This window comes from Lissotriton helveticus, chromosome 6, assembly GCF_964261635.1.
Source record: "Lissotriton helveticus chromosome 6, aLisHel1.1, whole genome shotgun sequence".
NCBI lineage: Eukaryota > Metazoa > Chordata > Amphibia > Caudata > Salamandridae > Lissotriton > Lissotriton helveticus.
In genome coordinates this window covers 1,129,280,927-1,129,353,015 of record NC_136067.1, presented here as the reverse complement: position 1 = coordinate 1,129,353,015, position 72,089 = coordinate 1,129,280,927, and positions in this window count along the sequence as shown.

Here is a 72,089-nt window from a genome sequence, read left to right as displayed (position 1 = left end):
GTGTCTGAAATTGGTCAAAATTGAAGCTTTTGAGTAAGAACAACCCTGTAAAACTGCAATTTTTGTCACTGTGAGGGTTTAAAAAGTGGTTATTCAACATGAGGCACGATCCAATTTCCATTTTGAATCATTTTTGATACAGTCCCAAAAATCAATTTCTGATGAAAAACGATGACTCCGGCCGGACCTGTCGAACGTTCCCAAAATGGTCAATATGGATGAAATTTTAACATTTAATTTTTGGACTGTAAATGACTGTTGGGTGCAAATTATGACTTTTTCAACTAAAAAAGTGTGTTTAAAGTCATTTCTGTGCCTGAAATTGGTCAAAATTGAAGCTTTTGAGCAAGGATAACTCTGTAAAAATGGCAATTTTGGTCACTGTGAGTGTTTAAAAAGTGGTTATTCAACATGAGGCACAATCCAATTGACATTTTGAATCATTTTTGGTACAGTCCAAAAAATCTATTTTCTGATGAAAAACGATGACTCCGGCCGGACCTGTCGAACGTTCCCAAAATGGTCAATATGGATGAAATTTTAACATTTAATCTTTTGACTCTAAATGACTGTTGGATGTGAATTATGACTTTTTCAACTAAAAAAAGTGTGTTTAAAGTCATTTCTGTGCCTGAAATTGGTCAAAATTGAAGCTTTTGAGTAAGCAAAACTTTGTAAAAATGGAAATTTTGGTCACTGTGAGGGTTTAAAAAGTGATTATTCAATATGAGGCACAATCCAATTGACATTTTGAATCATTTTTGATACAGTCAAAAAAATCAATTTCTGATGAAAAACGATGACTCCGGACCTGTCGAACGTTCCCAAAATGGTCAATATGGATGAAATTTTAACATAAAATTTTTTGACTGTAAATGACCGTTGGATCCGAATTATAACTTTTTCAACTAAAATAAGTGTGTTTAAAGTCATTTCATTGCCTGAAATTGGTCAAAATTGAAGCTTTTGAGTAAGCAAAACTCTGTAAAAATGGCAATTTTGGTCACTGTGAGGGTTTAAAAAGTGGTTATTCAACATGAGGCACGATCCAATTGACATTTTGAATCATTTTTGGTACAGTCCAAAAAATCAATTTTCTGATGAAAAACGATGACTCCGGACCCTTCGAACGTTCCCAAAATGGTCAATATGGATGAAATTTTTGCATTTAATTTTTGCACTGTAAATGACTGTTGGGTGCAAATTATGACTTTTTCAACTAAAAAAGTGTGTTTAAAGTCATTTCTGTGCCTGAAATTGGTCAAAATTGAAGCTTTTGAGTAAGGAAAACTCTGTAAAAATGACAATGTTGGTCATTGTGAGGGTTTAAAAAGTGGTTATTCAACATGAGGCACGATCCAATTGACATTTTGAATCATTTTTGGTACAGTCCAAAAAATCAATTTTCTGAGGAAAAAAGATGACTCCGGACCTGTCGAACGTTCCCAAAATGGTCAATATGGGTGAAATTTTAACATTTAATCTTTTGACTCTAAATGACTGGTGGATGTGAATTATGACTTTTTCAACTAAAATAACTGTGTTTAAAGTCCTTTCTGTGCCTGAAAATGTTCAAAATTGACGCTTTTGAGTAAGCAAAACTCTGTAAAAATGGCAATTTCGGTTACTGTGAGGGTTTAAAAAGTGGTTATTCAACATGAGGCACAATCCAAATTACATTTTGTATCATTTTTGGTACAGTCCAAAAAAATCAATTTTCTGATGAAAAACGATGACTCCTGACCTGTCGAATGTTCCCAAAATGGTCAATATGGATGAAATTTTAACATTTAATTTTTGGACTGTAAATGACTGTTGGATGCGAATTATGACTTTTCCACTAAAATAAGTGTGTTTAAAGTCATTTCTGTGCCTGAAATTGGTAAAAATTGAAGCTTTTGAGTAAGCACAACCCTGTACAAATGGCAATTTTGGTCACTGTGAGGGTTTAAAAAGTGGTTATTCAACATGAGGCACGACCCAATTTACATTTTGAATAATTTTTGGTACAGTCCAAAAAATCAATTTTCTGATGAAAAACGATGACTCCGGACCTGTCGAACGTTCCCAAAATGGTCAATATGGATGAAATTTTAACATTTAATTTTTGGACTGTAAATGACTGTTGGGTGCAAATTATGACTTTTTCAACTAAAAAAGTGTGTTTAAAGTCATTTCTGTGCCTAAAATTGGTCAAAATTGAAGCTTTTGAGTAAGGACAACTCTGTAAAAATGGCAATTTTGGTCACTGTGAGGGTTTAAAAAGTGGTTATTCAACATGAGGCACGATCCAATTGACATTTTGAATCATTTTTGGTACAGTCCAAAAAATCAATTTTCTGATGAAAAACAATGATTTCGGCCGGACCTGTCGAACGTTCCAAAAATGGTCAATATGGATGAAATTTTAACATTTAATTTTTGGACTGTAAATGACTGTTGGGTGCAAATTATGACTTTTTCAATTAAAAAAGTGTGTTTAAAGTCATTTCTGTGCCTAAAATTGGTTAAAATTGAAGCTTTTGAGTAAGGACAACTCTGTAAAAATGGCAATTTTGGTCACTGTGAGGGTTTAAAAAGTGGTTATTCAACATGAGGCACGATCCAATTTACATTTTGAATCATTTTTGTCACAGTCCAAAACTTCTGATGAAAAACGATGACTCCGGACCTGTCGAACGTTCCCAAAATGGTCAATATGGATGAAATTTTAACATTTAATTTTTGGACTGTAAATGACTTTTGGATGTGAAATATGACTTTTTCAACTAAAATAAGTGTGTTTAAAGTCATTTCTGTGCCTGAAATTGGTCAAAATTGTAGCTTTTGAGTAAGGACAACTCTGTAAAAATTGGCAATTTTGGTTACTGTGAGATTTTAAAAAGTGGTTATTCAACATGAGGCACGATCCAATTGACATTTTGAATCTTTTTTGGAACAGTCCAAAAAATCAATTTTCTGAGGAAAAAAGATGACTCCGGACCTGTTGAACGTTCCCAAAATGGTCAATATGGGTGAAATTTTAACATTTAATCTTTTGACTCTAAATGACTGGTGGATGTGAATTATGACTTTTTCAACCAAAATAACTGTGTTTAAAGTCCTTTCTGTGCCTGAAAATGTTCAAAATTGACGCTTTTGAGTAAGCAAAACTCTGTAAAAATGGCAATTTCGGTTACTGTGAGGGTTTAAAAAGTGGTTATTCAACATGAGGCACAATCCAAATTACATTTTGTATCATTTTTGGTACAGTCCAAAAAAATCAATTTTCTGATGAAAAACGATGACTCCTGACCTGTCGAATGTTCCCAAAATGGTCAATATGGATGAAATTTTAACATTTAATTTTTGGACTGTAAATGACTGTTGGATGCGAATTATGACTTTTTCAACTAAAATAAGTGTGTTTAAAGTCATTTCTGTGCCTGAAATTGGTAAAAATTGAAGCTTTTGAGTAAGCACAACCCTGTACAAATGGCAATTTTGGTCACTGTGAGGGTTTAAAAAGTGGTTATTCAACATGAGGCACGACCCAATTTACATTTTGAATAATTTTTGGTACAGTCCAAAAAATCAATTTTCTGATGAAAAACGATGACTCCGGACCTGTCGAACGTTCCCAAAATGGTCAATATGGATGAAATTTTAACATTTAATTTTTGGACTGTAAATGACTGCTGGGTGCAAATTATGACTTTTTCAACTAAAAAAGTGTGTTTAAAGTCATTTCTGTGCCTAAAATTGGTCAAAATTGAAGCTTTTGAGTAAGGACAACTCTGTAAAAATGGCAATTTTGGTCACTGTGAGGGTTTAAAAAGTGGTTATTCAACATGAGGCACGATCCAATTGACATTTTGAATCATTTTTGGTACAGTCCAAAAAATCAATTTTCTGATGAAAAACGATGATTTCGGCCGGACCTGTAGAACGTTCCCAAAATGGTCAATATGGATGAAATTTTAACAGTTAATTTTTGGACTGTAAATGACTGTTGGGTGCAAATTATGACTTTTTCAACTAAAAAAGTGTGTTTAAAGTCATTTCTGTGCCTAAAATTGGTCAAAATTGAAGCTTTTGAGTAAGGACAACTCTGTAAAAATGGCAATTTTGGTCACTGTGAGGGTTTAAAAAGTGGTTATTCAACATGAGGCACGATCCAATTTACATTTTGAATCATTTTTGGCACAGTCCAAAACTTCTGATGAAAAACGATTACTCCGGACCTGTCGAACGTTCCCAAAATGGTCAATATGGATGAAATTTTAACATTTAATTTTTGGACTGTAAATGACTGTTGGATGTGAAATATGACTTTTTCAACTAAAATAAGTGTGTTTAAAGTCATTTCTGTGCCTGAAATTGGTCAAAATTTAAGCTTTTGATTAAGCACAACCCTGTACAAATGGCAATTTTGGTCACTGTGAGGGTTTAAAAAGTGGTTATTCTACATGAGGCACGACCCAATTTACATTTTGAATCATTTTTGGTACAGTCCAAAAAATTACACTTTCTGATGAAAAACGATGACTCCGGACCTGTCGAACGTTCCCAAAATGGTCAATATGGATGAAATTTTAACATTTAATTTTTGGACTGTAAATGACTGTTGGGTGCAAATTATGACTTTTTCAACTAAAATAAGTGTGTTTAAAGTAATTTCTGTGCCTGAAATTGGTCAAAATTGTAGCTTTTGAGTAAGGACAACTCTGTAAAAATTGGCAATTTTGGTTACTGTGAGATTTTAAAAAGTGGTTATTCAACATGAGGCATGATCCAATTGACATTTTGAATCTTTTTTGGAACAGTCCAAAAAATCATTTTTCTGATGAAAAACGATGACTCCGGACCTGTCGAACGTTCCCAAAATGGTCAATATGGATGAAATTTTAACATTACATTTTTTGACTGTAAACGACTGTTGGATCCGAATTATACCTTTTTCAACTAAAATAAGTGTGTTTAAAGTCATTTCAGTGCCTGAAATTGGTCAAAATTGAAGCTTTTGAGTAAGCAAAACTCTGTAAAAATGGAAATTTTGGTCACTGTGAGGGTTTAAAAAGCGGTTATTCAACAATAGGCACGGTCCAATTGACATTTTGAATCATTTTTGGTACAGTCCAAAAAACTCAATTTTCTGATGAAAAACGATGACTCCGGTCCTGTCGAACGTTCCCAAAATGGTCAATATGGATGAAATTTTAAAATTTATTTTTTGGACTGTAAATGACTGTTGGATGCGAATTATGACTTTTTCAACTAAAATAAGTGTGTTTAAAGTCATTTCTGTGCCTGAAATTGGTAAAAATTGAAGCTTTTGAGTAAGCACAACCCTGTACAAATGGCAATTTTGGTCACTGTGAGGGTTTAAAAAGTGGTTATTCAACATGAGGCACGACCCAATTTACATTTTGAATAATTTTTGGTACAGTCCAAAAAATCAATTTTCTGATGAAAAACGATGACTCCGGACCTGTCGAACGTTCCCAAAATGGTCAATATGGATGAAATTTTAAAATTTAATTTTTGGACTGTAAATGACTGTTGGATGCGAATTATGACTTTTTCAACTAAAATAAGTGTGTTTAAAGTCATTTCTGTGCCTGAAATTGGTAAAAATTGAAGCTTTTGAGTAAGCACAACCCTGTACAAATGGCAATTTTGGTCACTGTGAGGGTTTAAAAAGTGGTTATTCAACATGAGGCACGACCCAATTTACATTTTGAATAATTTTTGGTACAGTCCAAAAAATCAATTTTCTGATGAAAAACGATGACTCCGGACCTGTCGAACGTTCCCAAAATGGTCAATATGGATGAAATTTTAACATTTAATTTTTGGACTGTAAATGACTGTTGGGTGCAAATTATGACTTTTTCAACTAAAAAAGTGTGTTTAAAGTCATTTCTGTGCCTAAAATTGGTCAAAATTGAAGCTTTTGGGTAAGGACAACTCTGTAAAAATGGCAATTTTGGTCACTGTGAGGGTTTAAAAAGTGGTTATTCAACATGAGGCACGATCCAATTTACATTTTGAATCATTTTTGGCACATTCCAAAACAACAATTTTCTGATGAAAAACGATGACTCCGGACCTGTCGAACGTTCCCAAAATGGTCAATATGGATGAAATTTTAACATTTAATTTTTGGACTGTAAATGACTGTTGGATGTGAAATATGACTTTTCAACTAAAATAAGTGTGTTTAAAGTCATTTCTGTGCCTGAAATTGGTCAAAATTTAAGCTTTTGATTAAGCACAACCCTGTACAAATGGCAATTTTGGTCACTGTGAGGGTTTAAAAAGTGGTTACTCAACATGAGGCACGACCCAATTTACATTTTGAATCATTTTTGGTACAGTCCAAAAAATACACTTTCTGATGAAAAACGATGACTCCGAGCCTGTCGAACGTTCCCAAAATGGTCAATATGGATGACATTTTAACATTTAATTTTTGGACTGTAAATGACTGTTGGATGTGAATTATGACTTTTTCAAATACATTAAGTGTGTTTAAGTCATTTCTGTGTCTGAAATTGGTCAAAATTGAAGCTTTTTAGTAAGCACAACCCTGTAAAATGGCAATTTTTGTCACTGTGAGGGTTTAAAAAGTGGTTATTCAACATGAGGCACGATCCAATTGACATTTTGAATCATTTTTGGTACAGTCCAAAAAATCAATTTTCTGATGAAAAACGATGACTCCGGACCTGTCGAACGTTCCCAAAATGGTCAATATGGATGAAATTTTAACATTTAATCTTTTGACTCTAAAAATGACTGTTGGATCCGAATTATACCTTTTTCAACTAAAATAAGTGTGTTTAAAGTCATTTCAGTGCCTGAAATTGGTCAAAATTTAAGCTTTTGAGTAAGCAAAACTCTGTAAAAATGGAAATTTTGGTCACTGTGAGGGTTTAAAAAGTGGTTATTCAACAATAGGCACGATCAAATTGACATTTTGAATCATTTTTGGTACAGTCCAAAAAACTCAATTTTCTGATGAAAAACGATGACTCCGGTCCTGTCGAACGTTCCCAAATGGTCAATATGGATGAAATTTTAACATTTAATTTTTGCACTGTAAATGACTGTTGGGTGCAAATTATGACTTTTTGCAACTAAAAAAGTGTGTTTAAAGTCATTTCTGTGCCTGAAATTGGTCAAAATTGAAGCTTTTGAGTAAGGACAACTCTGTAAAAATGACAATGTTGTCATTATGAGGGTTTAAAAAGTGGTTATTCAACATGAGGCACGATCCAATTGACATTTTGAATCATTTTTGGTACAGTCCAAAAAATCAATTTTCTGAGGAAAAAAGATGACTCCGGACCTGTCGAACGTTCCCAAAATGGTCAATATGGGTGAAATTTTAACATTTAATCTTTTGACTCTAAATGACTGGTGGATGTGAATTATGACTTTTTCAACTAAAATAACTGTGTTTAAAGTCATTTCTGTGCCTAAAATTGTTCAAAATTGACGCTTTTGAGTAAGCAAAACTCTGTAAAAATGGCAATTTTGGTCACTGCGAGCGTTTAAAAAGTGGTTATTCAACATGAGGCACGATCCAATTTACATTTTGAATCATTTTTCGTACAGTCCAAAAAAATCAATTTTCTGATAAAAAACGATGACTCCTGACCTGTCGAATGTTCCCAATATGGTCAATATGGATGAAATTTTAACATTTAATTTTTGCACTGTAAATGACTGTTGGGTGCAAATTATGACTTTTTCAACTAAAAAAGTGTGTTTAAAGTCATTTCTGTGCCTGGAATTGGTCAAAATTGAAGCTTTTGAGTAAGGACAACTCTGTAAAAATGGCAATTTTGGTCACTGTGAGGGTTTAAAAAGTGGTTATTCAACATGAGGCGCGATCCAATTGACATTTTGAATCATTTTTGGAACAGTCCAAAAAATCATTTTTTTCTGATGAAAAACGATGACTCCGGACCTGTCGAACGTTCCCAAAATGGTCAATATGGATGAAATTTTAACATTTAATTTTTTGACTGTAAATGACTGTTGGATCCGAATTATAACTTTTTCAACTAAAATAAGTGTGTTTAAAGTCATTTCTGTGCCTGAAATTGTTCAAAATTGACGCTTTTGAGTAAGCAAAACTCTGTAAAAATGGCAATTTTGGTCAATGTGAGCGTTTAAAAAGTGGTTATTCAACATGAGGCACGATCCAATTTACATTTTGAATCATTTTTCATACAGTCCCAAAAAATCAATTTTCTGATGAAAAACGATGACTCCTGACCTGTCGAATGTTCCCAAAATGGTCAATATGGATGAAATTTTAACATTTAATTTTTGGACTGTAAATGACTGTTGGATGTGAATTATGACTTTTTCAAATAAAATAAGTGTGTTTAAGTCATTTCTGTGTCTGAAATTGGTCAAAATTGAAGCTTTTGAGTAAGCACAACCCTGTAAAATGGCAATTTTTGTCACTGTGAGGGTTTAAAAAGTGGTTATTCAACATGAGGCACGATCCAATTGACATTTTGAATCATTTTTGGTACAGTCCAAAAAATCAATTTTCTGATGAAAAACGATGACTCCGGACCTGTCGAACGTTCCCAAAATGGTCAATATGGATGAAATTTTAACATTTAATCTTTTGACTCTAAAAATGACTGTTGGATCCGAATTATACCTTTTTCAACTAAAATAAGTGTGTTTAAAGTCATTTCAGTGCCTGAAATTGGTCAAAATTGAAGCTTTTGAGTAAGCAAAACTCTGTAAAAATGGAAATTTTGGTCACTGTGAGGGTTTAAAAAGCGGTTATTCAACAATAGGCACGGTCCAATTGACATTTTGAATCATTTTTGGTACAGTCCAAAAAAGTCAATTTTCTGATGAAAAACGATGACTCCGGTCCTGTCGAACGTTCCCAAAATGGTCAATATGGATGAAATTTTAACATTTAATTTTTGCACTGTAAATGACTGTTGTGTGCAAATTATGACTTTTTCATCTAAAAAAGTGTGTTTAAAGTCATTTCTGTGCCTGAAATTGGTCAAAATTGAAGCTTTTGAGTAAGGACAACTCTGTAAAAATGACAATGTTGGTCATTGTGAGGGTTTAAAAAGTGGTTATTCAACATGAGGCACGATCCAATTGACATTTTGAATCATTTTTGGTACAGTCCAAAAAATCAATTTTCTGAGGAAAAACGATGACTCCGGACCTGTCGAACGTTCCCAAAATGGTCAATATGGGTGAAATTTTAACATTTAATCTTTTGACTCTAAATGACTGGTGGGTGTGAATTATGACTTTTTCAACTAAAATAACTGTGTTTAAAGTCATTTCTGTGCCTGAAATTGTTCAAAATTGACGCTTTTGAGTAAGCAAAACTCTGTAAAAATGGCAATTTTGGTCACTGCGAGCGATTAAAAAGTGGTTATTCAACATGAGGCACGATCCAATTTACATTTTGAATCATTTTTCGTACAGTCCAAAAAAATTTATTTTCTGATGAAAAACGATGACTCCTGACCTGTCGAATGTTCCCAAAATGGTCAATATGGATGAAATTTTAACATTTAATTTTTGCACTGTAAATGACTGTTGGGTGCAAATTATGACTTTTTTAACTAAAAAAGTGTGTTTAAAGTCATTTCTGTGCCTGAAATTGGTCAAAATTGAAGCTTTTGAGTAAGCAAAACTCTGTAAAAATGGCAATTTTGGTCACTGTGTGCGTTTAAAAAGTGGTTATTCAACATATGGCACGATCCAATTTACATTTTGAATCATTTTTCGTACAGTCCCAAAAAATCAATTTTCTGATGAAAAACGATGACTCCTGACCTGTTGAATGTTCCCAAAATGGTCAATATGGATGAAATTTTAACATTTAATTTTTGGACTGTAAATGACTGTTGGATGTGAATTATGACTTTTTCAACTAAAATAAGTGTGTTTAAAGTCATTTCTGTGTCTGAAATTGGTAAAAATTGAAGCTTTTGAGTAAGCACAACCCTGTAAAATGGCAATTTTTGTCACTGTGAGGGTTTAAAAAGTGGTTATTCAACATGAGGCACGATCCAATTGACATTTTGAATCATTTTTGGTACAGTCCAAAAAATCAATTTTCTGAGGAAAAAAGATGACTCCGGACCTGTCGAACGTTACCAAAATGGTCAATATGGGTGAAATTTTAACATTTAATCTTTTGACTCTAAATGACTGGTGGATGTGAATTATGACTTTTTCAACTAAAATAAGTGTGTTTAAAGTCATTTCTGTGCCTGAAATTGGTCAAAATTGAAGCTTTTGAGTAAGGACAACTCTGTAAAAATGACAATGTTGGTCATTGTGAGGGTTTAAAAAGTGGTTATTCAACATGAGGCACGATCCAATTGACTTTTTGAATCATTTTTGGAACAGTCCAAAAAATCATTTTTCTGATGAAAAACGATGACTCCGGACCTGTCGAACGTTCCCAAAATGGTCAATATGGATGAAATTTTAACATTTAATTTTTGGACTGTAAATGACTGCTGGGTGCAAATTATGACTTTTTCAACTAAAAAAGTGTGTTTAAAGTCATTTCTGTGCCTAAAATTGGTCAAAATTGAAGCTTTTGAGTAAGGACAACTCTGTAAAAATGGCAATTTTGGTCACTGTGAGGGTTTAAAAAGTGGTTATTCAACATGAGGCACGATCCAATTGACATTTTTAATCATTTTTGGTACAGTCCAAAAAATCAATTTTCTGATGAAAAACGATGATTTCGGCCGGACCTGTCGAACGTTCCCAAAATGGTCAATATGGATGAAATTTTAACAGTTAATTTTTGGACTGTAAATGACTGTTGGGTGCAAATTATGACTTTTTCAACTAAAAAAGTGTGTTTAAAGTCATTTCTGTGCCTGAAATTGGTCAAAATTTAAGCTTTTGATTAAGCACAACCCTGTACAAATGGCAATTTTGGTCACCGTGAGGGTTTAAAAAGTGGTTATTCTACATGAGGCACGACCCAATTTACGTTTTGAATCATTTTTGGTACAGTCCAAAAAATCCATTTTCTGATGAAAAACGATGACTCCGGACCTGTCGAACGTTCCCAAAATGGTCAATATGGATGAAATTTTAACATTTAATTTTTTTGACTGTAAATGACTGTTGGATCCGAATTATACCTTTTTCAACTAAAATAAGTGTGTTTAAAGTCATTTCAGTGCCTGAAATTGGTCAAAATTGAAGCTTTTGAGTAAGCAAAACTCTGTAAAAATGGAAATTTTGGTCACTGTGAGGGTTTAAAAAGCGGTTATTCAACAATAGGCACGGTCCAATTGACATTTTGAATCATTTTTGGTACAGTCCAAAAAAGTCAATTTTCTGATGAAAAACGATGACTCCGGTCCTGTCGAACGTTCCCAAAATGGTCAATATGGATGAAATTTTAACATTTAATTTTTGCACTGTAAATGACTGTTGGGTGCAAATTATGACTTTTTCAACTAAAAAAGTGTGTTTAAAGTCATTTCTGTGCCTGAAATTGGTCAAAATTGAAGCTTTTGAGTAAGGACAACTCTGTAAAAATGACAATGTTGGTCATTGTGAGGGTTTAAAAAGTGGTTATTCAACATGAGGCACGATCCAATTGACATTTGGAATCATTTTTGGTACAGTCCAAAAAATCAATTTTCTGATGAAAAAAGATGACTCCGGACCTGTCGAACGTTCCCAAAATGGTCAATATCGGTGACATTTTAACATTTAATCTTTTGACTCTAAATGACTGGTGGATGTGAATTATGACTTTTTCAACTAAAATAACTGTGTTTAAAGTCATTTCTGTGCCTGAAATTGTTCAAAATTGACGCTTTTGAGTAAGCAAAACTCTGTAAAAATGGCAATTTTGGTCACTGCGAGCGTTTAAAAAGTGGTTATTCAACATGAGGCACGATCCAATTTACATTTTGAATCATTTTTGGAACAATCCAAAAAATCATTTTTTTCTGATGAAAAACGATGACTCCGAACCTGTCGAACGTTCCCAAAATGGTCAATATGGATGAAATTTTAACATTTAATTTTTTGACTGTAAATGACTGTTGGATCCGAATTATAACTTTTTCAACTAAAATAAGTGTGTTTAAAGTCATTTCTGTGCCTGAAATTGTTCAAAATTGACACTTTTGAGTAAGCAAAACTCTGTAAAAATGGCAATTTTGGTCACTGTGAGCGTTTAAAAAGTGGTTATTCAACATGAGGCACGATCCAATTTACATTTTGAATCATTTTTCATACAGTCCCAAAAAATCAATTTTCTGATGAAAAACGATGACTCCTGACCTGTCGAATGTTCCCAAAATGGTCAATATGGATGAAATTTTAACATTTAATTTTTGGACTGTAAATGACTGTTGGATGTGAATTATGACTTTTTCAAATAAAATAAGTGTGTTTAAAGTCATTTCTGTGTCTGAAATTGGTCAAAATTGAAGCTTTTGAGTAAGCACAACCCTGTAAAATGGCAATTTTTGTCACTGTGAGGGTTTAAAAAGTGGTTATTCAACATGAGGCACGATCCAATTGACATTTTGAATCATTTTTGGTACAGTCCAAAAAATCAATTTTCTGATGAAAAACGATGACTCCGGACCTGTCGAACGTTCCCACAAATGGTCAATATGGATGAAATTTTAACATTTAATCTTTTGACTCTAAAAATGACTGTTGGATCCGAATTATACCTTTTTCAACTAAAATAAGTGTGTTTAAACTCATTTCAGTGCCTGAAATTGGTCAAAATTGAAGCTTTTGAGTAAGCAAAACTCTGTAAAAATGGAAATTTTGGTCACTGTGAGGGTTTAAAAAGTGGTTATTCAACAATAGGCACGGTCCAATTGACATTTTGAATCATTTTTGGTACAGTCCAAAAAAATCAAATTTCTGATGAAAAACGATGCCTCCGGACCTGTCGAATGTTCCCAAAATAGTCAATATGGATGAAATTTTAACATTTAATTTTTGGTCTGTAAATGACTGTTGGGTGCAAATTATGACTTTTTCAACTAAAAAAGTGTGTTGAAAGTCATTTCTGTGCCTGAAATTAGTCAAAATTGAAGCTTTTGAGCAAGGACAACTCTGTAAAAATGGCAATTTTGGTCACTGTGAGTGTTTAAAATGTGGTTATTCAACATGAGGCACAATCCAATTGACATTTTGAATCATTGTTGGTACAGTCCAAAAAATCAATTTTCTGATGAAAAACGATGACTCCGGCCGGACCTGTCGAACGTTCCCAAAATGGTCAATATGGATGAAATTTTAACATTTAATGTTTTGACTCTAAATGACTGTTGGATGTGAATTATGACTTTTTCAACTAAAATAAGTGTGTTTAAAGTCATTTCTGTGCCTGAAATTGGTCAAAATTGAAGCTTTTGAGTAAGCAAAACTTTGTAAAAATGGAAATTTTGGTCACTGTGAGGCTTTAAAAAGTGGTTATTCAACATGAGGCACAATCCAATTTACATTTTGAATCCTTTTTGGTACAGTCCAAAAAAATCAATTTTCTGATGAGAAAACAATGACTCCTGACCTGTCGAACGTTCCCAAAATGGTCAATATGGATGAAATTTTAACATTTAATTTTTGGACTGTAAATGACTGTTGGGTGCAAATTATGACTTTTTCAACTAAAATAAGTGTGTTTAAAGTCATTTCTGTGCCTGAAATTGGTCAAAATTGTAGCTTTTGAGTAAGGACAACTCTGTAAAAATTGGCAATTTTGGTTACTGTGAGATTTTAAAAAGTGGTTATTCAACATGAGGCACGATCCAATTGACATTTTGAATCTTTTTTGGAACAGTCCAAAAAATCATTTTTCTGATGAAAAACGATGACTCCGGACCTTTCGAACGTTCCCAAAATGGTCAATATGGATGAAATTTTAACATTTAATCTTTTTACTCTGAATGACTGTTGGATATGAATTATGACTTTTTCCAACTAAAATAAGTGTGTTTAAAGTCATTTCTGTGCCTGAAATTGTTCAAAATTGACGCTTTTGAGTAAGCAAAACTCTGTAAAAATGGCAATTTTGGTCACTGCGAGCGATTAAAAAGTGGTTATTCAACATGAGGCACGATCCAATTTACATTTTGAATCATTTTTCGTACAGTCCAAAAAATTTTATTTTCTGATGAAAAACGATGACTCCTGACCTGTCGAATGTTCCCAAAATGGTCAATATGGATGAAATTTTAACATTTAATTTTTGCACTGTAAATGACTGTTGGGTGCAAATTATGACTTTTTTAACTAAAAAAGTGTGTTTAAAGTCATTTCTGTGCCTGAAATTGGTCAAAATTGAAGCTTTTGAGTAAGCAAAACTCTGTAAAAATGGCAATTTTGGTCACTGTGTGCGTTTAAAAAGTGGTTATTCAACATATGGCACGATCCAATTTACATTTTGAATCATTTTTCGTACAGTCCCAAAAAATCAATTTTCTGATGAAAAACGATGACTCCTGACCTGTTGAATGTTCCCAAAATGGTCAATATGGATGAAATTTTAACATTTAATTTTTGGACTGTAAATGACTGTTGGATGTGAATTATGACTTTTTCAACTAAAATAAGTGTGTTTAAAGTCATTTCTGTGTCTGAAATTGGTAAAAATTGAAGCTTTTGAGTAAGCACAACCCTGTAAAATGGCAATTTTTGTCACTGTGAGGGTTTAAAAAGTGGTTATTCAACATGAGGCACGATCCAATTGACATTTTGAATCATTTTTGGTACAGTCCAAAAAATCAATTTTCTGAGGAAAAAAGATGACTCCGGACCTGTCGAACGTTACCAAAATGGTCAATATGGGTGAAATTTTAACATTTAATCTTTTGACTCTAAATGACTGGTGGATGTGAATTATGACTTTTTCAACTAAAATAAGTGTGTTTAAAGTCATTTCTGTGCCTGAAATTGGTCAAAATTGAAGCTTTTGAGTAAGGACAACTCTGTAAAAATGACAATGTTGGTCATTGTGAGGGTTTAAAAAGTGGTTATTCAACATGAGGCACGATCCAATTGACTTTTTGAATCATTTTTGGAACAGTCCAAAAAATCATTTTTCTGATGAAAAACGATGACTCCGGACCTGTCGAACGTTCCCAAAATGGTCAATATGGATGAAATTTTAACATTTAATTTTTGGACTGTAAATGACTGCTGGGTGCAAATTATGACTTTTTCAACTAAAAAAGTGTGTTTAAAGTCATTTCTGTGCCTAAAATTGGTCAAAATTGAAGCTTTTGAGTAAGGACAACTCTGTAAAAATGGCAATTTTGGTCACTGTGAGGGTTTAAAAAGTGGTTATTCAACATGAGGCACGATCCAATTGACATTTTGAATCATTTTTGGTACAGTCCAAAAAATCAATTTTCTGATGAAAAACGATGATTTCGGCCGGACCTGTCGAACGTTCCCAAAATGGTCAATATGGATGAAATTTTAACAGTTAATTTTTGGACTGTAAATGACTGTTGGGTGCAAATTATGACTTTTTCAACTAAAAAAGTGTGTTTAAAGTCATTTCTGTGCCTGAAATTGGTCAAAATTTAAGCTTTTGATTAAGCACAACCCTGTACAAATGGCAATTTTGGTCACCGTGAGGGTTTAAAAAGTGGTTATTCTACATGAGGCACGACCCAATTTAGTTTTTGAATCATTTTTGGTACAGTCCAAAAAATCCATTTTCTGATGAAAAACGATGACTCCGGACCTGTCGAACGTTCCCAAAATGGTCAATATGGATGAAATTTTAACATTTAATTTTTTTGACTGTAAATGACTGTTGGATCCGAATTATACCTTTTTCAACTAAAATAAGTGTGTTTAAAGTCATTTCTGTGCCTGAAATTGTTCAAAATTGACACTTTTGAGTAAGCAAAACTCTGTAAAAATGGCAATTTTGGTCACTGTGAGCGTTTAAAAAGTGGTTATCCAACATGAGGCACGATCCAATTGACATTTTGAATCATTTTTGGTACAGTCCAAAAAATCAATTTTCTGATGAAAAACGATGACTCCGGACCTGTCGAACGTTCCCACAAATGGTCAATATGGATGAAATTTTAACATTTAATCTTTTGACTCTAAAAATGACTGTTGGATCCGAATTATACCTTTTTCAACTAAAATAAGTGTGTTTAAAGTCATTTCAGTGCCTGAAATTGGTCAAAATTGAAGCTTTTGAGTAAGCAAAAGTCTGTAAAAATGGAAATTTTGGTCACTGTGAGGGTTTAAAAAGCGGTTATTCAACAATAGGCACGGTCCAATTGACATTTTGAATAATTTTTGGAGCAGTCCAAAAAATCATTTTTCTGATGAAAAACGATGACTCCTGACCTGTCGAACGTTCCCAAAATGGTCAATATGGATGAAATTTTAACATTTAATTTTTTGACTGTAAATGACTGTTGTATCCGAATTATAACTTTTTCAACTAAAATAAGTGTGTTTAAAGTCATTTCTGTGCCTGAAATTTTTCAAAATTGACACTTTTGAGTAAGCAAAACTCTGTAAAAATGGCAATTTTGGTCACTGTGAGCGTTTAAAAAGTGGTTATCCAACATGAGGCACGATCCAATTGACATTTTGAATCATTTTTGGTACAGTCCAAAAAATCAATTTTCGGATGAAAAACGATGACTCCGGACCTGTCGAACGTTCCCACAAATGGTCAATATGGATGAAATTTTAACATTTAATCTTTTGACTCTAAAAATGACTGTTGGATCCGAATTATACCTTTTTCAACTAAAATAAGTGTGTTTAAAGTCATTTCAGTGCCTGAAATTGGTCAAAATTGAAGCTTTTGAGTAAGCAAAAGTCTGTAAAAATGGAAATTTTGGTCACTGTGAGGGTTTAAAAAGCGGTTATTCAACAATAGGCACGGTCCAATTGACATTTTTAATAATTTTTGGTACAGTCCAAAAAAGTCAATTTTCTAATGAAAAACGATGACTCCGGTCCTGTCGAACGTTCCCAAAATGGTCAATATGGATGAAATTTTAACATTTAATTTTTGCACTGTAAATGACTGTTGGGTGCAAATTATGACTTTTTCAACTAAAAAAGTGTGTTTAAAGTCATTTCTGTGCCTGAAATTGGTCAAAATTGAAGCTTTTGAGTAAGGACAACTCTGTAAAAATGGCAATTTTGGTCACTGTGAGCGTTTAAAAAGTGGTTATTCAACATGAGGCACGATCCAATTGACATTTTGAATCATTTTTGGTACAGTCCAAAAAATCAATTTTCTGATAAAAAACGATGACTCCGGACCTGTCGAACGTTCCCAAAATGGTCAATATGGTTGAAATTTTAACATTTAATCTTTTAACTCTAAATGACTGTTGGATGCGAATTATGACTTTTTCAACTAAAATAAGTGTGTTTAAAGTCATTTCTGTGCCTGAAATTGGTCTAAATTGAAGCTTTTGAGTAAGGACAACTCTGTAAAAATGACAATGTTGGTCATTGTGAGGGTTTAAAAAGTGGTTATTCAACATGAGGCACGATCCAATTGACATTTTGAATAATTTTTGGAACAGTCCAAAAAATCATTTTTCTGATGAAAAACGGTGACTCCGGACCTGTCGAACATTCCCAAAATGGTCAATATGGATGAAATTTTAACATTTAATTTTTTGACTGTAAATGACTGTTGGATCCGAATTATAACTTTTTCAACTAAAATAAGTGTGTTTAAAGTCATTTATGTGCCTGAAATTGTTCAAAATTGACGCTTTTGAGTAAGCACAACCCTGTACAAATGGCAATTTTGGTCACTGTGAGGGTTTAAAAAGTAGTTATTCAACATGAGGCACGACCCAATTTACATTTTGAATCATTTTTGGTACAGTCCAAAAAATCAATTTTCTGATGAAAAACGATGACTCCGGACCTGTCGAACGTTCCCAAAATGGTCAATATGGATGAAATTTTAACATTTAATTTTTGGACTGTAAATGACTGTTGGGTGCAAATTATGACTTTTTCAACTAAAAAAGTGTGTTTAAAGTCATTTCTGTGCCTAAAATTGGTCAAAATTGAAGCTTTTGAGTAAGGACAACTCTGTAAAAATGACAATGTTGGTCATTGTGAGGGTTTAAAAAGTGGTTATTCAACATGAGGCACGATCCAATTGACATTTTGAATCATTTTTGGTACAGTCCAAAAAATCAATTTTCTGAGGAAAAAGATGACTCCGGACCTGTCGAACGTTACCAAAATGGTCAATATGGGTGAAATTTTAACATTTAATCTTTTGACTCTAAATGACTGGTGGATGTGAATTATGACTTTTTCAACTAAAATAACTGTGTTTAAAGCCATTTCTGTGCCTGAAATTGTTCAAAATTGACGCTTTTGAGTAAGCAAAACTCTGTAAAAATGGCAATTTTGGTCACTGCGAGCGTTTAAAAAGTGGTTATTCAACATGAGGCACGATCCAATTTACATTTTGAATCATTTTTCGTACAGTCCAAAAAAATCAATTTTCTGATGAAAAACGATGACTCCTGACCTGTCGAATGTTCCCAAAATGGTCAATATGGATGAAATTTTAACATTTAATTTTTGCACTGTAAATGACTTTTGGGTGCAAATTTTGACTTTTTCAACTAAAAAAGTGTGTTTAAAGTCATTTCTGTGCCTGAAATTGGTCAAAATTGAAGCTTTTGAGTAAGGACAACTCTGTAAAAATGGCAATTTTGGTCACTGTGAGGGTTTAAAAAGTGGTTATTCAACATGAGGCACGATCCAATTGACATTTTGAATCATTTTTGGAACAGTCCAAAAAATCATTTTTCTGATGAAAAACGATGACTCCGGACCTGTCGAACGTTCCCAAAATGGTCAATATGGATGAAATTTTAACATTTAATTTTTTGACTGTAAATGACTGTTGGATCCGAATTATAACTTTTTCAACTAAAATAAGTGTGTTTAAAGTCATTTCTGTGCCTGAAATTGTTCAAAATTGACGCTTTTGAGTAAGCAAAACTCTGTAAAAATGGCAATTTTGGTCACTGTGAGGGTTTAAAAATTGGTTATTCAACATGAGGCACGATCCAATTGACATTTTGAATCATTTTTGGAACAGTCCACAAAATAATTTTTCTGATGAAAAACGATGACTCCGGGCCTGTCGAACGTTCCCAAAATGGTCAATATGGATGAAATTTTAACATTTAATCTTTTGACTCTAAAAATGACTGTTGGATGTGAATTATGACTTTTTCAACTAAAATAAGTGTGTTTAAAGTCATTTCAGTGCCTGAAATTGGTCAAAATTGAAGCTTTTGAGTAAGCAAAACTCTGTAAAAATGGAAATTTTGGTCACTGTGAGGGTTTAAAAAGCGGTTATTCAACAATAGGCACGGTCCAATTGACATTTTGAATCATTTTTGGTACAGTCCAAAAAAGTAAATTTTCTGATGAAAAACGATGACTCCGGTCCTGTCGAACGTTCCCAAAATGGTCAATATGGATGAAATTTTAACATTTAATTTTTGCACTGTAAATGACTGTTGGGTGCAAATTATGACTTTTTCAACTAAAAAGTGTGTTTAAAGTCATTTCTGTGCCTGAAATTGGTCAAAATTGAAGCTTTTGAGTAAGGACAACTCTGTAAAAATGGCAATTTTGGTCACTGTGAGGGTTTAAAAAGTGGTTATTCAACATGAGGCACGATCCAATTGACATTTTAAATCATTTTTGGTACAGTCCAAAAAATCAATTTTCTGAGGAAAAAAGATGACTCCGGACCTGTCGAACGTTCCCAAAATGGTCAATATGGATGAAATTTTTACATTTAATCTTTTGACTCTAAATGACAGTTGGATGTGAATTATGACTTTTTCAACTAAAATAACTGTGTTGAAAGTCATTTCTGTGCCTGAAATTGTTCAAAATTGACGCTTTTGAGTAAGCAAAACTCTGTAAAAATGGCAATTTTGGTCACTGCGAGCGTTTAAAAAGTGGTTATTCAACATGAGGCACGATCCAATTTACATTTTGAATCATTTTTCGTACAGTCCAAAAAAATCAATTTTCTGATGAAAAAAGATGACTCCGGACCTGTCGAACGTTCCCAAAATGGTCAATATGGATGAAATTTTAACATTTAATTTTTTGACTGTAAATGACTGTTGGATCCGAATTATAACTTTTTCAACTAAAATAAGTGTGTTTAAAGTCATTTCTGTGCCTGAAATTGTTCAAAATTGACGCTTTTGAGTAAGCAAAACTCTGTAAAAATTGGCAATTTTGGTCACTGTGAGTGTTTAAAAAGTGGTTATTCAACATGAGGCACGATCCAATTTACATTTTGAATCATTTTTCGTACAGTCCCAAAAAATCAATTTTCTGATGAAAAACGATGACTCCTGACCTGTCGAATGTTCCCAAAATGGTCAATATGGATGAAATTTTAACATTTAATTTTTGGACTGTAAATGACTGTTGGATGTGAATTATGACTTTTTCAACTAAAATAAGTGTGTTTAAAGTCATTTCTGTGTCTCAAATTGGTCAAAATTGAAGCTTTTGAGTAAGCACAACCCTGTAAAATGGCAATTTTTGTCACTGTGAGGGTTTAAAAAGAGGTTATTCAACATGAGGCACGGTCCAATTGACATTTTGAATCATTTTTGGTACAGTCCAAAAAAGTCAATTTTCTGATGAAAAACGATGACTCCGGTCCTGTCGAACGTTCCCAAAATGGTCAATATGGATGAAATTTTAACATTTCATTTTTGCACTGTAAATGACTGTTGGGTGCAAATTATGACTTTTTCAACTAAAAAAGTGTGTTTAAAGTCATTTCTGTGCCTGAAATTGGTCAAAATTGAAGCTTTTGAGTAAGGACAACTCTGTAAAAATGACAATGTTGGTCATTGTGAGGGTTTAAAAAGTGGTTATTCAACACAAGGCACGATCCAATTGACATTTTGAATCATTTTTGGTACAGTCCAAAAAATCAATTTTCTGAGGAAAAAAGATGACTCCGGACCTGTCGAACGTTCCCAAAATGGTCAATATGGGTGAAATTTTAACATTTAATCTTTTGACTCTAAATGACTGGTGGATGTGAATTATGACTTTTTCAACTAAAATAACTGTGTTTAAAGCCATTTCTGTGCCTGAAATTGTTCAAATTTGACGCTTTTGAGTAAGCAAAACTCTGTAAAAATTGCAATTTTGGTCACTGCGAGCGTTTAAAAAGTGGTTATTCAACATGAGGCACGATCCAATTTACATTTTGAATCATTTTTGGAACAGTCCAAAAAATCATTTTTTTCTGATGAAAAACGATGACTCCGAACCTGTCGAACGTTCCCAAAATGGTCAATATGGATGAAATTTTAACATTTAATTTTTTGACTGTAAATGACTGTTGGATCCGAATTATAACTTTTTCAACTAAAATAAGTGTGTTTAAAGTCATTTCTGTGTCTGAAATTGGTCAAAATTGAAGCTTTTGAGTAAGCACAACCCTGTAAAATGGCAATTTTTGTCACTGTGAGGGTTTAAAAAGTGGTTATTCAACATGAGGCACGATCCAATTGACATTTTGAATCATTTTTGGTACAGTCCAAAAAAGTCAATTTTCTGATGAAAAACGATGACCCCGGTCCTGTCGAACGTTCCCAAAATGGTCAATATGGATGAAATTTTAACATTTCATTTTTGCACTGTAAATGACTGTTGGGTGCAAATTATGACTTTTTCAACTAAAAAAGTGTGTTTAAAGTCATTTCTGTGCCTGAAATTGGTCAAAATTGAAGCTTTTGAGTAAGGACAACTCTGTAAAAATGACAATGTTGGTCATTGTGAGGGTTTAAAAAGTGGTTATTCAACATGAGGCACGATCCAATTGACATTTTGAATCATTTTTGGTACAGTCCAAAAAATCAATTTTCTGAGGAAAAAAGATGACTCCGGACCTGTCGAACGTTCCCAAAATGGTCAATATGGGTGAAATTTTAACATTTAATCTTTTGACTCTAAATGACTGTTGGATGTGAATTATGACTTTTTCAACTAAAATAACTGTGTTTAAAGCCATTTCTGTGCCTGAAATTGTTCAAATTTGACGCTTTTGAGTAAGCAAAACTCTGTAAAAATTGCAATTTTGGTCACTGTGAGGGTTTAAAAAGTGGTTATTCAACATGAGGCACAATCCAATTGACATTTTGAATCATCTTTGGTACAGTCCAAAAAATCAATTTTCTGATGAAAAACGATGACTCCGGCCGGACCTGTCGAACGTTCCCAAAATGGTCAATATGGATGAAATTTTAACATTTAATTTTTGGACTGTAAATGACTGTTGGGTGCAACTTATGACTTTTTCAACTAAAATAAGTGTGTTTAAAGTAATTTCTGTGCCTGAAATTGGTCAAAATTGTAGCTTTTGAGTAAGGACAACTCTGTAAAAATTGGCAATTTTGGTTACTGTGAGATTTTAAAAAGTGGTTATTCAACATGAGGCACGATCCAATGGACATTTTGAATCTTTTTTGGAACAGTCCAAAAAATCATTTTTCTGATGAAAAACGATGACCCCGGACCTGTCGAACGTTCCCAAAATGGTCAATATGGATGAAATTTTAACATTTAATTTTTTGACTGTAAATGACTGTTGGATCCGAATTATACCTTTTTCAACTAAAATAAGTGTGTTTAAAGTCATTTCAGTGCCTGAAATTGGTCAAAATTGAAGCTTTTGAGTAAGCAAAACTCTGTAAAAATGGAAATTTTGGTCACTGTGAGGGTTTAAAAAGCGGTTATTCAACAATAGGCACGGTCCAATTGACATTTTGAATCTTTTTTGGTACAGTCCAAAAAAGTCAATTTTCTGATGAAAAACGATGACTCCGGTCCTGTCGAACGTTCCCAAAATGGTCAATATGGATGAAATTTTAACATTTAAATTTTTGCACTGTAAATGACTGTTGGGTGCAAATTATGACTTTTTCAACTAAAAAAGTGTGTTTAAAGTCATTTCTGTGCCTGAAATTAGTCAAAATTGAAGCTTTTGAGTAAGGACAACTCTGTAAAAATGACAATGTTGGTCATTGTGAGGGTTTAAAAAGTGGTTATTCAACACAAGGCACGATCCAATTGACATTTTGAATCATTTTTGGTACAGTCCAAAAAATCAATTTTCTGAGGAAAAAAGATGACTCCGGACCTGTCGAACGTTCCCAAAATGGTCAATATGGGTGAAATTTTAACATTTAATCTTTTGACTCTAAATGACTGGTGGATGTGAATTATGACTTTTTCAACTAAAATAAGTGTGTTTAAAGTCATTTCTGTGTCTGAAATTGGTCAAAATTGAAGCTTTTGAGTAAGCACAACCCTGTAAAATGGCAATTTTTGTCACTGTGAGGGTTTAAAAAGTGGTTATTCAACATGAGGCACGATCCAATTGACATTTTGAATCATTTTTGGTACAGTCCAAAAAATCAATTTTCTGATGAAAAACGATGACTCCGGACCTGTCGAACGTTCCCACAAATGGTCAATATGGATGAAATTTTAACATTTAATCTTTTGACTCTAAAAATGACTGTTGGATCCGAATTATACCTTTTTCAACTAAAATAAGTGTGTTTAAAGTCATTTATGTGCCTGAAATTGTTCAAAATTGACGCTTTTGAGTAAGCACAACCCTGTACAAATGGCAATTTTGGTCACTGTGAGGGTTTAAAAAGTGGTTATTCAACATGAGGCACGACCCAATTTACATTTTGAATCATTTTTGGTACAGTCCAAAAAATCAATTTTCTGATGAAAAACGATGACTCCGGACCTGTCGAACGTTCCCAAAATGGTCAATATTGATGAAATTTTAACATTTAATTCTTTGGACTGTAAATGACTGTTGGGTGCAAATTATGACTTTTTCAACTAAAAAAGTGTGTTTAAAGTCATTTCTGTGCCTAAAATTGGTCAAAATTGAAGCTTTTGAGTAAGGACAACTCTGTAAAAATGACAATGTTGGTCATTGTGAGGGTTTAAAAAGTGGTTATTCAACATGAGGCACGATCCAATTGACATTTTGAATCATTTTTGGAACAGTCCAAAAAATCATTTTTCTGATGAAAAACGATGACTCCGGACCTGTCGAACGTTCCCAAAATGGTCAATATGGATGAAATTTTAACATTTAATTTTTTGACTGTAAATGACTGTTGGATCCGAATTATAACTTTTTCAACTAAAATAAGTGTGTTTAAAGTCATTTCTGTGCCTGAAATTGTTCAAAATTGACGCTTTTGAGTAAGCAAAACTCTGTAAAAATGGCAATTTTGGTCACTGTGAGCGTTTAAAAAGTGGTTATTCAACATGAGGCACGATCCAATTTACATTTTGAATCATTTTTCGTACAGTCCCAAAAAATCAATTTTCTGATGAAAAACGATGACTCCTGACCTGTCGAATGTTCCCAAAATGGTCAATATGGATGAAATTTTTACATTTAATTTTTGGACTGTAAATGACTGTTGGATGTGAATTATGACTTTTTCAACTAAAATAAGTGTGTTTAAAGTCATTTCTGTGCCTGAAATTGGTCAAAATTGAAGCTTTTGAGTAAGGACAACTCTGTAAAAATGGCAATTTTGGTCACTGTGAGGGTTTAAAAAGTAGTTATTCAACATGAGGCACGATCCAATTGACATTTTGAATCATTTTTGGAACAGTCCAAAAAATCATTTTTCTGATGAAAAACGATGACTCCGGACCTGTCGAACGTTCCCAAAATGGTCAATATGGATGAAATTTTAACATTTAATCTTTTGACTCTAAAAATGACTGTTGGATGTGAATTATGACTTTTTCAACTAAAATAAGTGTGTTTAAAGTCATTTCAGTGCCTGAAATTGGTCAAAATTGAAGCTTTTGAGTAAGCAAAACTCTGTAAAAATGGAAATTTTGGTCACTGTGAGGGTTTAAAAAGCGGTTATTCAACAATAGGCACGGTCCAATTGACATTTTGAATCATTTTTGGTTCAGTCCAAAAAAGTAAATTTTCTGATGAAAAACGATGACTCCGGTCCTGTCGAACGTTCCCAAAATGGTCAATATGGATGAAATTTTAACATTTAATTTTTGCACTGTAAATGACTGTTGGGTGCAAATTATGACTTTTTCAACTAAAAAGTGTGTTTAAAGTCATTTCTGTGCCTGAAATTGGTCAAAATTGAAGCTTTTGAGTAAGCAAAACTCTGTAAAAATTTTCAATTTTGGTCACTGCGAGCGTTTAAAAAGTGGTTATTCAACATGAGGCACGATCCAATTGACATTTTAAATCATTTTTGGTACAGTCCAAAAAATCAATTTTCTGAGGAAAAAAGATGACTCCGGACCTGTCGAACGTTCCCAAAATGGTCAATATGGATGAAATTTTTACATTTAATCTTTTGACTCTAAATGACAGTTGGATGTGAATTATGACTTTTTCAACTAAAATAACTGTGTTGAAAGTCATTTCTGTGCCTGAAATTGTTCAAAATTGACGCTTTTGAGTAAGCAAAACTCTGTAAAAATGGCAATTTTGGTCACTGCGAGCGTTTAAAAAGTGGTTATTCAACATGAGGCACGATCCAATTTACATTTTGAATCATTTTTCGTACAGTCCAAAAAAATCAATTTTCTGATGAAAAAAGATGACTCCGGACCTGTCGAACGTTCCCAAAATGGTCAATATGGTTGAAATTTTAACATTTAATCTTTTAACTCTAAATGACTGTTGGATGCGAATTATGACTTTTTCAACTAAAATAAGTGTGTTTAAAGTCATTTCTGTGCCTGAAATTGGTCAAAATTGAAGCTTTTGAGTAAGGACAACTCTGTAAAAATGACAATGTTGGTCATTGTGAGGGTTTAAAAAGTGGTTATTCAACATGAGGCACGACCCAATTTACATTTTGAATCATTTTTGGTACAGTCCAAAAAATCAATTTTCTGATGAAAAACGATGACTCCGGACCTGTCGAACGTTCCCAAAATGGTCAATATTGATGAAATTTTAACATTTAATTTTTGGACTGTAAATGACTGTTGGGTGCAAATTATGACTTTTTCAACTAAAAAAGTGTGTTTAAAGTCATTTCTGTGCCTAAAATTGGTCAAAATTGAAGCTTTTGAGTAAGGACAACTCTGTAAAAATGACAATGTTGGTCATTGTGAGGGTTTAAAAAGTGGTTATTCAACATGAGGCACGATCCAATTGACATTTTGAATCATTTTTGGTACAGTCCAAAAAATCAATTTTCTGAGGAAAAAAGATGACTCCGGACCTGTCGAACGTTACCAAAATGGTCAATATGGGTGAAATTTTAACATTTAATCTTTTGACTCTAAATGACTGGTGGATGTGAATTATGACTTTTTCAACTAAAATAACTGTGTTTAAAGCCATTTCTGTGCCTGAAATTGTTCAAAATTGACGCTTTTGAGTAAGCAAAACTCTGTAAAAATGGCAATTTTGGTCACTGCGAGCGTTTAAAAAGTGGTTATTCAACATGAGGCACGATCCAATTTACATTTTGAATCATTTTTCGTACAGTCCAAAAAAATCAAATTTCTGATGAAAAACGATGACTCCTGACCTGTCGAATGTTCCCAAAATGGTCAATATGGATGAAATTTTAACATTTAATTTTTGCACTGTAAATGACTTTTGGGTGCAAATTATGACTTTTTCAACTAAAAAAGTGTGTTTAAAGTCATTTCTGTGCCTGAAATTGGTCAAAATTGAAGCTTTTGAGTAAGGACAACTCTGTAAAAATGGCAATTTTGGTCACTGTGAGGGTTTAAAAAGTGGTTATTCAACATGAGGCACGATCCAATTGACATTTTGAATCATTTTTGGAACAGTCCAAAAAATCATTTTTCTGATGAAAAACGATGACTCCGGACCTGTCGAACGTTCCCAAAATGGTCAATATGGATGAAATTTTAACATTTAATTTTTTGACTGTAAATGACTGTTGGATCCGAATTATAACTTTTTCAACTAAAATAAGTGTGTTTAAAGTCATTTCTGTGCCTGAAATTGTTCAAAATTGACGCTTTTGAGTAAGCAAAACTCTGTAAAAATGGCAATTTTGGTCACTGTGAGCGTTTAAAAAGTGGTTATTCAACATGAGGCACGATCCAATTTACATTTTGAATCATTTTTCGTACAGTCCCAAAAAATCAATTTTCTGATGAAAAACGATGACTCCTGACCTGTCGAATGTTCCCAAAATGGTCAATATGGATGAAATTTTTACATTTAATTTTTGGACTGTAAATGACTGTTGGATGTGAATTATGACTTTTTCAACTAAAATAAGTGTGTTTAAAGTCATTTCTGTGCCTGAAATTGGTCAAAATTGAAGCTTTTGAGTAAGGACAACTCTGTAAAAATGGCAATTTTGGTCACTGTGAGGGTTTAAAAAGTAGTTATTCAACATGAGGCACGATCCAATTGACATTTTGAATCATTTTTGGAACAGTCCAAAAAATCATTTTTCTGATGAAAAACGATGACTCCGGACCTGTCGAACGTTCCCAAAATGGTCAATATGGATGAAATTTTAACATTTAATCTTTTGACTCTAAAAATGACTGTTGGATGTGAATTATGACTTTTTCAACTAAAATAAGTGTGTTTAAAGTCATTTCAGTGCCTGAAATTGGTCAAAATTGAAGCTTTTGAGTAAGCAAAACTCTGTAAAAATGGAAATTTTGGTCACTGTGAGGGTTTAAAAAGCGGTTATTCAACAATAGGCACGGTCCAATTGACATTTTGAATCATTTTTGGTTCAGTCCAAAAAAGTAAATTTTCTGATGAAAAACGATGACTCCGGTCCTGTCGAACGTTCCCAAAATGGTCAATATGGATGAAATTTTAACATTTAATTTTTGCACTGTAAATGACTGTTGGGTGCAAATTATGACTTTTTCAACTAAAAAGTGTGTTTAAAGTCATTTCTGTGCCTGAAATTGGTCAAAATTGAAGCTTTTGAGTAAGCAAAACTCTGTAAAAATGGCAATTTTGGTCACTGCGAGCGTTTAAAAAGTGGTTATTCAACATGAGGCACGATCCAATTGACATTTTAAATCATTTTTGGTACAGTCCAAAAAATCAATTTTCTGAGGAAAAAAGATGACTCCGGACCTGTCGAACGTTCCCAAAATGGTCAATATGGATGAAATTTTTACATTTAATCTTTTGACTCTAAATGACAGTTGGATGTGAATTATGACTTTTTCAACTAAAATAACTGTGTTGAAAGTCATTTCTGTGCCTGAAATTGTTCAAAATTGACGCTTTTGAGTAAGCAAAACTCTGTAAAAATGGCAATTTTGGTCACTGCGAGCGTTTAAAAAGTGGTTATTCAACATGAGGCACGATCCAATTTACATTTTGAATCATTTTTCGTACAGTCCAAAAAAATCAATTTTCTGATGAAAAAAGATGACTCCGGACCTGTCGAACGTTCCCAAAATGGTCAATATGGATGAAATTTTAACATTTAATTTTTTGACTGTAAATGACTGTTGGATCCGAATTATAACTTTTTCAACTAAAATAAGTGTGTTTAAAGTCATTTCTGTGCCTGAAATTGTTCAAAATTGACGCTTTTGAGTAAGCAAAACTCTGTAAAAATGGCAATTTTGGTCACTGTGAGCGTTTAAAAAGTGGTTATTCAACATGAGGCACGATCCAATTTACATTTTGAATCATTTTTCGTACAGTCCCAAAAAATCAATTTTCTGATGAAAAACGATGACTCCTGACCTGTCGAATGTTCCCAAAATGGTCAATATGGATGAAATTTTAACATTTAATTTTTGGACTGTAAATGACTGTTGGATGTGAATTATGACTTTTTCAACTAAAATAAGTGTGTTTAAAGTCATTTCTGTGTCTGAAATTGGTCAAAATTGAAGCTTTTGAGTAAGCACAACCCTGTAAAATGGCAATTTTTGTCACTGTGAGGGTTTAAAAAGAGGTTATTCAACATGAGGCACGATCCAATTGACATTTTGAATCATTTTTGGTACAGTCCAATAAATCAATTTTCTGATGAAAAACGATGACTCCGGACCTGTCGAACGTTCCCAAAATGGTCAATATGGATGAAATTTTAACATTTAATCTTTTGACTCTAAAAATGACTGTTGGATGTGAATTATGACTTTTTCAACTAAAATAAGTGTGTTTAAAGTCATTTCTGTGCCTGAAATTGGTCAAAATTTAAGCTTTTGAGTAAGCAAAATTCTGTAAAAATGGAAATTTTGGTCACTGTGAGGGTTTAAAAAGCGGTTATTCAACAATAGGCACGGTCCAATTGACATTTTGAATCATTTTTGGTACAGTCCAAAAAAGTCAATTTTCTGATGAAAAACGATGACTCCGGTCCTGTCGAACGTTCCCAAAATGGTCAATATGGGTGAAATTTTAACATTTAATCTTTTGACTCTAAATGACTGGTGGATGTGAATTATGACTTTTTCAACTAAAATAACTGTGTTTAAAGCCATTTCTGTGCCTGAAATTGTTCAAATTTGACGCTTTTGAGTAAGCAAAACTCTGTAAAAATTGCAATTTTGGTCACTGCGAGCGTTTAAAAAGTGGTTATTCAACATGAGGCACGATCCAATTTACATTTTGAATCATTTTTCGTACAGTCCAAAAAAATCAATTTTCTGATGAAAAACGATGACTCCTGACCTGTCGAATGTTCCCAAAATGGTCAATATGGATGAAATTTTAACATTTAATTTTTGCACTGTAAATGACTGTTGGGTGCAAATTATGACTTTTTCAACTAAAAAAGTGTGTTTAAAGTCATTTCTGTGCCTGAAATTGGTCAAAATTGAAGCTTTTGAGTAAGGACAACTCTGTAAAAATGGCAATTTTGGTCACTGTGAGCGTTTAAAAAGTGGTTATTCAACATGAGGCACGATCCAATTGACATTTTGAATCATTTTTGGTACAGTCCAAAAAATCAATTTTCTGATAAAAAACGATGACTCCGGACCTGTCGAACGTTCCCAAAATGGTCAATATGGTTGAAATTTTAACATTTAATCTTTTGACTCTAAATGACGGTTGGATGCGAATTATGACTTTTTCAACTAAAATAAGTGTGTTTAAAGTCATTTCTGTGCCTGAAATTGGTCAAAATTGAAGCTTTTGAGTAAGGACAACTCTGTAAAAATGGCAATTTTGGTCACTGTGAGGGTTTAAAAAGTGGTTATTCAACATGAGGCACAATCCAATTGACATTTTGAATAATTTTTGGTACAGTCCAAAAAATCAATTTTCTGATGAAAAACGATGACTCCGGCCGGACCTGTCGAACGTTCCCAAAATGGTCAATATGGATGAAATTTTAACATTTAATTTTTGGACTGTAAATGACTGTTGGGTGCAACTTATGACTTTTTCAACTAAAATAAGTGTGTTTAAAGTAATTTCTGTGCCTGAAATTGGTCAAAATTGTAGCTTTTGAGTAAGGACAACTCTGTAAAAATTGGCAATTTTGGTTACTGTGAGATTTTAAAAAGTGGTTATTCAACATGAGGCACGATCCAATGGACATTTTGAATCTTTTTTGGAACAGTCCAAAAAATCATTTTTCTGATGAAAAACGATGACCCCGGACCTGTCGAACGTTCCCAAAATGGTCAATATGGATGAAATTTTAACATTTAATTTTTTGACTGTAAATGACTGTTGGATCCGAATTATACCTTTTTCAACTAAAATAAGTGTGTTTAAAGTCATTTCAGTGCCTGAAATTGGTCAAAATTGAAGCTTTTGAGTAAGCAAAACTCTGTAAAAATGGAAATTTTGGTCACTGTGAGGGTTTAAAAAGCGTTTATTCAACAATAGGCACGGTCCAATTGACATTTTGAATCATTTTTGGTACAGTCCAAAAAAGTCAATTTTCTGATGAAAAACGATGACTCCGGTCCTGTCGAACGTTCCCAAAATGGTCAATATGGATGAAATTTTAACATTTAATTTTTGCACTGTAAATGACTGTTGGGTGCAAATTAGGACTTTTTCAACTAAAAAAGTGTGTTTAAAGTCATTTCTGTGCCTGAAATTGGTCAAAATTGAAGCTTTTGAGTAAGGACAACTCTGTAAAAATGACAATGTTGGTCATTGTGAGGGTTTAAAAAGTGGTTATTCAACACAAGGCACGATCCAATTGACATTTTGAATCATTTTTGGTACAGTCCAAAAAATCAATTTTCTGAGGAAAAAAGATGACTCCGGACCTGTCGAACGTTCCCAAAATGGTCAATATGGGTGAAATTTTAACATTTAATCTTTTGACTCTAAATGACTGGTGGATGTGAATTATGACTTTTTCAACTAAAATAACTGTGTTTAAAGTCATTTCTGTGCCTGAAATTGTTCAAAATTGACGCTTTTGAGTAAGCAAAACTCTGTAAAAATGGCAATTTTGGTCACTGCGAGCGTTTAAAAAGTGGTTATTCAACATGAGGCACGATCCAATTTACATTTTTAATCATTTTTGGAACAGTCCAAAAAATCTTTTTTTTCTGATGAAAAACGATGACTCCGAACCTGTCGAACGTTCCCAAAATGGTCAATATGGATGAAATTTTAACATTTAATTTTTTGACTGTAAATGACTGTTGGATCCGAATTATAACTTTTTCAACTAAAATAAGTGTGTTTAAAGTCATTTCTGTGCCTGAAATTGTTCAAAATTGACACTTTTGAGTAAGCAAAACTCTGTAAAAATGGCAATTTTGGTCACTGTGAGCGTTTAAAAAGTGGTTATTCAACATGAGGCACGATCCAATTTACATTTTGAATCATTTTTCATACAGTCCCAAAAAATCAATTTTCTGATGAAAAACGATGACTCCTGACCTGTCGAATGTTCCCAAAATGGTCAATATGGATGAAATTTTAACATTTAATTTTTGGACTGTAAATGACTGTTGGATGTGAATTATGACTTTTTCAAATAAAATAAGTGTGTTTAAAGTCATTTCTGTGTCTGAAATTGGTCAAAATTGAAGCTTTTGAGTAAGCACAACCCTGTAAAATGGCAATTTTTGTCACTGTGAGGGTTTAAAAAGTGGTTATTCAACATGAGGCACGATCCAATTGACATTTTGAATCATTTTTGGTACAGTCCAAAAAATCAATTTTCTGATGAAGAACGATGACTCCGGACCTGTCGAACGTTCCCACAAATGGTCAATATGGATGAAATTTTAACATTTAATCTTTTGACTCTAAAAATGACTGTTGGATCCGAATTATACCTTTTTCAACTAAAATAAGTGTGTTTAAAGTCATTTCAGTGCCTGAAATTGGTCAAAATTGAAGCTTTTGAGTAAGCAAAACTCTGTAAAAATGGAAATTTTGGTCACTGTGAGGGTTTAAAAAGCGGTTATTCAACAATAGGCACGGTCCAATTGACATTTTGAATCATTTTTGGTACAGTCCAAAAAAGTCAATTTTCTGATGAAAAACGATGACTCCGGTCCTGTCCAACGTTCCCAAAATGGTCAATATGGTTGAAATTTTAACATTTCATTTTTGCACTGTAAATGACTGTTGGGTGCAAATTATGACTTTTTCAACTAAAAAAGTGTGTTTAAAGTCATTTCTGTGCCTGAAATTGGTCAAAATTGAAGCTTTTGAGTAAGGACAACTCTGTAAAAATGACAATGTTGGTCATTGTGAGGGTTTAAAAAGTGGTTATTCAACATGAGGCACGATCCAATTGACATTTTGAATCATTTTTGGTACAGTCCAAAAAATCAATTTTCTGAGGAAAAAAGATGACTCCGGACCTGTCGAACGTTCCCAAAATGGTCAATATGGGTGAAATTTTAACATTTAATCTTTTGACTCTAAATGACTGGTGGATGTGAATTATGACTTTTTCAACTAAAATAACTGTGTTTAAAGCCATTTCTGTGCCTGAAATTGTTCAAATTTGACGCTTTTGAGTAAGCAAAACTCTGTAAAAATTGCAATTTTGGTCACTGCGAGCGTTTAAAAAGTGGTTATTCAACATGAGGCACGATCCAATTTACATTTTGAATCATTTTTCGTACAGTCCAAAAAAATCAATTTTCTGATGAAAAACGATGACTCCAGACCTGTCGAATGTTCCCAAAATGGTCAATATGGATGAAATTTTAACATTTAATTTTTGCACTGTAAATGACTGTTGGGTGCAAATTATGACTTTTTCAACTAAAAAAGTGTGTTTAAAGTCATTTCTGTGCCTGAAATTGGTCAAAATTGAAGCTTTTGAGTAAGCACAACCCTGTAAAATGGCAATTTTTTTCACTGTGAGGGTTTAAAAAGTGGTTATTCAACATGAGGCACGATCCAATTGACATTTTGAATCATTTTTGGTACAGTCCAAAAAATCAATTTTCTGATAAAAAACGATGACTCCGGACCTGTCGAACGTTCCCAAAATGGTCAATATGGATGAAATTTTAACATTTAATTTTTGGACTGTAAATGACTGTTGGATGTGAATTATGACTTTTTCAACTAAAATAAGTGTGTTTAAAGTCATTTCTGTGTCTGAAATTGGTAAAAATTGAAGCTTTTGAGTAAGCACAACCCTGTAAAATGGCAATTTTTTTCACTGTGAGGGTTTAAAAAGTGGTTATTCAACATGAGGCACGATCCAATTGACATTTTGAATCATTTTTGGTACAGTCCAAAAAATCAATTTTCTGATAAAAAACGATGACTCCGGACCTGTCAAACGTTCCCAAAATGGTCAATATGGTTGAAATTTTAACATTTAATCTTTTAACTCTAAATGACTGTTGGATGCGAATTATGACTTTTTCAACTAAAATAAGTGTGTTTAAAGTCATTTCTGTTCCTGAAATTGGTCAAAATTGAAGCTTTTGAGTAAGGACAACTCTGTAAAAATGACAATGTTGGTCATTGTGAGGGTTTAAAAAGTGGTTATTCAACATGAGGCACGATCCAATTGACATTTTGAATAATTTTTGGAACAGTCCAAAAAATCATTTTTCTGATGAAAAACGATGACTCCGGACCTGTCGAACATTCCCAAAATGGTCAATATGGATGAAATTTTAACATTTAATTTTTTGACTGTAAATGACTGTTGGATCCGAATTATAACTTTTTCAACTAAAATAAGTGTGTTTAAAGTCATTTATGTGCCTGAAATTGTTCAAAATTTACGCTTTTGAGTAAGCACAACCCTGTACAAATGGCAATTTTGGTCACTGTGAGGGTTTAAAAAGTGGTTATTCAACATGAGGCACGACCCAATTTACATTTTGAATCATTTTTGGTACAGTCCAAAAAATCAATTTTCTGATGAAAAACGATGACTCCGGACCTGTCGAACGTTCCCAAAATGGTCAATATTGATGAAATTTTAACATTTAATTTTTTGACTGTAAATGACTGTTGGATCCGAATTATAACTTTTTCAACTAAAATAAGTGTGTTTAAAGTCATTTCTGTGCCTGAAATTGTTCAAAATTGACGCTTTTGAGTAAGCAAAACTCTGTAAAAATGGCAATTTTGGTCACTGTGAGCGTTTAAAAAGTGGTTATTCAACATGAGGCACGATCCAATTTACATTTTGAATCATTTTTCGTACAGTCCCAAAAAATCAATTTTCTGATGAAAAACGATGACTCCTGACCTGTCGAATGTTCCCAAAATGGTCAATATGGATGAAATTTTTACATTTAATTTTTGGACTGTAAATGACTGTTGGATGTGAATTATGACTTTTTCAACTAAAATAAGTGTGTTTAAAGTCATTTCTGTGCCTGAAATTGGTCAAAATTGAAGCTTTTGAGTAAGGACAACTCTGTAAAAATGGCAATTTTGGTCACTGTGAGGGTTTAAAAAGTGGTTATTCAACATGAGGCACGATCCAATTGACATTTTGAATCATTTTTGGAACAGTCCAAAAAATCATTTTTCTGATGAAAAACGATGACTCCGGACCTGTCGAACGTTCCCAAAATGGTCAATATGGATGAAATTTTAACATTTAATCTTTTGACTCTAAAAATGACTGTTGGATGTGAATTATGACTTTTTCAACTAAAATAAGTGTGTTTAAAGTCATTTCAGTGCCTGAAATTGGTCAAAATTGAAGCTTTTGAGTAAGCAAAACTCTGTAAAAATGGAAATTTTGGTCACTGTGAGGGTTTAAAAAGCGGTTATTCAACAATAGGCACGGTCCAATTGACATTTTGAATCATTTTTGGTACAGTCCAAAAAAGTAAATTTTCTGATGAAAAACGATGACTCCGGTCCTGTCGAACGTTCCCAAAATGGTCAATATGGATGAAATTTTAACATTTAATTTTTGCACAGTAAATGACTGTTGGGTGCAAATTATGACTTTTTCAACTAAAAAGTGTGTTTAAAGTCATTTCTGTGCCTGAAATTGGTCAACATTGAAGCTTTTGAGTAAGCAAAACTCTGTAAAAATGGCAATTTTGGTCACTGCGAGCGTTTAAAAAGTGGTTATTCAACATGAGGCACGATCCAATTGACATTTTAAATCATTTTTGGTACAGTCCAAAAAATCAATTTTCTGAGGAAAAAAGATGACTCCGGACCTGTCGAACGTTCCCAAAATGGTCAATATGGATGAAATTTTTACATTTAATCTTTTGACTCTAAATGACAGTTGGATGTGAATTATGACTTTTTCAACTAAAATAACTGTGTTGAAAGTCATTTCTGTGCCTGAAATTGTTCAAAATTGACGCTTTTGAGTAAGCAAAACTCTGTAAAAATGGCAATTGTGGTCACTGTGAGCGTTTAAAAAGTGGTTATTCAACATGAGGCACGATCCAATTTACATTTTGAATCATTTTTCGTACAGTCCCAAAAAATCAATTTTCTGATGAAAAACGATGACTCCTGACCTGTCGAATGTTCCCAAAATGGTCAATATGGATGAAATTTTAACATTTAATTTTTGGACTGTAAATGACTGTTGGATGTGAATTATGACTTTTTCAACTAAAATAAGTGTGTTTAAAGTCATTTCTGTGTCTGAAATTGGTCAAAATTGAAGCTTTTGAGTAAGCACAACCCTGTAAAATGGCAATTTTGGTCACTGTGAGGGTTTAAAAAGAGGTTATTCAACATGAGGCACGATCCAATTGACATTTTGAATCATTTTTGGTACAGTCCAATAAATCAATTTTCTGATGAAAAACGATGACTCCGGACCTGTCGAACGTTCCCAAAATGGTCAATATGGATGAAATTTTAACATTTAATCTTTTGACTCTAAAAATGACTGTTGGATGTGAATTATGACTTTTTCAACTAAAATAAGTGTGTTTAAAGTCATTTCTGTGCCTGAAATTGGTCAAAATTTAAGCTTTTGAGTAAGCAAAATTCTGTAAAAATGGAAATTTTGGTCACTGTGAGGGTTTAAAAAGCGGTTATTCAACAATAGGCACGGTCCAATTGACATTTTGAATCATTTTTGGTACAGTCCAAAAAAGTCAATTTTCTGATGAAAAACGATGACTCCGGTCCTGTCGAACGTTCCCAAAATGGTCAATATGGATGAAATTTTAACATTTCATTTTTGCACTGTAAATGACTGTTGGGTGCAAATTATGACTTTTTCAACTAAAAAAGTGTGTTTAAAGTCATTTCTGTGCCTGAAATTGGTCAAAATTGAAGCTTTTGAGTAAGGACAACTCTGTAAAAATGACAATGTTGGTCATTGTGAGGGTTTAAAAAGTGGTTATTCAACATGAGGCACGATCCAATTGACATTTTGAATCATTTTTGGTACAGTCCAAAAAATCAATTTTCTGAGGAAAAAAGATGACTCCGGACCTGTCGAACGTTCCCAAAATGGTCAATATGGGTGAAATTTTAACATTTAATCTTTTGACTCTAAATGACTGGTGGATGTGAATTATGACTTTTTCAACTAAAATAACTGTGTTTAAAGCCATTTCTGTGCCTGAAATTGTTCAAATTTGACGCTTTTGAGTAAGCAAAACTCTGTAAAAATTGCAATTTTGGTCACTGCGAGCGTTTAAAAAGTGGTTATTCAACATGAGGCACGATCCAATTTACATTTTGAATCATTTTTCGTACAGTCCAAAAAAATCAATTTTCTGATGAAAAACGATGACTCCTGACCTGTCGAATGTTCCCAAAATGGTCAATATGGATGAAATTTTAACATTTAATTTTTGCACTGTAAATGACTGTTGGGTGCAAATTATGACTTTTTCAACTAAAAAAGTGTGTTTAAAGTCATTTCTGTGCCTGAAATTGGTCAAAATTGAAGCTTTTGAGTAAGGACAACTCTGTAAAAATGGCAATTTTGGTCACTGTGAGCGTTTAAAAAGTGGTTATTCAACATGAGGCACGATCCAATTTACATTTGGAATCATTTTTCGTACAGTCCAAAAAAATCAATTTTCTGATGGAAAACGATGACTCCTGACCTGTCGAATGTTCCCAAAATGGTCAATATGGATGAAATTTTAACATTTAATTTTTGGACTGTAAATGACTGTTGGATGTGAATTATGACTTTTTCAACTAAAATAAGTGTGTTTAAAGTCATTTCTGTGTCTGAAATTGGTAAAAATTGAAGCTTTTGAGTAAGGACAACTCTGTAAAAATGGCAATTTTGGTCACTGTGAGGGTTTAAAAAGTGGTTATTCAACATGAGGCACAATCCAATTGACATTTTGAATCATTTTTGGTACAGTCCAAAAAATCAATTTTCTGATGAAAAACGATGACTCCGGCCGGACCTGTCGAACGTTCCCAAAATGGTCAATATGGATGAAATTTTAACATTTAATTTTTGGACTGTAAATGACTGTTGGGTGCAACTTATGACTTTTTCAACTAAAATAAGTGTGTTTAAAGTCATTTCTGTGTCTGAAATTGGTCAAAATTGAAGCTTTTGAGTAAGGACAACTCTGTAAAAATTGGCAATTTTGGTTACTGTGAGATTTTAAAAAGTGGTTATTCAACATGAGGCACGATCCAATTGACATTTTGAATCATTTTTGGTACAGTCCAAAAAATCAATTTTCTGATGAAAAACGATGACTCCGGACCTGTCGAACGTTCCCACAAATGGTCAATATGGATGAAATTTTAACATTTAATCTTTTGACTCTAAAAATGACTGTTGGATCCGAATTATACCTTTTTCAACTAAAATAAGTGTGTTTAAAGTCATTTCAGTGCCTGAAATTGGTCAAAATTGAAGCTTTTGAGTAAGCAAAACTCTGTAAAAATGGAAATTTTGGTCACTGTGAGGGTTTAAAAAGCGGTTATTCAACAATAGGCACGGTCCAATTGACATTTTGAATCATTTTTGGTACAGTCCAAAAAAGTCAATTTTCTGATGAAAAACGATGACTCCGGTCCTGTCGAACGTTCCCAAAATGGTCAATATGGATGAAATTTTAACATTTCATTTTTGCACTGTAAATGACTGTTGGGTGCAAATTATGACTTTTTCAACTAAAAAAGTGTGTTTAAAGTCATTTCTGTGCCTGAAATTGGTCAAAATTGAAGCTTTTGAGTAAGGACAACTCTGTAAAAATGACAATGTTGGTCATTGTGAGGGTTTAAAAAGTGGTTATTCAACATGAGGCACGATCCAATTGACATTTTGAATCATTTTTGGTACAGTCCAAAAAATCAATTTTCTGAGGAAAAAAGATGACTCCGGACCTGTCGAACGTTCCCAAAATGGTCAATATGGGTGAAATTTTAACATTTAATCTTTTGACTCTAAATGACTGGTGGATGTGAATTATGACTTTTTCAACTAAAATAACTGTGTTTAAAGCCATTTCTGTGCCTGAAATTGTTCAAATTTGACGCTTTTGAGTAAGCAAAACTCTGTAAAAATTGCAATTTTGGTCACTGCGAGCGTTTAAAAAGTGGTTATTCAACATGAGGCACGATCCAATTGACATTTTGAATCATTTTTCGTACAGTCCAAAAAAATCAATTTTCTGATGAAAAACGATGACTCCTGACCTGTCGAATGTTCCCAAAATGGTCAATATGGATGAAATTTTAACATTTAATTTTTGCACTGTAAATGACTGTTGGGTGCAAATTATGACTTTTTCAACTAAAAAAGTGTGTTTAAAGTCATTTCTGTGCCTGAAATTGGTCAAAATTGAAGCTTTTGAGTAAGGACAACTCTATAAAAATGGCAATTTTGGTCACTGTGAGCGTTTAAAAAGTGGTTATTCAACATGAGGCACGATCCAATTTACATTTGGAATCATTTTTCGTGCAGTCCAAAAAAATCAATTTTCTGATGGAAAACGATGACTCCTGACCTGTCGAATGTTCCCAAAATGGTCAATATGGATGAAATTTTAACATTTAATTTTTGGACTGTAAATGACTGTTGGATGTGAATTATGACTTTTTCAACTAAAATAAGTGTGTTTAAAGTCATTTCTGTGTCTGAAATTGGTAAAAATTGAAGCTTTTGAGTAAGCACAACCCTGTAAAATGGCAATTTTTTTCACTGTGAGGGTTTAAAAAGTGGTTATTCAACATGAGGCACGATCCAATTGACATTTTGAATCATTTTTGGTACAGTCCAAAAAATCAATTTTCTGATAAAAAACGATGACTCCGGACCTGTCGAACGTTCCCAAAATGGTCAATATGGTTGGAATTTTAACATTTAATCTTTTGACTCTAAATGACTGTTGGATGCGAATTATGACTTTTTCAACTAAAATAAGTGTGTTTAAAGTCATTTCAGTGCCTGAAATTGGTCAAAATTGAAGCTTTTGAGTAAGGACAACTCTGTAAAAATGGCAATTTTGGTCACTGTGAGGGTTTAAAAAGTGGTTATTAAACATGAGGCACAATCCAATTGACATTTTGAATCATTTTTGGTACAGTCCAAAAAATCAATTTTCTGATGAAAAACGATGACTCCGGCCGGACCTGTCGAACGTTCCCAAAATGGTCAATATGGATGAAATTTTAACATTTAATTTTTGGACTGTAAATGACTGTTGGGTGCAACTTATGACTTTTTCAACTAAAATAAGTGTGTTTAAAGTAATTTCTGTGCCTGAAATTGGTCAAAATTGTAGCTTTTGAGTAAGGACAACTCTGTAAAAATGGCAATTTTGGTCACTGTGAGGGTTTAAAAAGTGGTTATTAAACATGAGGCACAATCCAATTGACATTTTGAATCATTATTGGTACAGTCCAAAAAATCAATTTTCTGATGAAAAACGATGACTCCGGCCGGACCTGTCGAACGTTCCCAAAATGGTCAATATGGATGAAATTTTAACATTAAATTTTTTGACTGTAAATGACTGTTGGATCCGAATTATAACTTTTTCAACTAAAATAAGTGTGTTTAAAGTCATTTCTGTGCCTGAAATTGTTCAAAATTGACGCTTTTGAGTAAGCAAAACTCTGTAAAAATGGCAATTTTGGTCACTGTGAGCGTTTAAAAAGTGGTTATTCAACATGAGGCACGATCCAATTTACATTTTGAATCATTTTTCATACAGTCCCAAAAAATCAATTTTCTGATGAAAAACGATGACTCCTGACCTGTCGAATGTTCCCAAAATGGTCAATATGGATGAAATTTTAACATTTAATTTTTGCACTGTAAATGACTGTTGGGTGCAAATTAGGACTTTTTCAACTAAAAAAGTGTGTTTAAAGTCATTTCTGTGCCTGAAATTGGTCAAAATTGAAGCTTTTGAGTAAGGACAACTCTGTAAAAATGACAATGTTGGTCATTGTGAGGGTTTAAAAAGTGGTTATTCAACACAAGGCACGATCCAATTGACATTTTGAATCATTTTTGGTACAGTCCAAAAAATCAATTTTCTGAGGAAAAAAGATGACTCCGGACCTGTCGAACGTTCCCAAAATGGTCAATATGGGTGAAATTTTAACATTTAATCTTTTGACTCTAAATGACTGGTGGATGTGAATTATGACTTTTTCAACTAAAATAACTGTGTTTAAAGTCATTTCTGTGCCTGAAATTGTTCAAAATTGACGCTTTTGAGTAAGCAAAACTCTGTAAAAATGGCAATTTTGGTCACTGCGAGCGTTTAAAAAGTGGTTATTCAACATGAGGCACGATCCAATTTACATTTTTAATCATTTTTGGAACAGTCCAAAAAATCTTTTTTTTCTGATGAAAAACGATGACTCCGAACCTGTCGAACGTTCCCAAAATGGTCAATATGGATGAAATTTTAACATTTAATTTTTTGACTGTAAATGACTGTTGGATCCGAATTATAACTTTTTCAACTAAAATAAGTGTGTTTAAAGTCATTTCTGTGCCTGAAATTGTTCAAAATTGACACTTTTGAGTAAGCAAAACTCTGTAAAAATGGCAATTTTGGTCACTGTGAGCGTTTAAAAAGTGGTTATTCAACATGAGGCACGATCCAATTTACATTTTGAATCATTTTTCATACAGTCCCAAAAAATCAATTTTCTGATGAAAAACGATGACTCCTGACCTGTCGAATGTTCCCAAAATGGTCAATATGGATGAAATTTTAACATTTAATTTTTGGACTGTAAATGACTGTTGGATGTGAATTATGACTTTTTCAAATAAAATAAGTGTGTTTAAAGTCATTTCTGTGTCTGAAATTGGTCAAAATTGAAGCTTTTGAGTAAGCACAACCCTGTAAAATGGCAATTTTTGTCACTGTGAGGGTTTAAAAAGTGGTTATTCAACATGAGGCACGATCCAATTGACATTTTGAATCATTTTTGGTACAGTCCAAAAAATCAATTTTCTGATGAAGAACGATGACTCCGGACCTGTCGAACGTTCCCACAAATGGTCAATATGGATGAAATTTTAACATTTAATCTTTTGACTCTAAAAATGACTGTTGGATCCGAATTATACCTTTTTCAACTAAAATAAGTGTGTTTAAAGTCATTTCAGTGCCTGAAATTGGTCAAAATTGAAGCTTTTGAGTAAGCAAAACTCTGTAAAAATGGAAATTTTGGTCACTGTGAGGGTTTAAAAAGCGGTTATTCAACAATAGGCACGGTCCAATTGACATTTTGAATCATTTTTGGTACAGTCCAAAAAAGTCAATTTTCTGATGAAAAACGATGACTCCGGTCCTGTCCAACGTTCCCAAAATGGTCAATATGGTTGAAATTTTAACATTTCATTTTTGCACTGTAAATGACTGTTGGGTGCAAATTATGACTTTTTCAACTAAAAAAGTGTGTTTAAAGTCATTTCTGTGCCTGAAATTGGTCAAAATTGAAGCTTTTGAGTAAGGACAACTCTGTAAAAATGACAATGTTGGTCATTGTGAGGGTTTAAAAAGTGGTTATTCAACATGAGGCACGATCCAATTGACATTTTGAATCATTTTTGGTACAGTCCAAAAAATCAATTTTCTGAGGAAAAAAGATGACTCCGGACCTGTCGAACGTTCCCAAAATGGTCAATATGGGTGAAATTTTAACATTTAATCTTTTGACTCTAAATGACTGGTGGATGTGAATTATGACTTTTTCAACTAAAATAACTGTGTTTAAAGCCATTTCTGTGCCTGAAATTGTTCAAATTTGACGCTTTTGAGTAAGCAAAACTCTGTAAAAATTGCAATTTTGGTCACTGCGAGCGTTTAAAAAGTGGTTATTCAACATGAGGCACGATCCAATTTACATTTTGAATCATTTTTCGTACAGTCCAAAAAAATCAATTTTCTGATGAAAAACGATGACTCCAGACCTGTCGAATGTTCCCAAAATGGTCAATATGGATGAAATTTTAACATTTAATTTTTGCACTGTAAATGACTGTTGGGTGCAAATTATGACTTTTTCAACTAAAAAAGTGTGTTTAAAGTCATTTCTGTGCCTGAAATTGGTCAAAATTGAAGCTTTTGAGTAAGCACAACCCTGTAAAATGGCAATTTTTTTCACTGTGAGGGTTTAAAAAGTGGTTATTCAACATGAGGCACGATCCAATTGACATTTTGAATCATTTTTGGTACAGTCCAAAAAATCAATTTTCTGATAAAAAACGATGACTCCGGACCTGTCGAACGTTCCCAAAATGGTCAATATGGATGAAATTTTAACATTTAATTTTTGGACTGTAAATGACTGTTGGATGTGAATTATGACTTTTTCAACTAAAATAAGTGTGTTTAAAGTCATTTCTGTGTCTGAAATTGGTAAAAATTGAAGCTTTTGAGTAAGCACAACCCTGTAAAATGGCAATTTTTTTCACTGTGAGGGTTTAAAAAGTGGTTATTCAACATGAGGCACGATCCAATTGACATTTTGAATCATTTTTGGTACAGTCCAAAAAATCAATTTTCTGATAAAAAACGATGACTCCGGACCTGTCAAACGTTCCCAAAATGGTCAATATGGTTGAAATTTTAACATTTAATCTTTTAACTCTAAATGACTGTTGGATGCGAATTATGACTTTTTCAACTAAAATAAGTGTGTTTAAAGTCATTTCTGTTCCTGAAATTGGTCAAAATTGAAGCTTTTGAGTAAGGACAACTCTGTAAAAATGACAATGTTGGTCATTGTGAGGGTTTAAAAAGTGGTTATTCAACATGAGGCACGATCCAATTGACATTTTGAATAATTTTTGGAACAGTCCAAAAAATCATTTTTCTGATGAAAAACGATGACTCCGGACCTGTCGAACATTCCCAAAATGGTCAATATGGATGAAATTTTAACATTTAATTTTTTGACTGTAAATGACTGTTGGATCCGAATTATAACTTTTTCAACTAAAATAAGTGTGTTTAAAGTCATTTATGTGCCTGAAATTGTTCAAAATTTACGCTTTTGAGTAAGCACAACCCTGTACAAATGGCAATTTTGGTCACTGTGAGGGTTTAAAAAGTGGTTATTCAACATGAGGCACGACCCAATTTACATTTTGAATCATTTTTGGTACAGTCCAAAAAATCAATTTTCTGATGAAAAACGATGACTCCGGACCTGTCGAACGTTCCCAAAATGGTCAATATTGATGAAATTTTAACATTTAATTTTTTGACTGTAAATGACTGTTGGATCCGAATTATAACTTTTTCAACTAAAATAAGTGTGTTTAAAGTCATTTCTGTGCCTGAAATTGTTCAAAATTGACGCTTTTGAGTAAGCAAAACTCTGTAAAAATGGCAATTTTGGTCACTGTGAGCGTTTAAAAAGTGGTTATTCAACATGAGGCACGATCCAATTTACATTTTGAATCATTTTTCGTACAGTCCCAAAAAATCAATTTTCTGATGAAAAACGATGACTCCTGACCTGTCGAATGTTCCCAAAATGGTCAATATGGATGAAATTTTTACATTTAATTTTTGGACTGTAAATGACTGTTGGATGTGAATTATGACTTTTTCAACTAAAATAAGTGTGTTTAAAGTCATTTCTGTGCCTGAAATTGGTCAAAATTGAAGCTTTTGAGTAAGGACAACTCTGTAAAAATGGCAATTTTGGTCACTGTGAGGGTTTAAAAAGTGGTTATTCAACATGAGGCACGATCCAATTGACATTTTGAATCATTTTTGGAACAGTCCAAAAAATCATTTTTCTGATGAAAAACGATGACTCCGGACCTGTCGAACGTTCCCAAAATGGTCAATATGGATGAAATTTTAACATTTAATCTTTTGACTCTAAAAATGACTGTTGGATGTGAATTATGACTTTTTCAACTAAAATAAGTGTGTTTAAAGTCATTTCAGTGCCTGAAATTGGTCAAAATTGAAGCTTTTGAGTAAGCAAAACTCTGTAAAAATGGAAATTTTGGTCACTGTGAGGGTTTAAAAAGCGGTTATTCAACAATAGGCACGGTCCAATTGACATTTTGAATCATTTTTGGTACAGTCCAAAAAAGTAAATTTTCTGATGAAAAACGATGACTCCGGTCCTGTCGAACGTTCCCAAAATGGTCAATATGGATGAAATTTTAACATTTAATTTTTGCACAGTAAATGACTGTTGGGTGCAAATTATGACTTTTTCAACTAAAAAGTGTGTTTAAAGTCATTTCTGTGCCTGAAATTGGTCAACATTGAAGCTTTTGAGTAAGCAAAACTCTGTAAAAATGGCAATTTTGGTCACTGCGAGCGTTTAAAAAGTGGTTATTCAACATGAGGCACGATCCAATTGACATTTTAAATCATTTTTGGTACAGTCCAAAAAATCAATTTTCTGAGGAAAAAAGATGACTCCGGACCTGTCGAACGTTCCCAAAATGGTCAATATGGATGAAATTTTTACATTTAATCTTTTGACTCTAAATGACAGTTGGATGTGAATTATGACTTTTTCAACTAAAATAACTGTGTTGAAAGTCATTTCTGTGCCTGAAATTGTTCAAAATTGACGCTTTTGAGTAAGCAAAACTCTGTAAAAATGGCAATTGTGGTCACTGTGAGCGTTTAAAAAGTGGTTATTCAACATGAGGCACGATCCAATTTACATTTTGAATCATTTTTCGTACAGTCCCAAAAAATCAATTTTCTGATGAAAAACGATGACTCCTGACCTGTCGAATGTTCCCAAAATGGTCAATATGGATGAAATTTTAACATTTAATTTTTGGACTGTAAATGACTGTTGGATGTGAATTATGACTTTTTCAACTAAAATAAGTGTGTTTAAAGTCATTTCTGTGTCTGAAATTGGTCAAAATTGAAGCTTTTGAGTAAGCACAACCCTGTAAAATGGCAATTTTGGTCACTGTGAGGGTTTAAAAAGAGGTTATTCAACATGAGGCACGATCCAATTGACATTTTGAATCATTTTTGGTACAGTCCAATAAATCAATTTTCTGATGAAAAACGATGACTCCGGACCTGTCGAACGTTCCCAAAATGGTCAATATGGATGAAATTTTAACATTTAATCTTTTGACTCTAAAAATGACTGTTGGATGTGAATTATGACTTTTTCAACTAAAATAAGTGTGTTTAAAGTCATTTCTGTGCCTGAAATTGGTCAAAATTTAAGCTTTTGAGTAAGCAAAATTCTGTAAAAATGGAAATTTTGGTCACTGTGAGGGTTTAAAAAGCGGTTATTCAACAATAGGCACGGTCCAATTGACATTTTGAATCATTTTTGGTACAGTCCAAAAAAGTCAATTTTCTGATGAAAAACGATGACTCCGGTCCTGTCGAACGTTCCCAAAATGGTCAATATGGATGAAATTTTAACATTTCATTTTTGCACTGTAAATGACTGTTGGGTGCAAATTATGACTTTTTCAACTAAAAAAGTGTGTTTAAAGTCATTTCTGTGCCTGAAATTGGTCAAAATTGAAGCTTTTGAGTAAGGACAACTCTGTAAAAATGACAATGTTGGTCATTGTGAGGGTTTAAAAAGTGGTTATTCAACATGAGGCACGATCCAATTGACATTTTGAATCATTTTTGGTACAGTCCAAAAAATCAATTTTCTGAGGAAAAAAGATGACTCCGGACCTGTCGAACGTTCCCAAAATGGTCAATATGGGTGAAATTTTAACATTTAATCTTTTGACTCTAAATGACTGGTGGATGTGAATTATGACTTTTTCAACTAAAATAACTGTGTTTAAAGCCATTTCTGTGCCTGAAATTGTTCAAATTTGACGCTTTTGAGTAAGCAAAACTCTGTAAAAATTGCAATTTTGGTCACTGCGAGCGTTTAAAAAGTGGTTATTCAACATGAGGCACGATCCAATTTACATTTTGAATCATTTTTCGTACAGTCCAAAAAAATCAATTTTCTGATGAAAAACGATGACTCCTGACCTGTCGAATGTTCCCAAAATGGTCAATATGGATGAAATTTTAACATTTAATTTTTGCACTGTAAATGACTGTTGGGTGCAAATTATGACTTTTTCAACTAAAAAAGTGTGTTTAAAGTCATTTCTGTGCCTGAAATTGGTCAAAATTGAAGCTTTTGAGTAAGGACAACTCTGTAAAAATGGCAATTTTGGTCACTGTGAGCGTTTAAAAAGTGGTTATTCAACATGAGGCACGATCCAATTTACATTTGGAATCATTTTTCGTACAGTCCAAAAAAATCAATTTTCTGATGGAAAACGATGACTCCTGACCTGTCGAATGTTCCCAAAATGGTCAATATGGATGAAATTTTAACATTTAATTTTTGGACTGTAAATGACTGTTGGATGTGAATTATGACTTTTTCAACTAAAATAAGTGTGTTTAAAGTCATTTCTGTGTCTGAAATTGGTAAAAATTGAAGCTTTTGAGTAAGGACAACTCTGTAAAAATGGCAATTTTGGTCACTGTGAGGGTTTAAAAAGTGGTTATTCAACATGAGGCACAATCCAATTGACATTTTGAATCATTTTTGGTACAGTCCAAAAAATCAATTTTCTGATGAAAAACGATGACTCCGGCCGGACCTGTCGAACGTTCCCAAAATGGTCAATATGGATGAAATTTTAACATTTAATTTTTGGACTGTAAATGACTGTTGGGTGCAACTTATGACTTTTTCAACTAAAATAAGTGTGTTTAAAGTCATTTCTGTGTCTGAAATTGGTCAAAATTGAAGCTTTTGAGTAAGGACAACTCTGTAAAAATTGGCAATTTTGGTTACTGTGAGATTTTAAAAAGTGGTTATTCAACATGAGGCACGATCCAATTGACATTTTGAATCATTTTTGGTACAGTCCAAAAAATCAATTTTCTGATGAAAAACGATGACTCCGGACCTGTCGAACGTTCCCACAAATGGTCAATATGGATGAAATTTTAACATTTAATCTTTTGACTCTAAAAATGACTGTTGGATCCGAATTATACCTTTTTCAACTAAAATAAGTGTGTTTAAAGTCATTTCAGTGCCTGAAATTGGTCAAAATTGAAGCTTTTGAGTAAGCAAAACTCTGTAAAAATGGAAATTTTGGTCACTGTGAGGGTTTAAAAAGCGGTTATTCAACAATAGGCACGGTCCAATTGACATTTTGAATCATTTTTGGTACAGTCCAAAAAAGTCAATTTTCTGATGAAAAACGATGACTCCGGTCCTGTCGAACGTTCCCAAAATGGTCAATATGGATGAAATTTTAACATTTCATTTTTGCACTGTAAATGACTGTTGGGTGCAAATTATGACTTTTTCAACTAAAAAAGTGTGTTTAAAGTCATTTCTGTGCCTGAAATTGGTCAAAATTGAAGCTTTTGAGTAAGGACAACTCTGTAAAAATGACAATGTTGGTCATTGTGAGGGTTTAAAAAGTGGTTATTCAACATGAGGCACGATCCAATTGACATTTTGAATCATTTTTGGTACAGTCCAAAAAATCAATTTTCTGAGGAAAAAAGATGACTCCGGACCTGTCGAACGTTCCCAAAATGGTCAATATGGGTGAAATTTTAACATTTAATCTTTTGACTCTAAATGACTGGTGGATGTGAATTATGACTTTTTCAACTAAAATAACTGTGTTTAAAGCCATTTCTGTGCCTGAAATTGTTCAAATTTGACGCTTTTGAGTAAGCAAAACTCTGTAAAAATTGCAATTTTGGTCACTGCGAGCGTTTAAAAAGTGGTTATTCAACATGAGGCACGATCCAATTGACATTTTGAATCATTTTTCGTACAGTCCAAAAAAATCAATTTTCTGATGAAAAACGATGACTCCTGACCTGTCGAATGTTCCCAAAATGGTCAATATGGATGAAATTTTAACATTTAATTTTTGCACTGTAAATGACTGTTGGGTGCAAATTATGACTTTTTCAACTAAAAAAGTGTGTTTAAAGTCATTTCTGTGCCTGAAATTGGTCAAAATTGAAGCTTTTGAGTAAGGACAACTCTATAAAAATGGCAATTTTGGTCACTGTGAGCGTTTAAAAAGTGGTTATTCAACATGAGGCACGATCCAATTTACATTTGGAATCATTTTTCGTGCAGTCCAAAAAAATCAATTTTCTGATGGAAAACGATGACTCCTGACCTGTCGAATGTTCCCAAAATGGTCAATATGGATGAAATTTTAACATTTAATTTTTGGACTGTAAATGACTGTTGGATGTGAATTATGACTTTTTCAACTAAAATAAGTGTGTTTAAAGTCATTTCTGTGTCTGAAATTGGTAAAAATTGAAGCTTTTGAGTAAGCACAACCCTGTAAAATGGCAATTTTTTTCACTGTGAGGGTTTAAAAAGTGGTTATTCAACATGAGGCACGATCCAATTGACATTTTGAATCATTTTTGGTACAGTCCAAAAAATCAATTTTCTGATAAAAAACGATGACTCCGGACCTGTCGAACGTTCCCAAAATGGTCAATATGGTTGGAATTTTAACATTTAATCTTTTGACTCTAAATGACTGTTGGATGCGAATTATGACTTTTTCAACTAAAATAAGTGTGTTTAAAGTCATTTCAGTGCCTGAAATTGGTCAAAATTGAAGCTTTTGAGTAAGGACAACTCTGTAAAAATGGCAATTTTGGTCACTGTGAGGGTTTAAAAAGTGGTTATTAAACATGAGGCACAATCCAATTGACATTTTGAATCATTTTTGGTACAGTCCAAAAAATCAATTTTCTGATGAAAAACGATGACTCCGGCCGGACCTGTCGAACGTTCCCAAAATGGTCAATATGGATGAAATTTTAACATTTAATTTTTGGACTGTAAATGACTGTTGGGTGCAACTTATGACTTTTTCAACTAAAATAAGTGTGTTTAAAGTAATTTCTGTGCCTGAAATTGGTCAAAATTGTAGCTTTTGAGTAAGGACAACTCTGTAAAAATGGCAATTTTGGTCACTGTGAGGGTTTAAAAAGTGGTTATTAAACATGAGGCACAATCCAATTGACATTTTGAATCATTTTTGGTACAGTCCAAAAAATCAATTTTCTGATGAAAAACGATGACTCCGGCCGGACCTGTCGAACGTTCCCAAAATGGTCAATATGGATGAAATTTTAACATTAAATTTTTTGACTGTAAATGACTGTTGGATCCGAATTATAACTTTTTCAACTAAAATAAGTGTGTTTAAAGTCATTTCTGTGCCTGAAATTGTTCAAAATTGACGCTTTTGAGTAAGCAAAACTCTGTAAAAATGGCAATTTTGGTCACTGTGAGCGTTTAAAAAGTGGTTATTCAACATGAGGCACGATCCAATTTACATTTTGAATCATTTTTCATACAGTCCCAAAAAATCAATTTTCTGATGAAAAACGATGACTCCTGACCTGTCGAATGTTCCCAAAATGGTCAATATGGATGAAATTTTAACATTTAATTTTTGGACTGTAAATGACTGTTGGATGTGAATTATGACTTTTTCAACTAAAAAAGTGTGTTTAAAGTCATTTCTGTGCCTGAAATTGGTCAAAATTGAAGCTTTTGAGTAAGGACAACTCTGTAAAAATGACAATGTTGGTCATTGTGAGGGTTTAAAAAGTGGTTATTCAACATGAGGCACGATCCAATTGACATTTTGAATCATTTTTGGTACAGTCCAAAAAATCAATTTTCTGAGGAAAAAAGATGACTCCGGACCTGTCGAACGTTCCCAAAATGGTCAATATGGGTGAAATTTTAACATTTAATCTTTTGACTCTAAATGACTGGTGGATGTGAATTATGACTTTTTCAACTAAAATAACTGTGTTTAAAGCCATTTCTGTGCCTGAAATTGTTCAAATTTGACGCTTTTGAGTAAGCAAAACTCTGTAAAAATTGCAATTTTGGTCACTGCGAGCGTTTAAAAAGTGGTTATTCAACATGAGGCATGATCCAATTGACATTTTGAATCATTTTTCGTACAGTCCAAAAAAATCAATTTTCTGATGAAAAACGATGACTCCTGACCTGTCGAATGTTCCCAAAATGGTCAATATGGATGAAATTTTAACATTTAATTTTTGCACTGTAAATGACTGTTGGGTGCAAATTATGACTTTTTCAACTAAAAAAGTGTGTTTAAAGTCATTTCTGTGCCTGAAATTGGTCAAAATTGAAGCTTTTGAGTAAGGACAACTCTGTAAAAATGGCAATTTTGGTCACTGTGAGCGTTTAAAAAGTGGTTATTCAACATGAGGCACGATCCAATTTACATTTGGAATCATTTTTCGTGCAGTCCAAAAAAATCAATTTTCTGATGGAAAACGATGACTCCTGACCTGTCGAATGTTCCCAAAATGGTCAATATGGATGAAATTTTAACATTTAATTTTTGGACTGTAAATGACTGTTGGATGTGAATTATGACTTTTTCAACTAAAATAAGTGTGTTTAAAGTCATTTCTGTGTCTGAAATTGGTAAAAATTGAAGCTTTTGAGTAAGCACAACCCTGTAAAATGGCAATTTTTTTCACTGTGAGGGTTTAAAAAGTGGTTATTCAACATGAGGCACGATCCAATTGACATTTTGAATCATTTTTGGTACAGTCCAAAAAATCAATTTTCTGATAAAAAACGATGACTCCGGACCTGTCGAACGTTCCCAAAATGGTCAATATGGTTGAAATTTTAACATTTAATCTTTTGACTCTAAATGACTGTTGGATGCGAATTATGACTTTTTCAACTAAAATAAGTGTGTTTAAAGTCATTTCTGTGCCTGAAATTGGTCAAAATTGAAGCTTTTGAGTAAGGACAACTCTGTAAAAATGGCAATTTTGGTCACTGTGAGGGTTTAAAAAGTGGTTATTCAACATGAGGCACAATCCAATTGACATTTTGAATCATTTTTGGTACAGTCCAAAAAATCAATTTTCTGATGAAAAACGATGACTCCGGCCGGACCTGTCGAACGTTCCCAAAATGGTCAATATGGATGAAATTTTAACATTTAATTTTTGGACTGTAAATGACTGTTGGGTGCAACTTATGACTTTTTCAACTAAAATAAGTGTGTTTAAAGTAATTTCTGTGCCTGAAATTGGTCAAAATTGTAGCTTTTGAGTAAGGACAACTCTGTAAAAATTGGCAATTTTGGTTACTGTGAGATTTTAAAAAGTGGTTATTCAACATGAGGCACGATCCAATGGACATTTTGAATCTTTTTTGGAACAGTCCAAAAAATCATTTTTCTGATGAAAAACGATGACCCCGGACCTGTCGAACGTTCCCAAAATGGTCAATATGGATGAAATTTTAACATTTAATTTTTTGACTGTAAATGACTGTTGGATCCGAATTATACCTTTTTCAACTAAAATAAGTGTGTTTAAAGTCATTTCAGTGCCTGAAATTGGTCAAAATTGAAGCTTTTGAGTAAGCAAAACTCTGTAAAAATGGAAATTTTGGTCACTGTGAGGGTTTAAAAAGCGGTTATTCAACAATAGGCACGGTCCAATTGACATTTTGAATCATTTTTGGTACAGTCCAAAAAAGTCAATTTTCTGATGAAAAACGATGACTCCGGTCCTGTCGAACGTTCCCAAAATGGTCAATATGGATGAAATTTTAACATTTAATTTTTGCACTGTAAATGACTGTTGGGTGCAAATTATGACTTTTTCAACTAAAAAAGTGTGTTTAAAGTCATTTCTGTGCCTGAAATTGGTCAAAATTGAAGCTTTTGAGTAAGCAAAACTCTGTAAAAATGGCAATTTTGGTCACTGCGAGCGTTTAAAAAGTGGTTATTCAACATGAGGCACGATCCAATTGACATTTTAAATCATTTTTGGTACAGTCCAAAAAATCAATTTTCTGAGGAAAAAAGATGACTCCGGACCTGTCGAACGTTCCCAAAATGGTCAATATGGATGAAATTTTTACATTTAATCTTTTGACTCTAAATGACAGTTGGATGTGAATTATGACTTTTTCAACTAAAATAACTGTGTTGAAAGTCATTTCTGTGCCTGAAATTGTTCAAAATTGACGCTTTTGAGTAAGCAAAACTCTGTAAAAATGGCAATTTTGGTCACTGCGAGCGTTTAAAAAGTGGTTATTCAACATGAGGCACGATCCAATTTACATTTTGAATCATTTTTCGTACAGTCCAAAAAAATCAATTTTCTGATGAAAAAAGATGACTCCGGACCTGTCGAACGTTCCCAAAATGGTCAATATGGTTGAAATTTTAACATTTAATCTTTTAACTCTAAATGACTGTTGGATGCGAATTATGACTTTTTCAACTAAAATAAGTGTGTTTAAAGTCATTTCTGTGCCTGAAATTGGTCAAAATTGAAGCTTTTGAGTAAGGACAACTCTGTAAAAATGACAATGTTGGTCATTGTGAGGGTTTAAAAAGTGGTTATTCAACATGAGGCACGACCCAATTTACATTTTGAATCATTTTTGGTACAGTCCAAAAAATCAATTTTCTGATGAAAAACGATGACTCCGGACCTGTCGAACATTCTTAAAATGGTCAATATGGATGAAATTTTAACATTTAATTTTTTGACTGTAAATGACTGTTGGATCCGAATTATAACTTTTTCTACTAAAATAAGTGTGTTTAAAGTCATTTATGTGCCTGAAATTGTTCAAAATTGACGCTTTTGAGTAAGCACAACCCTGTACAAATGGCAATTTTGGTCACTGTGAGGGTTTAAAAAGTGGTTATTCAACATGAGGCACGACCCAATTTACATTTTGAATCATTTTTGGTACAGTCCAAAAAATCAATTTTCTGATGAAAAACGATGACTCCAGACCTGTCGAACGTTCCCAAAATGGTCAATATTGATGAAATTTTAACATTTAATTTTTGGACTGTAAATGACTGTTGGGTGCAAATTATGACTTTTTCAACTAAAAAAGTGTGTTTAAAGTCATTTCTGTGCCTAAAATTGGTCAAAATTGAAGCTTTTGAGTAAGGACAACTCTGTAAAAATGACAATGTTGGTCATTGTGAGGGTTTAAAAAGTGGTTATTCAACATGAGGCACGATCCAATTGACATTTTGAATCATTTTTGGTACAGTCCAAAAAATCAATTTTCTGAGGAAAAAAGATGACTCCGGACCTGTCGAACGTTACCAAAATGGTCAATATGGGTGAAATTTTAACATTTAATCTTTTGACTCTAAATGACTGGTGGATGTGAATTATGACTTTTTCAACTAAAATAACTGTGTTTAAAGCCATTTCTGTGCCTGAAATTGTTCAAAATTGACGCTTTTGAGTAAGCAAAACTCTGTAAAAATGGCAATTTTGGTCACTGCGAGCGTTTAAAAAGTGGTTATTCAACATGAGGCACGATCCAATTTACATTTTGAATCATTTTTCGTACAGTCCAAAAAAATCAAATTTCTGATGAAAAACGATGACTCCTGACCTGTCGAATGTTCCCAAAATGGTCAATATGGATGAAATTTTAACATTTAATTTTTGCACTGTAAATGACTTTTGGGTGCAAATTATGACTTTTTCAACTAAAAAAGTGTGTTTAAAGTCATTTCTGTGCCTGAAATTGGTCAAAATTGAAGCTTTTGAGTAAGGACAACTCTGTAAAAATGGCAATTTTGGTCACTGTGAGGGTTTAAAAAGTGGTTATTCAACATGAGGCACGATCCAATTGACATTTTGAATCATTTTTGGAACAGTCCAAAAAATCATTTTTCTGATGAAAAACGATGACTCCGGACCTGTCGAACGTTCCCAAAATGGTCAATATGGATGAAATTTTAACATTTAATTTTTTGACTGTAAATGACTGTTGGATCCGAATTATAACTTTTTCAACTAAAATAAGTGTGTTTAAAGTCATTTCTGTGCCTGAAATTGTTCAAAATTGACGCTTTTGAGTAAGCAAAACTCTGTAAAAATGGCAATTTTGGTCACTGTGAGCGTTTAAAAAGTGGTTATTCAACATGAGGCACGATCCAATTTACATTTTGAATCATTTTTCGTACAGTCCCAAAAAATCAATTTTCTGATGAAAAACGATGACTCCTGACCTGTCGAATGTTCCCAAAATGGTCAATATGGATGAAATTTTTACATTTAATTTTTGGACTGTAAATGACTGTTGGATGTGAATTATGACTTTTTCAACTAAAATAAGTGTGTTTAAAGTCATTTCTGTGCCTGAAATTGGTCAAAATTGAAGCTTTTGAGTAAGGACAACTCTGTAAAAATGGCAATTTTGGTCACTGTGAGGGTTTAAAAAGTAGTTATTCAACATGAGGCACGATCCAATTGACATTTTGAATCATTTTTGGAACAGTCCAAAAAATCATTTTTCTGATGAAAAACGATGACTCCGGACCTGTCGAACGTTCCCAAAATGGTCAATATGGATGAAATTTTAACATTTAATCTTTTGACTCTAAAAATGACTGTTGGATGTGAATTATGACTTTTTCAACTAAAATAAGTGTGTTTAAAGTCATTTCAGTGCCTGAAATTGGTCAAAATTGAAGCTTTTGAGTAAGCAAAACTCTGTAAAAATGGAAATTTTGGTCACTGTGAGGGTTTAAAAAGCGGTTATTCAACAATAGGCACGGTCCAATTGACATTTTGAATCATTTTTGGTTCAGTCCAAAAAAGTAAATTTTCTGATGAAAAACGATGACTCCGGTCCTGTCGAACGTTCCCAAAATGGTCAATATGGATGAAATTTTAACATTTAATTTTTGCACTGTAAATGACTGTTGGGTGCAAATTATGACTTTTTCAACTAAAAAGTGTGTTTAAAGTCATTTCTGTGCCTGAAATTGGTCAAAATTGAAGCTTTTGAGTAAGCAAAACTCTGTAAAAATGGCAATTTTGGTCACTGCGAGCGTTTAAAAAGTGGTTATTCAACATGAGGCACGATCCAATTGACATTTTAAATCATTTTTGGTACAGTCCAAAAAATCAATTTTCTGAGGAAAAAAGATGACTCCGGACCTGTCGAACGTTCCCAAAATGGTCAATATGGATGAAATTTTTACATTTAATCTTTTGACTCTAAATGACAGTTGGATGTGAATTATGACTTTTTCAACTAAAATAACTGTGTTGAAAGTCATTTCTGTGCCTGAAATTGTTCAAAATTGACGCTTTTGAGTAAGCAAAACTCTGTAAAAATGGCAATTTTGGTCACTGCGAGCGTTTAAAAAGTGGTTATTCAACATGAGGCACGATCCAATTTACATTTTGAATCATTTTTCGTACAGTCCAAAAAAATCAATTTTCTGATGAAAAAAGATGACTCCGGACCTGTCGAACGTTCCCAAAATGGTCAATATGGATGAAATTTTAACATTTAATTTTTTGACTGTAAATGACTGTTGGATCCGAATTATAACTTTTTCAACTAAAATAAGTGTGTTTAAAGTCATTTCTGTGCCTGAAATTGTTCAAAATTGACGCTTTTGAGTAAGCAAAACTCTGTAAAAATGGCAATTTTGGTCACTGTGAGCGTTTAAAAAGTGGTTATTCAACATGAGGCACGATCCAATTTACATTTTGAATCATTTTTCGTACAGTCCCAAAAAATCAATTTTCTGATGAAAAACGATGACTCCTGACCTGTCGAATGTTCCCAAAATGGTCAATATGGATGAAATTTTAACATTTAATTTTTGGACTGTAAATGACTGTTGGATGTGAATTATGACTTTTTCAACTAAAATAAGTGTGTTTAAAGTCATTTCTGTGTCTGAAATTGGTCAAAATTGAAGCTTTTGAGTAAGCACAACCCTGTAAAATGGCAATTTTTGTCACTGTGAGGGTTTAAAAAGAGGTTATTCAACATGAGGCACGATCCAATTGACATTTTGAATCATTTTTGGTACAGTCCAATAAATCAATTTTCTGATGAAAAACGATGACTCCGGACCTGTCGAACGTTCCCAAAATGGTCAATATGGATGAAATTTTAACATTTAATCTTTTGACTCTAAAAATGACTGTTGGATGTGAATTATGACTTTTTCAACTAAAATAAGTGTGTTTAAAGTCATTTCTGTGCCTGAAATTGGTCAAAATTTAAGCTTTTGAGTAAGCAAAATTCTGTAAAAATGGAAATTTTGGTCACTGTGAGGGTTTAAAAAGCGGTTATTCAACAATAGGCACGGTCCAATTGACATTTTGAATCATTTTTGGTACAGTCCAAAAAAGTCAATTTTCTGATGAAAAACGATGACTCCGGTCCTGTCGAACGTTCCCAAAATGGTCAATATGGGTGAAATTTTAACATTTAATCTTTTGACTCTAAATGACTGGTGGATGTGAATTATGACTTTTTCAACTAAAATAACTGTGTTTAAAGCCATTTCTGTGCCTGAAATTGTTCAAATTTGACGCTTTTGAGTAAGCAAAACTCTGTAAAAATTGCAATTTTGGTCACTGCGAGCGTTTAAAAAGTGGTTATTCAACATGAGGCACGATCCAATTTACATTTTGAATCATTTTTCGTACAGTCCAAAAAAATCAATTTTCTGATGAAAAACGATGACTCCTGACCTGTCGAATGTTCCCAAAATGGTCAATATGGATGAAATTTTAACATTTAATTTTTGCACTGTAAATGACTGTTGGGTGCAAATTATGACTTTTTCAACTAAAAAAGTGTGTTTAAAGTCATTTCTGTGCCTGAAATTGGTCAAAATTGAAGCTTTTGAGTAAGGACAACTCTGTAAAAATGGCAATTTTGGTCACTGTGAGCGTTTAAAAAGTGGTTATTCAACATGAGGCACGATCCAATTGACATTTTGAATCATTTTTGGTACAGTCCAAAAAATCAATTTTCTGATAAAAAACGATGACTCCGGACCTGTCGAACGTTCCCAAAATGGTCAATATGGTTGAAATTTTAACATTTAATCTTTTGACTCTAAATGACGGTTGGATGCGAATTATGACTTTTTCAACTAAAATAAGTGTGTTTAAAGTCATTTCTGTGCCTGAAATTGGTCAAAATTGAAGCTTTTGAGTAAGGACAACTCTGTAAAAATGGCAATTTTGGTCACTGTGAGGGTTTAAAAAGTGGTTATTCAACATGAGGCACAATCCAATTGACATTTTGAATAATTTTTGGTACAGTCCAAAAAATCAATTTTCTGATGAAAAACGATGACTCCGGCCGGACCTGTCGAACGTTCCCAAAATGGTCAATATGGATGAAATTTTAACATTTAATTTTTGGACTGTAAATGACTGTTGGGTGCAACTTATGACTTTTTCAACTAAAATAAGTGTGTTTAAAGTAATTTCTGTGCCTGAAATTGGTCAAAATTGTAGCTTTTGAGTAAGGACAACTCTGTAAAAATTGGCAATTTTGGTTACTGTGAGATTTTAAAAAGTGGTTATTCAACATGAGGCACGATCCAATGGACATTTTGAATCTTTTTTGGAACAGTCCAAAAAATCATTTTTCTGATGAAAAACGATGACCCCGGACCTGTCGAACGTTCCCAAAATGGTCAATATGGATGAAATTTTAACATTTAATTTTTTGACTGTAAATGACTGTTGGATCCGAATTATACCTTTTTCAACTAAAATAAGTGTGTTTAAAGTCATTTCAGTGCCTGAAATTGGTCAAAATTGAAGCTTTTGAGTAAGCAAAACTCTGTAAAAATGGAAATTTTGGTCACTGTGAGGGTTTAAAAAGCGTTTATTCAACAATAGGCACGGTCCAATTGACATTTTGAATCATTTTTGGTACAGTCCAAAAAAGTCAATTTTCTGATGAAAAACGATGACTCCGGTCCTGTCGAACGTTCCCAAAATGGTCAATATGGATGAAATTTTAACATTTAATTTTTGCACTGTAAATGACTGTTGGGTGCAAATTAGGACTTTTTCAACTAAAAAAGTGTGTTTAAAGTCATTTCTGTGCCTGAAATTGGTCAAAATTGAAGCTTTTGAGTAAGGACAACTCTGTAAAAATGACAATGTTGGTCATTGTGAGGGTTTAAAAAGTGGTTATTCAACACAAGGCACGATCCAATTGACATTTTGAATCATTTTTGGTACAGTCCAAAAAATCAATTTTCTGAGGAAAAAAGATGACTCCGGACCTGTCGAACGTTCCCAAAATGGTCAATATGGGTGAAATTTTAACATTTAATCTTTTGACTCTAAATGACTGGTGGATGTGAATTATGACTTTTTCAACTAAAATAACTGTGTTTAAAGTCATTTCTGTGCCTGAAATTGTTCAAAATTGACGCTTTTGAGTAAGCAAAACTCTGTAAAAATGGCAATTTTGGTCACTGCGAGCGTTTAAAAAGTGGTTATTCAACATGAGGCACGATCCAATTTACATTTTTAATCATTTTTGGAACAGTCCAAAAAATCTTTTTTTTCTGATGAAAAACGATGACTCCGAACCTGTCGAACGTTCCCAAAATGGTCAATATGGATGAAATTTTAACATTTAATTTTTTGACTGTAAATGACTGTTGGATCCGAATTATAACTTTTTCAACTAAAATAAGTGTGTTTAAAGTCATTTCTGTGCCTGAAATTGTTCAAAATTGACACTTTTGAGTAAGCAAAACTCTGTAAAAATGGCAATTTTGGTCACTGTGAGCGTTTAAAAAGTGGTTATTCAACATGAGGCACGATCCAATTTACATTTTGAATCATTTTTCATACAGTCCCAAAAAATCAATTTTCTGATGAAAAACGATGACTCCTGACCTGTCGAATGTTCCCAAAATGGTCAATATGGATGAAATTTTAACATTTAATTTTTGGACTGTAAATGACTGTTGGATGTGAATTATGACTTTTTCAAATAAAATAAGTGTGTTTAAAGTCATTTCTGTGTCTGAAATTGGTCAAAATTGAAGCTTTTGAGTAAGCACAACCCTGTAAAATGGCAATTTTTGTCACTGTGAGGGTTTAAAAAGTGGTTATTCAACATGAGGCACGATCCAATTGACATTTTGAATCATTTTTGGTACAGTCCAAAAAATCAATTTTCTGATGAAGAACGATGACTCCGGACCTGTCGAACGTTCCCACAAATGGTCAATATGGATGAAATTTTAACATTTAATCTTTTGACTCTAAAAATGACTGTTGGATCCGAATTATACCTTTTTCAACTAAAATAAGTGTGTTTAAAGTCATTTCAGTGCCTGAAATTGGTCAAAATTGAAGCTTTTGAGTAAGCAAAACTCTGTAAAAATGGAAATTTTGGTCACAATGAGGGTTTAAAAAGCGGTTATTCAACAATAGGCACGGTCCAATTGACATTTTGAATCATTTTTGGTACAGTCCAAAAAAGTCAATTTTCTGATGAAAAACGATGACTCCGGTCCTGTCCAACGTTCCCAAAATGGTCAATATGGTTGAAATTTTAACATTTCATTTTTGCACTGTAAATGACTGTTGGGTGCAAATTATGACTTTTTCAACTAAAAAAGTGTGTTTAAAGTCATTTCTGTGCCTGAAATTGGTCAAAATTGAAGCTTTTGAGTAAGGACAACTCTGTAAAAATGACAATGTTGGTCATTGTGAGGGTTTAAAAAGTGGTTATTCAACATGAGGCACGATCCAATTGACATTTTGAATCATTTTTGGTACAGTCCAAAAAATCAATTTTCTGAGGAAAAAAGATGACTCCGGACCTGTCGAACGTTCCCAAAATGGTCAATATGGGTGAAATTTTAACATTTAATCTTTTGACTCTAAATGACTGGTGGATGTGAATTATGACTTTTTCAACTAAAATAACTGTGTTTAAAGCCATTTCTGTGCCTGAAATTGTTCAAATTTGACGCTTTTGAGTAAGCAAAACTCTGTAAAAATTGCAATTTTGGTCACTGCGAGCGTTTAAAAAGTGGTTATTCAACATGAGGCACGATCCAATTTACATTTTGAATCATTTTTCGTACAGTCCAAAAAAATCAATTTTCTGATGAAAAACGATGACTCCAGACCTGTCGAATGTTCCCAAAATGGTCAATATGGATGAAATTTTAACATTTAATTTTTGCACTGTAAATGACTGTTGGGTGCAAATTATGACTTTTTCAACTAAAAAAGTGTGTTTAAAGTCATTTCTGTGCCTGAAATTGGTCAAAATTGAAGCTTTTGAGTAAGCACAACCCTGTAAAATGGAAATTTTTTTCACTGTGAGGGTTTAAAAAGTGGTTATTCAACATGAGGCACGATCCAATTGACATTTTGAATCATTTTTGGTACAGTCCAAAAAATCAATTTTCTGATAAAAAACGATGACTCCGGACCTGTCGAACGTTCCCAAAATGGTCAATATGGATGAAATTTTAACATTTAATTTTTGGACTGTAAATGACTGTTGGATGTGAATTATGACTTTTTCAACTAAAATAAGTGTGTTTAAAGTCATTTCTGTGTCTGAAATTGGTAAAAATTGAAGCTTTTGAGTAAGCACAACCCTGTAAAATGGCAATTTTTTTCACTGTGAGGGTTTAAAAAGTGGTTATTCAACATGAGGCACGATCCAATTGACATTTTGAATCATTTTTGGTACAGTCCAAAAAATCAATTTTCTGATAAAAAACGATGACTCCGGACCTGTCAAACGTTCCCAAAATGGTCAATATGGTTGAAATTTTAACATTTAATCTTTTAACTCTAAATGACTGTTGGATGCGAATTATGACTTTTTCAACTAAAATAAGTGTGTTTAAAGTCATTTCTGTTCCTGAAATTGGTCAAAATTGAAGCTTTTGAGTAAGGACAACTCTGTAAAAATGACAATGTTGGTCATTGTGAGGGTTTAAAAAGTGGTTATTCAACATGAGGCACGATCCAATTGACATTTTGAATAATTTTTGGAACAGTCCAAAAAATCATTTTTCTGATGAAAAACGATGACTCCGGACCTGTCGAACATTCCCAAAATGGTCAATATGGATGAAATTTTAACATTTAATTTTTTGACTGTAAATGACTGTTGGATCCGAATTATAACTTTTTCAACTAAAATAAGTGTGTTTAAAGTCATTTATGTGCCTGAAATTGTCCAAAATTGACGCTTTTGAGTAAGCACAACCCTGTACAAATGGCAATTTTGGTCACTGTGAGGGTTTAAAAAGTGGTTATTCAACATGAGGCACGACCCAATTTACATTTTGAATCATTTTTGGTACAGTCCAAAAAATCAATTTTCTGATGAAAAACGATGACTCCGGACCTGTCGAACGTTCCCAAAATGGTCAATATTGATGAAATTTTAACATTTAATTTTTTGACTGTAAATGACTGTTGGATCCGAATTATAACTTTTTCAACTAAAATAAGTGTGTTTAAAGTCATTTCTGTGCCTGAAATTGTTCAAAATTGACGCTTTTGAGTAAGCAAAACTCTGTAAAAATGGCAATTTTGGTCACTGTGAGCGTTTAAAAAGTGGTTATTCAACATGAGGCACGATCCAATTTACATTTTGAATCATTTTTCGTACAGTCCCAAAAAATCAATTTTCTGATGAAAAATGATGACTCCTGACCTGTCGAATGTTCCCAAAATGGTCAATATGGATGAAATTTTTACATTTAATTTTTGGACTGTAAATGACTGTTGGATGTGAATTATGACTTTTTCAACTAAAATAAGTGTGTTTAAAGTCATTTCTGTGCCTGAAATTGGTCAAAATTGAAGCTTTTGAGTAAGGACAACTCTGTAAAAATGGCAATTTTGGTCACTGTGAGGGTTTAAAAAGTGGTTATTCAACATGAGGCACGATCCAATTGACATTTTGAATCATTTTTGGAACAGTCCAAAAAATCATTTTTCTGATGAAAAACGATGACTCCGGACCTGTCGAACGTTCCCAAAATGGTCAATATGGATGAAATTTTAACATTTAATCTTTTGACTCTAAAAATGACTGTTGGATGTGAATTATGACTTTTTCAACTAAAATAAGTGTGTTTAAAGTCATTTCAGTGCCTGAAATTGGTCAAAATTGAAGCTTTTGAGTAAGCAAAACTCTGTAAAAATGGAAATTTTGGTCACTGTGAGGGTTTAAAAAGCGGTTATTCAACAATAGGCACGGTCCAATTGACATTTTGAATCATTTTTGGTACAGTCCAAAAAAGTAAATTTTCTGATGAAAAACGATGACTCCGGTCCTGTCGAACGTTCCCAAAATGGTCAATATGGATGAAATTTTAACATTTAATTTTTGCACAGTAAATGACTGTTGGGTGCAAATTATGACTTTTTCAACTAAAAAGTGTGTTTAAAGTCATTTCTGTGCCTGAAATTGGTCAACATTGAAGCTTTTGAGTAAGCAAAACTCTGTAAAAATGGCAATTTTGGTCACTGCGAGCGTTTAAAAAGTGGTTATTCAACATGAGGCACGATCCAATTGACATTTTAAATCATTTTTGGTACAGTCCAAAAAATCAATTTTCTGAGGAAAAAAGATGACTCCGGACCTGTCGAACGTTCCCAAAATGGTCAATATGGATGAAATTTTTACATTTAATCTTTTGACTCTAAATGACAGTTGGATGTGAATTATGACTTTTTCAACTAAAATAACTGTGTTGAAAGTCATTTCTGTGCCTGAAATTGTTCAAAATTGACGCTTTTGAGTAAGCAAAACTCTGTAAAAATGGCAATTTTGGTCACTGTGAGCGTTTAAAAAGTGGTTATTCAACATGAGGCACGATCCAATTTACATTTTGAATCATTTTTCGTACAGTCCCAAAAAATCAATTTTCTGATGAAAAACGATGACTCCTGACCTGTCGAATGTTCCCAAAATGGTCAATATGGATGAAATTTTAACATTTAATTTTTGGACTGTAAATGACTGTTGGATGTGAATTATGACTTTTTCAACTAAAATAAGTGTGTTTAAAGTCATTTCTGTGTCTGAAATTGGTCAAAATTGAAGCTTTTGAGTAAGCACAACCCTGTAAAATGGCAATTTTGGTCACTGTGAGGGTTTAAAAAGAGGTTATTCAACATGAGGCACGATCCAATTGACATTTCGAATCATTTTTGGTACAGTCCAATAAATCAATTTTCTGATGAAAAACGATGACTCCGGACCTGTCGAACGTTCCCAAAATGGTCAATATGGATGAAATTTTAACATTTAATCTTTTGACTCTAAAAATGACTGTTGGATGTGAATTATGACTTTTTCAACTAAAATAAGTGTGTTTAAAGTCATTTCTGTGCCTGAAATTGGTCAAAATTTAAGCTTTTGAGTAAGCAAAATTCTGTAAAAATGGAAATTTTGGTCACTGTGAGGGTTTAAAAAGCGGTTATTCAACAATAGGCACGGTCCAATTGACATTTTGAATCATTTTTGGTACAGTCCAAAAAAGTCAATTTTCTGATGAAAAACGATGACTCCGGTCCTGTCGAACGTTCCCAAAATGGTCAATATGGATGAAATTTTAACATTTCATTTTTGCACTGTAAATGACTGTTGGGTGCAAATTATGACTTTTTCAACTAAAAAAGTGTGTTTAAAGTCATTTCTGTGCCTGAAATTGGTCAAAATTGAAGCTTTTGAGTAAGGACAACTCTGTAAAAATGACAATGTTGGTCATTGTGAGGGTTTAAAAAGTGGTTATTCAACATGAGGCACGATCCAATTGACATTTTGAATCATTTTTGGTACAGTCCAAAAAATCAATTTTCTGAGGAAAAAAGATGACTCCGGACCTGTCGAACGTTCCCAAAATGGTCAATATGGGTGAAATTTTAACATTTAATCTTTTGACTCTAAATGACTGGTGGATGTGAATTATGACTTTTTCAACTAAAATAACTGTGTTTAAAGCCATTTCTGTGCCTGAAATTGTTCAAATTTGACGCTTTTGAGTAAGCAAAACTCTGTAAAAATTGCAATTTTGGTCACTGCGAGCGTTTAAAAAGTGGTTATTCAACATGAGGCACGATCCAATTTACATTTTGAATCATTTTTCGTACAGTCCAAAAAAATCAATTTTCTGATGAAAAACGATGACTCCTGACCTGTCGAATGTTCCCAAAATGGTCAATATGGATGAAATTTTAACATTTAATTTTTGCACTGTAAATGACTGTTGGGTGCAAATTATGACTTTTTCAACTAAAAAAGTGTGTTTAAAGTCATTTCTGTGCCTGAAATTGGTCAAAATTGAAGCTTTTGAGTAAGGACAACTCTGTAAAAATGGCAATTTTGGTCACTGTGAGCGTTTAAAAAGTGGTTATTCAACATGAGGCACGATCCAATTTACATTTGGAATCATTTTTCGTACAGTCCAAAAAAATCAATTTTCTGATGGAAAACGATGACTCCTGACCTGTCGAATGTTCCCAAAATGGTCAATATGGATGAAATTTTAACATTTAATTTTTGGACTGTAAATGACTGTTGGATGTGAATTATGACTTTTTCAACTAAAATAAGTGTGTTTAAAGTCATTTCTGTGTCTGAAATTGGTAAAAATTGAAGCTTTTGAGTAAGGACAACTCTGTAAAAATGGCAATTTTGGTCACTGTGAGGGTTTAAAAAGTGGTTATTCAACATGAGGCACAATCCAATTGACATTTTGAATCATTTTTGGTACAGTCCAAAAAATCAATTTTCTGATGAAAAACGATGACTCCGGCCGGACCTGTCGAACGTTCCCAAAATGGTCAATATGGATGAAATTTTAACATTTAATTTTTGGACTGTAAATGACTGTTGGGTGCAACTTATGACTTTTTCAACTAAAATAAGTGTGTTTAAAGTCATTTCTGTGTCTGAAATTGGTCAAAATTGAAGCTTTTGAGTAAGGACAACTCTGTAAAAATTGGCAATTTTGGTTACTGTGAGATTTTAAAAAGTGGTTATTCAACATGAGGCACGATCCAATTGACATTTTGAATCATTTTTGGTACAGTCCAAAAAATCAATTTTCTGATGAAAAACGATGACTCCGGACCTGTCGAACGTTCCCACAAATGGTCAATATGGATGAAATTTTAACATTTAATCTTTTGACTCTAAAAATGACTGTTGGATCCGAATTATACCTTTTTCAACTAAAATAAGTGTGTTTAAAGTCATTTCAGTGCCTGAAATTGGTCAAAATTGAAGCTTTTGAGTAAGCAAAACTCTGTAAAAATGGAAATTTTGGTCACTGTGAGGGTTTAAAAAGCGGTTATTCAACAATAGGCACGGTCCAATTGACATTTTGAATCATTTTTGGTACAGTCCAAAAAAGTCAATTTTCTGATGAAAAACGATGACTCCGGTCCTGTCGAACGTTCCCAAAATGGTTAATATGGATGAAATTTTAACATTTCATTTTTGCACTGTAAATGACTGTTGGGTGCAAATTATGACTTTTTCAACTAAAAAAGTGTGTTTAAAGTCATTTCTGTGCCTGAAATTGGTCAAAATTGAAGCTTTTGAGTAAGGACAACTCTGTAAAAATGACAATGTTGGTCATTGTGAGGGTTTAAAAAGTGGTATTCAACATGAGGCACGATCCAATTGACATTTTGAATCATTTTTGGTACAGTCCAAAAAATCAATTTTCTGAGGAAAAAAGATGACTCCGGACCTGTCGAACGTTCCCAAAATGGTCAATATGGGTGAAATTTTAACATTTAATCTTTTGACTCTAAATGACTGGTGGATGTGAATTATGACTTTTTCAACTAAAATAACTGTGTTTAAAGCCATTTCTGTGCCTGAAATTGTTCAAATTTGACGCTTTTGAGTAAGCAAAACTCTGTAAAAATTGCAATTTTGGTCACTGCGAGCGTTTAAAAAGTGGTTATTCAACATGAGGCACGATCCAATTGACATTTTGAATCATTTTTCGTACAGTCCAAAAAAATCAATTTTCTGATGAAAAACGATGACTCCTGACCTGTCGAATGTTCCCAAAATGGTCAATATGGATGAAATTTTAACATTTAATTTTTGCACTGTAAATGACTGTTGGGTGCAAATTATGACTTTTTCAACTAAAAAAGTGTGTTTAAAGTCATTTCTGTGCCTGAAATTGGTCAAAATTGAAGCTTTTGAGTAAGGACAACTCTATAAAAATGGCAATTTTGGTCACTGTGAGCGTTTAAAAAGTGGTTATTCAACATGAGGCACGATCCAATTTACATTTGGAATCATTTTTCGTGCAGTCCAAAAAAATCAATTTTCTGATGGAAAACGATGACTCCTGACCTGTCGAATGTTCCCAAAATGGTCAATATGGATGAAATTTTAACATTTAATTTTTGGACTGTAAATGACTGTTGGATGTGAATTATGACTTTTTCAACTAAAATAAGTGTGTTTAAAGTCATTTCTGTGTCTGAAATTGGTAAAAATTGAAGCTTTTGAGTAAGCACAACCCTGTAAAATGGCAATTTTTTTCACTGTGAGGGTTTAAAAAGTGGTTATTCAACATGAGGCACGATCCAATTGACATTTTGAATCATTTTTGGTACAGTCCAAAAAATCTATTTTCTGATAAAAAACGATGACTCCGGACCTGTCGAACGTTCCCAAAATGGTCAATATGGTTGGAATTTTAACATTTAATCTTTTGACTCTAAATGACTGTTGGATGCGAATTATGACTTTTTCAACTAAAATAAGTGTGTTTAAAGTCATTTCTGTGTCTGAAATTGGTCAAAATTGAAGCTTTTGAGTAAGCACAACCCTGTAAAATGGCAATTTTGGTCACTGTGAGGGTTTAAAAAGAGGTTATTCAACATGAGGCACGATCCAATTGACATTTCGAATCATTTTTGGTACAGTCCAATAAATCAATTTTCTGATGAAAAACGATGACTCCGGACCTGTCGAACGTTCCCAAAATGGTCAATATGGATGAAATTTTAACATTTAATCTTTTGACTCTAAAAATGACTGTTGGATGTGAATTATGACTTTTTCAACTAAAATAAGTGTGTTTAAAGTCATTTCTGTGCCTGAAATTGGTCAAAATTTAAGCTTTTGAGTAAGCAAAATTCTGTAAAAATGGAAATTTTGGTCACTGTGAGGGTTTAAAAAGCGGTTATTCAACAATAGGCACGGTCCAATTGACATTTTGAATCATTTTTGGTACAGTCCAAAAAAGTCAATTTTCTGATGAAAAACGATGACTCCGGTCCTGTCGAACGTTCCCAAAATGGTCAATATGGATGAAATTTTAACATTTCATTTTTGCACTGTAAATGACTGTTGGGTGCAAATTATGACTTTTTCAACTAAAAAAGTGTGTTTAAAGTCATTTCTGTGCCTGAAATTGGTCAAAATTGAAGCTTTTGAGTAAGGACAACTCTGTAAAAATGACAATGTTGGTCATTGTGAGGGTTTAAAAAGTGGTTATTCAACATGAGGCACGATCCAATTGACATTTTGAATCATTTTTGGTACAGTCCAAAAAATCAATTTTCTGAGGAAAAAAGATGACTCCGGACCTGTCGAACGTTCCCAAAATGGTCAATATGGGTGAAATTTTAACATTTAATCTTTTGACTCTAAATGACTGGTGGATGTGAATTATGACTTTTTCAACTAAAATAACTGTGTTTAAAGCCATTTCTGTGCCTGAAATTGTTCAAATTTGACGCTTTTGAGTAAGCAAAACTCTGTAAAAATTGCAATTTTGGTCACTGCGAGCGTTTAAAAAGTGGTTATTCAACATGAGGCACGATCCAATTTACATTTTGAATCATTTTTCGTACAGTCCAAAAAAATCAATTTTCTGATGAAAAACGATGACTCCTGACCTGTCGAATGTTCCCAAAATGGTCAATATGGATGAAATTTTAACATTTAATTTTTGCACTGTAAATGACTGTTGGGTGCAAATTATGACTTTTTCAACTAAAAAAGTGTGTTTAAAGTCATTTCTGTGCCTGAAATTGGTCAAAATTGAAGCTTTTGAGTAAGGACAACTCTGTAAAAATGGCAATTTTGGTCACTGTGAGCGTTTAAAAAGTGGTTATTCAACATGAGGCACGATCCAATTTACATTTGGAATCATTTTTCGTACAGTCCAAAAAAATCAATTTTCTGATGGAAAACGATGACTCCTGACCTGTCGAATGTTCCCAAAATGGTCAATATGGATGAAATTTTAACATTTAATTTTTGGACTGTAAATGACTGTTGGATGTGAATTATGACTTTTTCAACTAAAATAAGTGTGTTTAAAGTCATTTCTGTGTCTGAAATTGGTAAAAATTGAAGCTTTTGAGTAAGGACAACTCTGTAAAAATGGCAATTTTGGTCACTGTGAGGGTTTAAAAAGTGGTTATTCAACATGAGGCACAATCCAATTGACATTTTGAATCATTTTTGGTACAGTCCAAAAAATCAATTTTCTGATGAAAAACGATGACTCCGGCCGGACCTGTCGAACGTTCCCAAAATGGTCAATATGGATGAAATTTTAACATTTAATTTTTGGACTGTAAATGACTGTTGGGTGCAACTTATGACTTTTTCAACTAAAATAAGTGTGTTTAAAGTCATTTCTGTGTCTGAAATTGGTCAAAATTGAAGCTTTTGAGTAAGGACAACTCTGTAAAAATTGGCAATTTTGGTTACTGTGAGATTTTAAAAAGTGGTTATTCAACATGAGGCACGATCCAATTGACATTTTGAATCATTTTTGGTACAGTCCAAAAAATCAATTTTCTGATGAAAAACGATGACTCCGGACCTGTCGAACGTTCCCACAAATGGTCAATATGGATGAAATTTTAACATTTAATCTTTTGACTCTAAAAATGACTGTTGGATCCGAATTATACCTTTTTCAACTAAAATAAGTGTGTTTAAAGTCATTTCAGTGCCTGAAATTGGTCAAAATTGAAGCTTTTGAGTAAGCAAAACTCTGTAAAAATGGAAATTTTGGTCACTGTGAGGGTTTAAAAAGCGGTTATTCAACAATAGGCACGGTCCAATTGACATTTTGAATCATTTTTGGTACAGTCCAAAAAAGTCAATTTTCTGATGAAAAACGATGACTCCGGTCCTGTCGAACGTTCCCAAAATGGTTAATATGGATGAAATTTTAACATTTCATTTTTGCACTGTAAATGACTGTTGGGTGCAAATTATGACTTTTTCAACTAAAAAAGTGTGTTTAAAGTCATTTCTGTGCCTGAAATTGGTCAAAATTGAAGCTTTTGAGTAAGGACAACTCTGTAAAAATGACAATGTTGGTCATTGTGAGGGTTTAAAAAGTGGTATTCAACATGAGGCACGATCCAATTGACATTTTGAATCATTTTTGGTACAGTCCAAAAAATCAATTTTCTGAGGAAAAAAGATGACTCCGGACCTGTCGAACGTTCCCAAAATGGTCAATATGGGTGAAATTTTAACATTTAATCTTTTGACTCTAAATGACTGGTGGATGTGAATTATGACTTTTTCAACTAAAATAACTGTGTTTAAAGCCATTTCTGTGCCTGAAATTGTTCAAATTTGACGCTTTTGAGTAAGCAAAACTCTGTAAAAATTGCAATTTTGGTCACTGCGAGCGTTTAAAAAGTGGTTATTCAACATGAGGCACGATCCAATTGACATTTTGAATCATTTTTCGTACAGTCCAAAAAAATCAATTTTCTGATGAAAAACGATGACTCCTGACCTGTCGAATGTTCCCAAAATGGTCAATATGGATGAAATTTTAACATTTAATTTTTGCACTGTAAATGACTGTTGGGTGCAAATTATGACTTTTTCAACTAAAAAAGTGTGTTTAAAGTCATTTCTGTGCCTGAAATTGGTCAAAATTGAAGCTTTTGAGTAAGGACAACTCTATAAAAATGGCAATTTTGGTCACTGTGAGCGTTTAAAAAGTGGTTATTCAACATGAGGCACGATCCAATTTACATTTGGAATCATTTTTCGTGCAGTCCAAAAAAATCAATTTTCTGATGGAAAACGATGACTCCTGACCTGTCGAATGTTCCCAAAATGGTCAATATGGATGAAATTTTAACATTTAATTTTTGGACTGTAAATGACTGTTGGATGTGAATTATGACTTTTTCAACTAAAATAAGTGTGTTTAAAGTCATTTCTGTGTCTGAAATTGGTAAAAATTGAAGCTTTTGAGTAAGCACAACCCTGTAAAATGGCAATTTTTTTCACTGTGAGGGTTTAAAAAGTGGTTATTCAACATGAGGCACGATCCAATTGACATTTTGAATCATTTTTGGTACAGTCCAAAAAATCTATTTTCTGATAAAAAACGATGACTCCGGACCTGTCGAACGTTCCCAAAATGGTCAATATGGTTGGAATTTTAACATTTAATCTTTTGACTCTAAATGACTGTTGGATGCGAATTATGACTTTTTCAACTAAAATAAGTGTGTTTAAAGTCATTTCAGTGCCTGAAATTGGTCAAAATTGAAGCTTTTGAGTAAGGACAACTCTGTAAAAATGGCAATTTTGGTCACTGTGAGGGTTTAAAAAGTGGTTATTAAACATGAGGCACAATCCAATTGACATTTTGAATCATTTTTGGTACAGTCCAAAAAATCAATTTTCTGATGAAAAACGATGACTCCGGCCGGACCTGTCGAACGTTCCCAAAATGGTCAATATGGATGAAATTTTAACATTTAATTTTTGGACTGTAAATGACTGTTGGGTGCAACTTATGACTTTTTCAACTAAAATAAGTGTGTTTAAAGTAATTTCTGTGCCTGAAATTGGTCAAAATTGTAGCTTTTGAGTAAGGACAACTCTGTAAAAATGGCAATTTTGGTCACTGTGAGGGTTTAAAAAGTGGTTATTAAACATGAGGCACAATCCAATTGACATTTTGAATCATTTTTGGTACAGTCCAAAAAATCAATTTTCTGATGAAAAACGATGACTCCGGCCGGACCTGTCGAACGTTCCCAAAATGGTCAATATGGATGAAATTTTAACATTAAATTTTTTGACTGTAAATGACTGTTGGATCCGAATTATAACTTTTTCAACTAAAATAAGTGTGTTTAAAGTCATTTCTGTGCCTGAAATTGTTCAAAATTGACGCTTTTGAGTAAGCAAAACTCTGTAAAAATGGCAATTTTGGTCACTGTGAGCGTTTAAAAAGTGGTTATTCAACATGAGG